The following is a 72089-nucleotide window of genomic DNA, read 5'->3' on the forward strand; positions in this document are numbered from 1 at the left end:
TAAACTTGAAAGTGTGCATTTAGAAATGGGAAAATATTGAACTAGGAGTAACGAAATAAATAAATTCTTGAAAATCAATTATAGTATAATGTGATTGACTCGCAGAACGATTGTCGAGAATAATTTTGAAAAATATGGTAGAACTGTATTTGACAGAATTTTGTTAAAGTACCATATTTGTTCATTATATCTCATATCGAAAATGTGAACATCTTTCATAGATCATTCAAATCTCAAAACTGTGAGCGGCTTTGTGGTGTTTCGACCTAATTATTTTTAATTAAGCTACCTAAATGTGGTCAAGTCGCGAATATTTGCAGCATATTTGAAGTCACATAATTAAATCGAGTAAAAATGAATGAAAATTAACGATTATGATCTACATACATTATCTACAGCTTTACTGGTTGATTAACGAATCCAAAACTATCACCAAGGGTTGTACCATAATCTTTCAGCAACAAAAAAAAAAAAGAAATTACCGCATTTATCGATTGGTTGAGAAATATTTAGAAATATTCAACATATGATGTTGCACAGTATGATGAATAAACGTATTATTGTAATTATAGTAAAATCAAAACAATAAGTTCCGAAAATTTAAGCAATTGTTGAGAGACGAAACTAAGCACGAAAAATCAATACATCACAAATTTTCAGAGAAGCACTTATGTTTTTTGAGATTCCTTGTAATTAAATATTTCTTTTAATCTGCAGAACCAAATAATTACAGATGATAATGTAGTGGAGTATTTTTCGGTTTCTTTCATATATTTAAAATGTTTTAAGTGAAAATTCGGGCAAATTTCAACTTGCAAACACTGAAGTGTCGAATGTAAGATGTTTAATTTGCTTAAGTCTTTTCAGATAAGTAAGATGTTTAATTTGCTTAAGTCTTTTCAGATATTAATTTATTAATTTACAGGGTTGCAATAACTGCACTGAGATGTTTCTTTGTAGTTGTGTAGGTGAACAGACCTAGTACAAACGATTCGATAATGATTCTAAGGCATATCCGCACCGTTTGATCGTCATGTAAATGTTTCTTTTTTTTTTTTTTAAATCAAAATTCTGAGCGAAATGACCAGTGAAATTTCCATCATTTTTTGAACAAATTTATTGACATATGAGATGACCAAAAGGACATGTTTATTGTCCATTGAGTAGTCAAACAAATCGTCAATTAACGTTGAAGTGAAAAATTGATATGGCATTTTAGATTGTCTGTATACTTTCTGAATTATGAAAAGGATGACTTCAATAATGGACAGGAAGCTTGAAAAGCAATAATACTGACATTCCCTTCGTCCTTAAAGAGGGAGACAACAGACTCTTCCCTTTGCAGGGATTATTAACGTCTTTCCTCCCTGTCTTGCTACCCCCTATTATCACGAAAACAAGTGTATACTGCTACCCGCCCACTCAACCAATCATTCCAGTGATTTATGTACATTTCTTTTTTTTTTATTTCATTCCACAGGGTGTTTCATTAGGATATTTCATTTCAGTATTTCTTTAGTATTTCAGCATTCCTCTCTTTTCTATCCTATCTACCTCCACTCTGTCTGTCGCGTGTAGTCCTCTTCATATCCATTATTAAAAACAGCAGTAGTCCCATTTTTCCTGCACTTTCCTATGTCTTGTCTGAGTGCTCATAATTTTCGATCCAACCATTCCATTCAACTCAATTTGATACCATCTTTCTCTCCTTTTCCTCATTTGCTTTATAGCTCCAGATCGCTTTCTTTAATTGTAATTTGGTTAGCATTAGGGATCTTCTTTCTCCTTCTAAACAACGTGCATTAATAACTTTCTCGAACACTTCCTTTATGACATTAATACCCGTGGAAATGGGTAGAATCTCTGAGGATGACAAAGAAGGGACGTCTAGTCTGCATAACGTCCCTCTCTCTCTATAGACGGTACGCTGCAGAAGTGCTGCTCCTCCTTGTCGTGCACAATTCTCCGCTCTCCTACCCTTTCCTTTCCTGCTTATCTAATTGTCTTCCTTCATTGAATAATTTTGTATCCCGATGGAAGTCGTCCTCTTTGCCACAAGGACATGCTATAAGGTACATGGCTCTTGCTCCTCGTTCTCCTCTCCCTCAGTCCTTCATTTTCCCGTAGAATCAACCTCACCTCCACTCTCTTCTTTCCATTGCTAAATGTACGAAGAGAATGTGACATGACCTGACGCGTTCCTCCTCCCTCGCTTCGCTTTACCAGCTCCTCCTCTCTCCTGTCTCGCTATCCTCACTGCTACAACCTATCCAACGCACTACAAGTGCTCAGTCTGTATCATTAAAAGGACATGAACAAATGACATCGAAGAAGCATTAGCAATATTTAGGCCTAGACTCCACTTTAGCCTTAAGTTGTTATTTGAAAACACAACCGACCATTTTTATATTCCATTGATCACTGATCAGTTAAGGAGTTGGATAAAGTATGGTTGTCGTGAAAGGTTGTCTGGTTGATACTCGAATAGTTGCAATACAGTAGGAAAATTAATAAACCTTTATTTTTCTAGAACGTAATGTTAACAAACCGAGCAATAAAAAAAGAGAAGAAATTTATAAAACAAGACCGGACGGATTGAAATTGGTTAACCAGTAGTAATCACCTTAAAGACAAATAATAATTGTAATTTTTTAGGATCGAATTTTATATGAGTGGTAATTGGGCGTGTCTAAGATAAAAATGTGAAGAATCGGAAATGTTCATGAGAATTGAGAAATTATGATATGAGATTACATGTGTAATAAACCAAAAAAATTAGATTTAAAGAGAGATAATTTAAGATACTGTAAGATTGTTTTATAATGTCTGAAGAGTCGGAAGTGTAAAAAAATTGAGAATTTACAATGTGAGAACTGAACGTATCTATGATGAAAATCACATGTGAAAAATCTTAAGAAATTAGATTTATGTAGAGATAATTTATGATATTATGGGATTATTTTTAAATAGGAGTTTTCGCGATGTTATAATTCGCGACAATGGTATAACTGCATGTAGAATACCACTGGTGGAATTTTAAACCATAAAGCACTCCATGCAATTGCCTTAAATATGATATATCGCATGCAAGTGCAATCATTTCTCTTCTAGCTCATCACAACTGGAAATCGTTAGACTAAACTTGACATCTAAGATGCTTCCTTATCGGCGATTTTAGGATTTTAGGTTGCGTCATTTTTCTTTAACTTACATGATATGATATGCCTTAATGCGGTGTGGAATTTTTCTGCCTATCCAGAGTCAAACTTTATCAACTCTATCTATATTAGTTTAAATGATGAAATTATTTTTATTTCAGTTAAATTCTTACTAAAAATTAAGAGCCTTTCGGACATTCTCTGCCTTTCTCACGTGACTTCGGGCCTATCTTTTATCATCCTAATTATTTCGTCGCAACATTGCTAAATTCATCAAAATTGTATTTTGCTGATTTTTGTGCTCACTCATCCAGGACGAAATGTTGCTCTTATTGCTATCCAATTTTGTATTTCCTTCAGCATAATGCTATGTAAATTTTGATTTTTCTCTTTTTATTTCCCATCGGCTTTTTCTAATTTCGATGGTCGGTTTGACATCTTTTCATATTGAGAAATATTCTTCCATAAACTAGATAAATGATACAAACTAACGCAAGTTTGTAATTTCCTATGTAGAAATTTGATAAAAATAGACTTTATAGTATATAGTAAAATATTTTTGTCATAAAAAATGTTCCATAACATTTATTTTCAAGCATTTTCTTTAAGTAGCTTCAAAAGAGTTTCACGAACGTCTAACATTGATATGAAACGTCATTTCATAAATTTTATCGAAATTTCTTGCAATTTTTCTTATATGGTCACCGTTTTATACTTTGCAAATTGTAAAGGTATGTGGAAGGATAAATTATTTTTAAGATATTCATTCATCTAGCAGATATTTTGATTAAGTTTAGGAAACAACATTTTGAATAAAAAAGCAGAGAGGCAGTAATTCTAAACTAATTTTAACTCTTTTCGTTATTATTTGCGAACTACTTATAAACTGATTTTAAAATAAGTTATCAGTAATGGTATGCTCTGAAAGGACACTGATTTTATTACAATTGAATGTTACTTTTATTACTTTCAATTAATTATGAATATAGTAGTTTATGTTGAATTGAAAATAAGTTTTTCAGACTTTTGCGCTGATATTAAGAAATTAAGAAAGAAATTCAGATATTAAGAAATAGCATGGATCAGACTTCTGCCTGCAACGAGTTATAGATATAGGGTCTATAATCTTCTTAAACAGTTTTTTTTTTTCTATATTTCATCAACTGCATTTCTGCAAGTGTCTATGGTCTTCATGAAAATTGAATGTATTTTTTGGATAGAAATAGCTGATGAACAAATTGCTGCAGATTAAGCATTCCCCTTTCATCGGTGACCTTCCACTAGATGATTTTTCTTTACCAAAAGCAGTGATTTTTATAAAAACAATCTGTCTCTTTAAAATTATTTCCTGTTTCTTCTCTTATTTTTTGGAATAGATAACAAGAGAATTTTCTTTTTCACCTTAACGTAAAAATATATACACTTAGGCTAAATATATATATACACATGATGTAGAATTGCGAAAAAACATACCTCAGTCTTACTAAGTGACTCGCTTTCTGAGGTTGGTAAATGGATAAGACAAAAATGGATGAAATGATAAATGATTATCTAAGTAATAATATTCATTATTTATCGAAGTCTTCTTTGTCTTTCTCCCTTCACCTCTCTTTTGGCCTCATTTAATTTCTGATTTTTAATATATGAAAAAAATGTAAAAAGACCGATATAAAATAAAAATTTAGACATGAGAAAAAAGAGCAATCATGACAGCTTCAGTTTATTCAGTTAATTAGTTCAATCCAATTGTAATGGTTACATCTAGCAGTTACATCCAATTTTCTATCTCTTTATGATGATCCACTAGTTGAAAATTTAAAATTATACTCGGCATTCAAGATTATAAGGCTTGATTTATCTTGTTCATTGCTAATGCCATCGAGAAAAAAGTAACAATGAATAACCAAAAGTGTATTACTTCCATGTTACTTCGTTTTCTCTCTATTAATACATTTTATTTGCTCCTACCACTTTTGTTGACAAAGAGAAGTTGTTCCTTAATTTAAGCTTTTCTAAAAATTTTTGGAAAGGACAAATATGATTACCAAAATATCAGAAAGTAAAAAATTTTAGACTTTTATACTCCAAAGGTTACAAAAAAATCTAATCCATTTATTTGCTATACCTTTTTCATTTAATTTCTTTTCTAAAGATTATGAAGAATTATATTAGTCGCTATTGCAATTATCATGAAAGCAAACATGCAATAGAATAAATGGAACAAAAATCAATCTAAACTACGTCGAATTTAAACTTAATGTTCAGTTGAGGCATTATGTATATAATTGGAATTTAATTGACAAACATTGAATTAATATAGTTCCATTACAGTTACTGCTAAAGTTATATTTATCAATTGGCATGGGCTAGTTATGCTAAACCTTTTGATCAGCCTAGCTTGAACTTTAGCATCAGAGACGATATCTAACGAGAATAGCATAAATAATCTATTTCATTTCATTGTTTAATTTTATTTAAAAGCTCCTATGTGATCGTAATATTTTTTCATCAAATTAATCTGCTCACAAATGAAATGGAGAATAAATCACGATAATAATACTGAATGCAAAGTGTCGTTATGTGTCTCCTTGATTTGGCATAAGGAAGATTCCATCATTTCAGTGAGAATAAGTGGACTCAGGATTGCATTTACCAATTGTATTTTGGTTTCTCTTTGCTTCACTGTTTTCTTTTCTGAGCAACTATACTGTCATTAAATGATAGTAAGACTTTTTTTCTTTGTTATCATTCCTATACAATGAATCAAAAATCATTAACCTGCAAAGGTTACATGGAATAAGTATACTGTAATATTTTGAAGTTTTCTCTATATCTTTTGTAATGCACAAAATTTTACAAAATTCATAGGTGTTATAAATATAATATGTGTAATAACTAAAAATGTTCATAAATTAACATGTGTAAATAAGGAACGCTATCAGTAATAGTTTGCTGTTGTGAAATTTAGCTATCAGGGGAACATTGGCTTCCATTTTCCAAGCATAAATGACGTTCCTTTAAGAAAATTAGCATAATCTATGTGATTTGACTCAACTAAAAACTTTTTTTAGACATTAAGTTTTATGTTTGCAAAAATCTTTTATTCAACAAACTTTTCATTATATGTGTCAAAAATTAGACATAAATTTTTTGGTTATTTATGGAAAGTAAATGGTTTTCCCTTTTATATATCAAAACAGTTCGAAATTTTCTGCGCTGGATGCACAATGCGTAGAGTTCGAATGGTGTTTTTGGTTTTCTTATACATCACTTTCTTCAGTGAATGTATTCAGTAGCATACTTGAACATACTGCGTATCCCAAATTTTTAGAAGTATGGAAAAAGTAAAGAAAGTAGTGAACTTTAGACGTAAGTAGAATGGACTATTGCCCTAACGGTCAAGTTTTTTTAAATACCGAAATTAAAATGTTGTCGAGAAAAACAAGATTATTGTACGAATGCAATTCTTATTTGAACTCTAATTCAATTAAATGTCAATTGGACATCAAATATGCTATAATCTTGTTAAGAACATTATTGAAAAATTAAAGTCCATTTTCTGGCAATTTTGTGTAAGTTTGAGCTTTAGTATCATAAACATAAAGGTATTGTTAAGCAAAAGAAGAAGAGATGGAACATTGTTGTGGGCAATTCAGCAAATAAATATTTATCAAAACGGTTATGTAGCAAAGAAAGAATGCAGTAAAATTGTTAGTCAATTAGTACGTGATTGCTTGCTCCTCCAATTTCTGCCAATTCAAACCTTTGAATGAAGATGTGAATAAATTATAATTACCATTATAATTAGGAGGTTATAATCACCGTAGTTATTTGAGGAGACTGCGCTTGAAAACTCCCAAAACCATGCCCTGAACGTATAGAGATAACCTCCTTTCCACTCATTAGTTCAATACTTCTACTACGTCGTATTATTGTCATTTTACTCATTGTACAACTTTTTTATCTTTCCAAAATAACAACAAGATTCTTTTTATGACAGGACAGATTAAAAAACTAAAATTACTTAATATCGCATTAACTCAACCTTCTTAATAATACTAATTACAGTTAGTGATGAATATCCTTTTTGATCCTTCTTGATCATGTTTCATCGAAATCCAAAAGTTGCCAGAATTAGCCTTATTAAATGAGTTAAATTAACTGTGACTTACACAACAAACTGTCTTATCATCATACAATCAAACATCATATTCTTAATGAATATTCATATATATATATATATATATATATATATATATATATATATATATATATATATATATATATATATATATATCTTCGTGGTACCGCAAGCAACCGCCACCATTTTACAGTACGAAAAAATATATGGAATGCATGTGACAGAGCGTTAGCCTCGGCAAAGTTTCCAGACTCTAGAAAAGACGGATGTTATTTAAAGCTGAAACATTATTGCATTGTCGCATAATTAAGGTATCAAGATAAAGGTAAATGAAATGAAATATATAAAATCAGCTTTTTGAGCCAACCTTATCATAAGTTACAGTCCAATTTTCAAATTGCAAGAGGCTGCTGAGGTAGTTTATAAAGCTGCGAGAGCAGATCATACTCACAGATTTTAAGCTATCTCCACTGCCTTTATTGTATGATTCTTTCACTCCTTTATGTTTTTGAGCTTACTCAGATTTCTTCAGCTCATCTCTTTCTTTGATATTTTTTTAAAAATTTTTGTTTAAACGATTCATCTTTTGAAATTGTGATGGTTTCAAATAATTTGCTTTTTTTAACTGAACAGAAAAATGAAAATTATACCCAAAATTAGAATCTGTTATACAACATGAAATCATTTAATAAATTAGATTAGAAACCTTGTAACTTTACAAGTAGAATCTTATTAGTACTTATTACTTATGAATAAAATTTTCAATTACAGCTCTTGGTAGGTCATCAATTTATTGTCCAGCATCATGCAAAATGAACTGTTGCACGCTCCAAAGTATCTTTAATCACACTTCACACTGATAAAAAACAGAATACCATTAATTTTAAATTTACTCTAATTTAATATTTTGTTCGAAGACACTAATGAATTTGGTTTCGAAAACTTCGTCATCTTATAAATGCTTTGTAAAACATGCATTAGTTAATTCATCAGCAGCGTTGAAAATACTGCAAAAAAATCAATCAACAGATAATTAAATTTAATAAATGTGTTACTTTTATTGGATCAAAGCTAAAACAATGTCTTACTTAATGTATTGCTTTTTTTTTTTTATATACTTGCATAATTTTAGAAGAAATTACTTGAATGTAATCGGAAAGTGTTGCAGTAAGGATTTGTGTGAAAAATTTACATAAAAATATGATTGCTATATATTTAGATATTCACCATTGGAAAATTCATTGCCTTGACTTATTAAGTTTTGAAAATGCTCTCAAGGCAAATATATGGGGATTGATAACAGTATTTCTTACTAGTTCAGTTAAAAATTACCTGAAAGGAACACTTCTGATTTTATTTGTTGTCGTGGTTTGTATTCAGCTTTTTAAATATAATGATTAAAAAGAAATGCTTTTAGTCGATATATAAATATTATTTTTGTCTCATTCACTTTAAGTTAGTTTTTCCTGTTTCCCCACCGATCATTTCATCATTTCAATTGCTTTGTTCTAAAATTAATTTGTCGTACAAATGAAATGAATGTTATCAGTGAAGAATTATTTTTTGTGTTTAAATATTGATAAAAATAGTTTTAATTTGTATTAGAGTCCAAGCATTTCAGCAGTTTGATATATTTTAACTATGGCAATGAATTTGCTCCATCAGTATCAGGAATATTTTGAAATCACATCTGACCAGAGCTTTTGAAAATTTCAAAAACCAAAAATGCTAATAAATAAATTGTCTACTGATGGACCAGATTTTCTCTCACGGTGTTGATCTTTTCTTGTTCGTCCTTCACCATACAACAGAAAGTATTGTTTTATCTCCCCTGATTTCCCAAATTCATCTTTCCAAGGCCAATGTTGCAGCGCAAAACATTGTTTGAACACTTTTTTTGTAAATTACCCTGAAATTTTTGATTAATAGCATGCTTGATAAAAAATTTTTTGATCTAATAACTTCATGTTTCTTACAAAATAATGCAAAATCGAGTGATTAACAAATTGATCTGATTTGTTAGTATAAGTTTTACTACCAAATTCTATTCTGTTATAAGAACATTAAATTAGAGGTTGATATTTACACAGTAATTGTTTGAAAAACGAAAAAGAAATGTTTTTTTTGAGGTATTGTTAATAGTAGCAGCAACTTGGAAATAATGGACAAAAACAAATGATAATAAACGAAAAAAATCTGTCTCAAAGAGTTCTTGTTCAGCTTGGTGATCAAAGATGAAATCTTTGTTAATAGAGGACAGTAAGTCTGATATATGTTGTTCTAAAAGAAACAAATAAATAAAAAAATAATAAAATAATACAAAAAAGTAATAAATAATACAAAATAACCTGGTAAATAGTACAAATTTGTTCTTAAAAGTAAATTCGTTACTTTCAGAAATTCTATGCTTCGCACTTTTGTACCGGAAAAATTTTCTTGATTTTGTTATTACTCAACTAACTTTGCAAACAGTTATAGGTTTTTTATTGTATATCAATATTAAGACTTTTTAGAATGAAAAGGATTTAGATTTGAGAGCACATATTCTAATTTGTATTTTGCAGTGCAAAGAAATGCATTAACACAATATATCAATTCATAAGTAAACTTAAATCTTGACTAATTTCATTCTTAATTCAAAAATCAGTACTATTATTTAGTTGTATGCAAATTTTTGGGGAGAAATTTTTTTAAAGAAAATAAATATCACATGTAAAAATTAATTGGAAAAAATATAAATTCAGGGTGGAATCATGGCTACCATGGTTTAATCAAGCTCATTGTCGTACAAAGGAGTTTTTACCAACTGATTATCAACAAATAATGCTAACAGCTCCATTCTTGACTCGATCATTACGTAAAGCAAATGGCGATGTTGAGTACAGTCGCCTACTGCTCATGAGACTTGGAGTGCTTTCAATTGCCAATTATATTCATTTCGCGAAAATTCTAAAACCAAAACAATAAGATTAATATAAAGAAAGTCAATAAAGCTAATTAATCATTTTTAAATTGTAAACAACCTTACGGTATCATAAATCATCTTTCCATAAATTTGGCTTCTTAAGACTTATTACTCATGTGATTTTATGTGAAATTAAAATTAGCTCTCATTATAATCTCTTCTTTTAAATTCCTTATATGATCTTAATGTAAACACTTTCAATTCCTCACATATGTGATTTTACCATATACATGCTTAACTCTTCACTTATATGACCTCCCATTCCGACATATATGATTTTATTTTAGGCACAACCAATCCTCACCCATATGATAAACAAGAGATTATTGTTGACTATAACTTTCATAACAAAACTCAATTTCCTCGATTTTATAAATTCTATTTCTACTGCTCAGATTACTGGTAATACATTTTCATAAAAATAAAAAATCATTAATCTCATTACTGTATCACAAATATTCAAATATCTAACGACAACCTTTCATGACAAAAATATTTGATGCCACGAGCCAGGAATCATATCCAGCAAATTATTACAAGCATCCAACCGTTACTCTTCTCAAAGGAATAAATTTAATGAAGATCTCCGGAATCAAGTATGACACTAGGAGAAAATGAAGATTTTTATATAATAAGAAAAAGAATACTCGAAGATAAACTCCAAAAAATTCAATTATGCGTAACTACGTTCGAATTTATAAATGATAAATGGTTCACATACACTCGACAATCGTCACAATGAAAAGGAGAGAAGAGGAAGAAGAAAAATATAAAGCAGTAACAGAAAGTGACCAAGGAATATTTCAATTTTTCATAAAGAAAAGGAAGCGATAATAACGTTAACAATGCATAAGGATGAATCTGACCAAAATTTAACACGACTCTCAAAGGAGTTGACGAATAAACATACGAAAGAAGATGTGAAAATCATCGAATATTAATGTAAATCTTCCTCATTTGTCGCTATCTACTTTCGATGGAGATCCTGGGCAATGGCGACAATTTTGGAGCAGTTTTAACGCACACACAAAAAATTCCAGAAATACAAAAACTGAATTATTTGTACTCATGCCTCAAAGGAAAAGCTTTACAAGTAATATCTGGATATGATGTAACACCAAGTTATAAGAAGACTGCTCAATGAAAAATATGGCGTTTACTCAATGGTAATGACATCATACTACGTAATGAACTGCAATTCATCAAAAGAAATGAAAGAGAATGGATTGAAAACATTGAAAATACAGAACGAGTGTTACGCCAGTTAGAGGCGTTAGGAGAAAGCCTCGAACATTCAAATATCGAAATTCTAATCGAGAGTAAATTACAATTCATGGATATTAAATAAAATATAAACGAAAGAAAGAGTTCCTTAGTTAATGTGAATGAGCAGATTAGAAACTGCCAACATTCACATACTCAGATCAATATTGAACCTACAACTATCAAACCTGAGCATAAACAACAATGCAATACCGGAGGAACTTCACACTGTCGATAATGAAAGATAATCAAAATCTCTCGAAACTTACAATAAAGAAAAGAAGACAATGTATATTCTGCACTTGAGATCATTGGGATAGTGATTGTGAGATCTACAATACTCTCAACGCTCGACTGAATCGTCTCAAGGTATTAAAGAAATGTACTATTTGTCTTCCTTCATTTCTAAAAAATTATCACATCAATTAAGATTAACCGAAACAGAAACTCAAATTATGAAAAAGCTCCATTTAGTATGAAAGAACCGTGTCCCATTGCTCGCCTACAATTAAACGTGCTAACTACATAAAAAGAGATCATACTATTACAAGCAAATATAATTGATTATTTAACAAACAAACAGTGGAGACGTCAAGTAAATTTCAAATTCAAAATTTAACAAATTATTGGAAAAAACCTAACTTATTTTTTCAAATTTATTAGTCTACGAGAAATCAAGGAATTAAAATCAGGACATATGTTAGTTCAATCAAAGGTTGGTCCTATGATTATTAGAAGTGGCGATATTGGAAAAAGAAAGTAGTATATTCTACAAATGCCAATATTAATTCAGAATTAGAAAACTTTTGGAAGTTAGAAACGATTGGTATTAAGAATTACTTCAAGCTGATAATGATGATCAAGCTTTAAAGCATTTCAAACGAACCATCATCAAGTAGGGTGGAAGATACAGGTTTGCTGGCCATGGAAAAACTCCAAACAAAAATTAAGCAATAATTATGGTTTATGCCTGGGACGGTTGAAGAATTTAATCAACAGTCTATAACATAATTCAAATCTTCATTTATATCATCAAATACTTATAGATCAACTACATTCGGTTATAATTGAAGAAGTACTTCCAAAGGAAAGGTAGGAATTATTTTTCTAACAATTTTTGTTAAGAAATCACAATTTATCTTAAATGAAAAATTGCTGAAGCACTGAAGTGTTGGAACTGTAAGCTTCAAATAACACTTCAAATTTTTTAGAAAAAGTCTGCATTCGAATGATAAAACTTTAAGAATATTTTCTTACAGTTTTAAAAGCTGAGATTGAGATCAGATATTTCCCACTTTACAGCTGCTGAATTGTTTTAAAAATATCGTTTATTATTGCTTCATGAGTTATGACTTCTTTTTCTCAACTTCTTTTTCTCTTATTCATCATTTTTCTTTGTGTTTCGTTTATTTAAAGGTATCATTCAAATTTTATCAAATTACCAAATGAAAATATGCATTGATATGTATAGCCGAAAATCCAAATAGATATTTAATTTACTCATACAGATACCACACTTTGCAAGTGCCTTTCTTACTTTTGACGATAATATGACAATGAATGAGCACTGAGCGTGTATAGTGTAAATTTAATCAAGTAGGAAATACTGTGATGCATTTTACTTTTAAATTACATCATAATTTACGAAGAGACTAAGAACGAAGAACTGAAATATTGAGATTAATGTGAAAATATGAAGAAGGAAATACTATTTTCATCGGCAAAGCGATCTTCGCTAAACTTTCAGTATTTTGAGGTATTAAGGTTTAATGATATATTTATCCATAAATAAATAGGAGATGTATAAAAAGGATGTGTAAAAGCAAAATTTAGAATTTCTTTCTCACTACCCTGTTCCTTGTGAAACAAAGTAGGTTTTCTTTCTTGATGTTCAGATCGTTGTCCTCGATACTGGTAGGATCTCGAATCTGTACTGGTCCGTTCTATGTACGTGTAGTGTAGGAATGCTCGTGAAATACTTTATTATTCAAACTTCAAACTTGGGTAATTAAACCACAGATTAACATTAAAAATTATACAACATTACAGTAATGAATTGATAGATAACACACAAATGTAACTTAATTATAAAACGTTTTAAGATATAAGCAAGCTAGACACTTCGCAACCAAGCCATACCAAACAAGGAACTATAATAATTTGTAAGGAAGGAAATTGGGAGAGATTTTATGGATATTAAGATTACAAAGTAGATTAAATGTTTATTAAATGTTAAAACAATAACCTAGGTTATAGCTTCGCCATTGTGGCGACAGGATGAGATAAAAAAATATGAAAGCTCAATAATATAAACAATACCCGCTGTATCGAAAATTTGAATAATTCGTGCAAACGAATTTTTATATTCCGCACAGCTCATCTTTTTTGAAATAGATTAGAATACACTCCACATGTAAACAAAATGAAGTGGAAATGAAGTCAACTTTGAAATCAACTTTAATTACCATACGGATCTTTAAGAAATTTCGACAAATCCTGAGAGTTTTTGTAAATTTAACATTGAAATTATTTTAATTCTGCTAAACTATGTCTTAATTTAGTGTAAAAATTTTTAGAAAAGATGTGAAAAATATAAATTTTAGCTTTGTTAGTTATTTTATTTACATTGCATTTGATCTGCTCACTTTCTGTTGTGGATATTTGACAATTTATGCAAAAAAAAAAAACTATAAAAAATCACTTTGAAGCGATCTTTCAATGAATGTAGGAATAAATGAAATTTGCCAGCAGCAATGATTTTAATTTAATTTTAGTTTAATTTACATTGAAATTAGTTTAATTACAGTTCTAGACACGGGTTTCTAAGAAATTTCGACAATTTCTAAAAGTTTTTGTAAATTTAAAACTGACAATTTTAATTTTGTTAAATTATGTTTTTATTAAGTGCCAGCAATGTTAGAAAAATGTAATTCATTCAAAAGCAAATACATTTTAAACGTTATTTTATTTTAATTACTCTTGATGTGCTCACATTCTGTTGTGGGATATCTGACAATTTATTCGAAAAGGAAAGTTAAAAAATTCATTTTGAAGCGATCTTTCAATGTAGAAATCAGTAAAATTTGCCATCAGCAATGATTTCAATTAATTCTCCACATTGAAATTAGTTTTAATTATAGTTATAGTTACGGATCTCCGGAAATTTCGACAATTTTTATGAGTTTTTATAAATTTAAAACAAATTATTATATTTGCATTGCTCTTGATCTGCTCACAATATATAACGGATATTTGACAAATTATACTATAAAGAAAATCTAGAAAACTACTTCGAAGCAATTTTTTAATACAGAAATTAATAAAAATTGCCATCAGCAATGATTTCAGCAAATTTTTCATATTGAAATTAGTTCTAATTGCAATTGCAGACTCTGGGAAATTTTTGACAATTTCTAAAGCTTTTGCAAATATTAGACTGAAAATTTTAATTCTGCTAAATTATGTTTTTATTAAACGCCAACAAAATTAGAAAAATGCAATTCATTAAAAAATAAATATATTTTAGACGTTATTTTATTTCCATTGTCCTTGATCTGCTTACATTCTGTCGTGGATATTTGAAATTTATGCAAACAAGAAAGTTTAAAAAACTCACATTGAAGCAACCTTTCGATGTAAGAATTAATAAAATTTGCCATCAATAGTGATTTCTGCAGTGGATTTTAATATCGCGAAGCATTAAATGTTAATAATGCTTAATATAGCAATCCACTGATGCCTTTTACAATTCATCGTAATGGTTTAACTGACTTTTGATCTTATATCAATTCATATACTATGAGCATCTATCATGTATTGTCTACTGCAACCGATTATAGTAACCACCCATCATAATGTCTAGCCATTGTACTTTCCTTTGTGATATCCATTCAAAACAATTTATTCTCTGTACAAAAATGTTTAATCATAAACCACTCTCACATTTTAACGTATATAATGTAAGATAATTGCTATATAAGGATCTTGTTAAAAGTATATATGTGATTTATCGCCAAGGACCGACGATTCCAATTTTAATTGATCTCTATCAAGTTTTATCCTATTACGTCAGCTAATAAAGAAATTGGTTTATTTCTCTGTTACTCCATGCATTTACACCTACATTTAATCAACCTCCCTGCGATCAAAAACCTCTCCCAAAATTAATAATTAAACACTACTACCATCGCATCATTATATAACGGTACGAGAAAGTGTTGATGCCATTCGACAGCTGCTGAATGAGTTAATGCATCTCCAAACACACATCAGTCGGTTATAAATGATGGCTGTGGAACATTATTATTCATCGATCGGTGGTAGTATTACGAAACAGTTCAATTTTTCTCCAAAAATTAATAATTTACTTCGTAATGTTATTCGCATAACTTCGATATTCAGATTCAAACTAGAGATAGCCAGGTAATTTATCATCGTAATTATAAATTTATGCTGAAATATGGCTTACAAGTTTGAAATATAGGTCGCAAAAAAAAGAAAAAGAAAACAAAAATTTTTAGTAGAAAATGTAGTAATTGCAAATATAGGTGTTTTCATCAAAAGAATTTTTTTGGAGAAGAAGAAGCATTTGAAAATTCTGAAGAAAGCAAACGCAAAACATTATTATTTATGGTTACAGATAGATAGCCATTTGGAATTATCATTTCTACAACTTAAGCCAAGCGAATATGAACAACAACGAAAGGAAAAGCTTGTACCAACGGCAGATGTTGAAGATGATTTAGAGGATGATAAAATTTAAATAAGTACAAGAGAATTAATTGAACAAATTAGTGATGAATTGAAACATAATGCTAATTGTATGACACTGTCGCAAATTTTAACATTAAATGTTAACAATGCTTAATATAGTAATCCATTGATGCCTTTTACAATTCATCGTAATGACTTTTGATCTAATATCATTTCATATATTATAAGCATCGATCATGTATGTCTATTGCAACTCATTATAGTAGCCACTTATCATAATGTCTAGAAAACCCATTGTACTTTCTTTTGTTATATCCTTTCAATTCATTGTAATATCCATTGTAGTTAACTTAATATCATGTCTAGACAATTTATCTTTTGTACAAAATTGTCTAATTATAAACCACTCCTACATCTTAATATATGTAATGTAAGATATAATTGCTATATAAGGGTCACCCTTGTTAAAAGATTTTAATATATGTGCAATTTGTTGCCAAGAACCAGACGATTTCAATTTCAATTGTTCTCTATCAACTTATTGTCTTATTACTTCTGCTAATAAAGAAATTGGTTTATTTCTCTGTTACTCCATGCATTTACACCTACATTTAATCAACCTCCCTGCGATCAAAAACCTCTCCCAAAATTAATAATTAAACAGTGAAATCTTCCACGACAAAATTTTTGGTGTCACGAACCAGAAATGTCTGCAACTGTAGTACTAAGCGCACGACTGGCAGAAGAAAAATTGGAAGCTTTTCTCAAAGAAGTCCAAGAAATGGATCTTACGCTTTTGGAGCAAATGTTAACCGAGCAAATGTTAACCTGTCAACAAGATTCATTGAAAAAAAAAATAATGCGTCTCAAGTTGCATATTGACACATTTGAGACTAACTGGATCCAATACATACAGGTTTCCAACAACGAATAGAAAACAAGAGGAAGACAAATACGTCAAAATGTTCGAAGATAAAAGAGGTATTTTGAACTTAATAAGTAAAGGCAAAGAAATCATCATAACCTTAAGTATGTATATGAATGACTCAGAGTTAGTAATCCAGTCAAATAGCCCCTTACCCAACTGTTAACTTACCTCAACTACCACTGCCTACCTTCAGTGGTAATCCTAAAATGAGTGGAGAGGATTGTGGAGCAGCTTTGAAGCTGCAGTCCATTTACAAAAAATACCAAACATCCAAAAATTAAATTATTTAATTGCATGTCTAAAGGGAGGTGCCTTATTGGCTGTTAGAGGTTATGATATAACCTCAGAAAATTACGATGTGATACGAAAAGTCCTTATTGAAAAATTTGGGCAATCACATATCATTAAAAAGTCGCTCTACAATGAGTCATATTCCGTCAAGAAGAATGATCGACAATGGAAGATAACAGTTGAAGCTACTGAAAGAATACTTCGACAACTTGAAGCAATGGATGAAAATCTCGAACAATCCAGTACTGGAATTACTACTGAAAATAAACTGCTTGCCTGGTTTCTGGACAGAGTGTAAAAAAATTTAGCTGAATAAAGTAAACTTTTCTTTTTAGATTTTTTTGTTACCAAGAAGAAAAAAAATTAATAAATCGTTAATTATATTTTATCATTCAACAAAAAGCAGAACAACAAATAGCATGTTCGAATGAAAGAATTGATAATTTGTAAGCTAAATAAGAAAAGCGGCAGTGGCATTAGTGACATTTACGCATTTCATCAACTAGATATGGAGAGGATAACTAATTCTTACTTTATTTTTTCCTAAATTTAAAATCAAAATTGTACTCAGAAATTTTAGATAATCAATCTTCGTTTAATTTTTTCTTCTATTTTTCAAATCCGTAAAACACAAGAAGAAAAAAAGAAAAATAAAAGCTGAGAAATTTAATTTAGAATTACTTCCAATAAATTATCACTAAAATATTATAATGTGATGAAAATTGAAATTTTCTTAAACATAAATTTTAGAAAATTTATAAAATGTAATTTCGTGAATAGAAGAAAATCGTCATTGTTATAATTTGTGAAATAATTTAACCCACAAGATTGCATTCCCAATAAAGAAAGAAAAAAATGGTGTTATCAAATCGGATACATCAAAATATACGGAAAGATTCGTGACAGCATTTTATCAGAATAAATTTTAAGCATTATGAAGTAGTACATAATAAATAAAATATTAATAAATAGTATTTGAATAAATTTGGGAAGTATTTTCGCTAAATTGTCATTAAACTTGTCTTTAAAATACAAATAAAGGAAGAAAGAAATAATGATAATAAATAGATTGAATCATAAGAAATAAATGATTTTTTATTATCAAATAAATGAAAGAAACAAAATAAAAGAAAAAAGAATTAATTGGTAAATACAAATAATAGAAAAGGCATACAAGCATATGAGCAAATAAATAAAGAAAAAAAGGAAGAAAAAAATAGATAAGTACACAAACAAACGAGAGGATGGTAAATGGAAAAATCGAAAAAAAAAACAATAATTAAATGGCAATAATTAAAATTCAAAGTTCACAAAACATTTCACTTTTCGCACATTGCTTATATATTTTTTCTTTTCCCAAAAATTGGAAATAAATAAATAAATATATATATATATATATTCAAAATTATAAAAAAGTATTCAAAAATCATAAATATATGTATTCAAAATTATAAAATTTTAAATTTAAAGAAATGAGCACGATTTATATAAGTAAATAAGTGATTTTATTTGCCTATTTTTTGAGGAAAAAAATGAAATTTTTGCTACTCAATTTCATTTACAAAATCATTTTTTTTTTTTTTTTTTTTGTATTTATTAATTTTTGATTACAACAATCCAAGTTCGCTTTTTTTTCTTGATCGAATTTGCTATGATATAAAAACTTTTCAAGAAATTCCTTAACAATATTTTATTGTTTATTTATTACCAAGATTTTATCAGTTATTTTATAGACAGGCATTTTTAATTAAAGTAATAATGGTACCCAGATAATAATAAATGCAATTAGCAGAGATAATATTGAACGATCGGTTGACCTAACTTCCGGCAATTTAACAATAACAGGTGGCTTGGATGGTAATTTAGTTTCCGAGGATGGTTCTGTAAAATTTATTTTCAAATAAATTCAGAGCATTTTACAATCGAAATTTTTTATGATATCACATCAATAATGTTGCATATAAATTGTGAAAAAAAAAATAAAAAATTAATGTATAAATTTTAATGTAAAAGTTCTTTATGAAGTCAAGTTTTTATATTTCAAATTAATTATTGGTGATTATTGGTGAAATGAAATTAATGCGTGATAAGTTAAAAATAAGACATTCATATAAAATAGCTTATCGTGATATGGTAAAAAAATTTCTTCCAAAACTTCCAAAATTCTTTTTTTTTTTGATCATAAGTTTTTTCAGTTTTTCTTTTTTCTCCATAATAAACAAAGATTTTTTTCTCATTTGATAGTATCAAAAGTAAATTGCTTTGTAAGAGAAAGAAAAGGAGCAAAAATAAAAAAAATTTGCTCTAATCTTTTAAATTTGTGTGAGTGCAAAAAAATATAACCATATATTTGGAATAATCAGAAATGCAATTTATATTATTCATCCTATAACTATCATTCATATCAGCAAGTACGATCAACGTTGTTAGAATGATAATTTTGTAGAAATCGAGGAAAAAATATACAATAGAAGAAAAAAGTGAATAAATTATAAATACATGAAATTTGTAATTTTCTGATCTGTACAAAATTTATATTAAAAATATACAAAATTTGATAATTATTACATAATTAATATTTTGTTGCGTAAATGTTATACTATTTAAAGTTATTTCATACTATGGTATATGTAAAGTAAGGTGTACTTAACAGTTCATATAATTGATATTTTTTGTTGCAGTGCAATTTAAACAGTGTTATAATTTAAAAAAATAAAAAAATGTAGAAAAATAAATCATGAACATTGCATGAACTTAAAACTTTTCAAATTTATCTAAGTTATTTCTTTTTCACTCTCTCGTTTAAAAGTTAGTGTGAAATTTCAATTATATATTTTATATCATCTTTTTCTGTTGAGAAATAATCACTTTATATTCGAAAATTTGTTTTAATTTTTGAATCGCAAATTTGATTTTATATTATTCATTCTATATTTGATTAGTTAGTTTAATCAGTTAATGTTGGTAGCATAAAGGAAATATCACTGAAATTTACTAAGTGTCGCGAATTATAATTTCGCGAAAAACTTCTAACTGTCACGAAATATTTAAATTATTATATCCAAAACTAACAAATTCCTCTTATCTAATTCCTAAATCTAATTTACATTTACAAAATTCATCTCACACCAAATGATTCAATTTCCGAATATTTTTTGCATTTGTAATTCAGCTATGACTCATACTAATCTATTTCCTCCTTTCATACAATAAAACTAATCTTGTTAAATAGCGATAAAATGTGATAAAAATAATTAACACCTGCAAAACTGTTTAGGGAAATCATTACATTGTTAACAATCTTGTTTTTTCATCCATAGAAATTCTTCCATCTAATTTCCATTCATTAAATCAGTCTTATATATAAACCAACCAATCCTTCTATAACCATCATTTGCTCTATGTTTTGGGTGATATTAGCATGCGTCTAATACTTTATAATTTCGTATTATTTGCCTCATGTTAAATAAAGGTTTAATTACCCAAGTTTGAGGTTTATTAATCTTCCTACTGTATTGCAACAATTCGAATATCAACCAACAGACAACCTTTCACGACACTAAGGCCTAATTTGAATTTTAAAACTGAATATTAGAATTATTGATGAAGTAATTGATAATGCAAAATATATAACCCTGATAAGTAGTAATAATAATTCGATCAATCAGTTCCGTATGCCGGCCATCTTCAGCAGACGTAATAATTGGTGCTATAACATCTTCCTGATCTTCTTCCATATCACCGGACCCCTCATTTTGACTACCTGAACCTTCACTGACTAAATCCTCAGACCATTCTATCATACTATTGGTAATTCCTGATCCTTCTATATTATCCATCACTTCCTGTAATTACAAAAAAAACCTCAATTATCATTTTCAATATAAGATGATAGTAAAAATATAACTTCTTATTACATAAATGAAACTAAATAATCTAAAATGTTATCATATGAAAATCTAAAGTAATTTGTTAGCAATATTTAAGCAACTAATTACATTTGATTAGTTGTTATTAAATTAAGATTTAACTCCTCAACATCTTCAAGTACTTCACTTTTTTTTTCCGGAAAAGACTTATACTTTTACTTTCGGAGCACACACACTTTCATCCTAGAAAACGAATCCAAAAATTACGTGATAACACTTTTTTCCTACTACTTTTTTCTGTCATATCTGTTATTTTATTTTTACATAATAGTGTATACTTCTTTTTTCTTTCTTTTTTAAAATAAACTGGGAAAAAAAGAGATACAAGCCAATATATTCAAATTAATCGTTGTTTGCTATTTCTTTTCTTTCCTTTTCACATGAAAAAAACATGAAATGGCTACAAATATGTATAACGCAAATTGAGGACAAATGTAGGAGAAAAAGAAGAAAAGATTATATATTAACAGAAAATATTATGAGGATCAAAATTAATGGTATGTATTACCGCGGATAATTGATAAAACGGGACAATAATGATTCATCATTCGATATGTATATATAAATGAAAGTTACCATAAAGTAATTTATAGTTGCCATAAAGTAATACGTACATATGCATTTTCAATATTTTATGAATTATTTCTTAATCATATAACTTTATTTCTAGTTCTTGATGATTGCAGCATAAATTGATTCGAAATAGGAAAAGATTTTAATTTAAGTTGAATTTTTGTACCGTCAAAATAATAAATAAATAATGCATATTGATAGATTATCATAAATTTTCTTATTTTTTTTTTCTTTTTTTTACAAATATTCATTCCGATGAAGATATACTAAAATTGGAACAACACAGAGACAAACAAAGTGTAAGTTATAACATAGAAATGAATGAATAAAGTGTAATGATAATTTAAAATTTAAATAAAACTGTTTCTAAATTACAAAAAAAGCATTTTTTTCTCATTTATTTATTTATGTTATCTGACATACTAATTATCAAATTGTAAAAAAAGAGGAAAAAGAAAGAAAGAAACGAACTGGAATGATAATGAACCGCACCACTTGTCAGTCAAATGCAACTTTCCAACCGCACCACTTGTCAGTCAAATGCAACTTTTAAAAATTTTAATGATAACCTTACTGCATAGCTAGTATTTTAAGGGGGAACTATCAAGGAAGGAAACCTACTTTGTTTCACAAGGAAACAGGGTAGTAAGAAAAGAAATTCTAAATTTTCTTTTACAGATATATGAGTGTATGTATGTGACATCATTTTGTTGTCTTTCCGTTTGTTAAAATAAATTACGAAAAGGGTTGTCTGTCAGACAGATGACACAAATGGAACATAGAAAAAAAAAATTCGTTCATTATCGTTGCTTTGATTCTTTCAAAAGTTTTAATAATGATCCAAGAAAAAGAAAGAACTAATTGCTCTTTCAATGACATTACAAAACAGTACTTTGTTCTTTTCTTTCTCCCCTTGTTTCTTCCTCTCTCTCTTCTAATTCATCTCCACTAAAATACTATTATTTTTTTAATACTATTATTATTTTTAATAGTTTTTCTAAGAACCTCATAAAAATTCTCAAATAGCTGTTCAATCAAATAAATAAGAAATAAAGAGATGCACAATTAATTGGTTAATAATTAATTCTTATAAAATTTGAATTGAGGTTTGATTAATGCAAGATAATAAAGGACGTTTAATATTCGGCTATTTTTTATTAAGAAATACTCAGTAGTTATGATTAATTAATCAAAAATAAAATTTCATAATTTATGTGCATAGAATTATCTTATTTTTGTTTATTTAAAGTTATTTGTTAAAAATATTTACCAAATTTGCCAAATGAAAAATTCAATTTTTTCCTCTTTTTTTGCTAAGATCATCGATAGCATTTATTTTGATCAATAAAGACGAAAGAGGAAAAAGAAGTGTAATCTAAAAAAGACGGGAACTAATCTATTCGCTTTTTTTTTTGATAATTCTAATAATGTTTTTCTTGATCCCAAACATATACTACTATCAGCAAATAAGCCGAAACTACTATTACGAGTAAAGACGGGGATTGTATGTATATAGGATCTTATAGTTAGAAAAGAACAAAGGGAGGTCGCTAACAAAGAGTAACAAGCAATGAAGCGAAGAGAAAAGCCCAATGAGATAATTGACGTACAAAGGACACGATCTGGATATTAAACCAGAACAAAGAAGAGTTGTCAGCGGTATAAGCAGAGCAATTTCTCATACGGATCATTACATGGAGTAGATGAATTGATACAGTGGTGTTAGGGCGGGTTTAGGTCGATTAGAGGAAAACGGTTAAGAGGACGAATAAGAAGGTTTAATTCTTAGGACAACAACGGGAGGTTTAATTACTCAATTTTGAGGTGTGAAAAACAATCGACGACAACAACGGAGTTTACTCATCCAAATTGAATATTAAACGACGTGAATTACGAAAACGACAAAGAAATTCAATGGGTGCAAAAATACAACAGTAAGCACAATATTCTGGCAATAAACGACGACATACAAGCAAAACGACAGTTATAATACTCAAGACAATTCAAGGATCAAGAAGAAAAGGGAAAGAAACAACAACAGTCAGCTCGACCAGTTCTACTGATAGTATAACGGAATCGAAGAGAAGAAACGTGATAAGAATATAAATTAAGTAGGAAACAATTATATAAAATTATATAAAAGGGATCGTCTCGTATTAAAAAAAGGTTGAAATGTCCTTTTTTCCTACAACTACAAGTTGATTTCATATTTTAAATAGTTGAATAAGTCCTTCAAAATCAGTAATTCCTTACTTTGCATTTTTTTCCTACCTTTTTCAACTTTCTTTTTTATCATCCCTTTTTTCTTTTTAGTCATATTTAACATTTCTGCTAAATAGAATATTTTTGTTTTCCGCGTGTATAATCACTTCAACACTTTTCTTCAAGCCTGTTCAACATTTTTTTGTGAATTTCTACTAAATTTATTTGACCTCTCAAAAATTGCCTTTACAAACAAACAACAACGCATAAAAAGTTGGTAATTTAATTTAACAGGCTTAAAGAGAAATGTTGGAGTGATTTATACAGGCGGAAAACAAAAATATTTTATTTAGCACAAAAAAGAAATGTTAAATATGACTAAAAAGAAAAAAGGATGATGGGAAAGAAAGTTAAAAAAGATAGGAAAAGAAAATACAAAATAAGGATTTACTGATTTATTCATTATTTTATTCGTTTCAAATCAGCAGAAAAAAAATATCATTCAAATTATTGATCGTAAATTACTTTGACATGAAAAAAAAAAAAAGATTTGTGGAAAAGTTTTTATTCATTTTATCGACATTAAATGATTCGGAGTTATTATCTGATTGATAATTTACTCAATTACCATTTTTGTTTTAATTTACTCAACAAATTTGTGCCCATAATTCGCAAAATACGGCGATAAAAAATGTATATGTTTAATTGAATCATCCTTTTTTTTCATTATACACGAGGAAGAGAGATAATAATCATATGACTAATAATAATAGATAATAATGATAGTAACAATAAAGAATAAGGATAGTGTAATAAACATTCAAAAGAAAATTGGAAAAAAAAAATTCTACAAAAATAGGAGCGAAATTATTCTTAATGGTAAATTTTAGCGATCAAAAGTCATAAAATATACTACTGAAGAATTTCCTTAGATAAAAGCTTTTAGCTAGAAAAAATTTTTAATATTTCACAAACTGATCGCTTCATTTATCATCAAATAAGGGGAAGACACTAAAGAAGGGAAAAGAAATTAAAGAAAAAAAATATATATGACTTATGTGAAATTGCATCCATGATGTAAGGGTTTTGATTAATTATTATCGTAGTCATTCTAGTATTACGCCATTTACAAATTGCTTTTTAAACTTTAGAAAAAAGAAAAAAGCGATATTTTAAAAGGAAAAGAAAGAAAAGGAAAAAAGAAAGAAAGATATGGCGCTTAAAAAATAATTATGAATAAACAGAAAAAGACTTAAACATATAGTAGGAAATTATTAAAATAAAGAATTTGTTGAGAAAAAACCTAGTCTAGTCATTTTATTATATATATATATATATATAATTTTGTATAAATGATAACAACGAATTTTTTTGTTATTTGATTATTTATCCAATCAGTTTCATGAAATTGAAGATTGAAAAATCATTCCTCATTTATTCAAATGTTAGTTGGTATTAATTGTAGTTGTGAAGAAGAAAATAACAATCTGTTTTATCAATATTATTATTCTTCTCTTCCCTTCCTCTACCTAGAAAATTTTTTTCATCCAGTGTATTTCTAATAAAAGAAAAAAAATGCAAAAAAAGGATAAAATTATATTTATAATCTATGTCGTGAAACCTCAAACTTGGGTAATTAAACCACAAATAAATATTATAACAATGCGTAACGAAAGATATAATTATAAAACATTAAAATGATATCAAAACCACCCCAAAATGCAGAAAGAACAACCGTATGGAGGACAATTGTTTATATGCAGAACTGAACTCCAGATATCTGGCAGAGGATATTTAACTGATGTGAAACAAAGACTGCTAATTGCTAACAAAGGGTTTGCTAACGAAGGATTTTTACTAACGAATGTAAAAATAAGTAAATTATTATTGTTTGACCTGCCAAAATGAATTTCAAGGAATGAAACATAAACGGAAAATTTAGCTAAGGGCATTTTTAACATTGGAGGAACAGCTAAAGCGATTGAAAAATAATATACCATTCCTTACCTATAGTTATTACATGCCACCGAATGTTATTGCGAAAGTTTGGATTGACAAATGGAGGGCATTTGTTGAAGAAAATGAATTTGGTAAGTTTAAGTTTTCCAGCATTACATTTCAAATTCCATCTCGACATAAAATTTTTACGAATGTAAAAATAAGTAAAAATAACCGCATAATACTGGCACTGGCTAAATCTGATTGAAATCCATTTTATGAATTGGTTTCGTACTGAAATCTCTCTAAATCGTTTATTATATTTTTAGAAACTACATTTTAGAATTACTATTATTTCTGAATGCACTACTGTTATTTTTTGTTTCCAATCAAAGTTTCTGTAGTTTCAGAAATGTTCTTTCAGAGCCACCGGGATCTATTGATAACAACATCAGGTTTGTAGTAGTAATACGTGTGATGCAAAACTGCATTTACGGCCTTCACAATATGTGCAGTATCTCGTGAAGCTTGGTTATTTCTCCAATCAATATACGGGGTGGACCTGAAGTAAATTTACTTTTCCAGTGGTTGAAGTCATCACTGAAACGAACCGATTATGCTCCGTGTACGACACTGCCACTGATTTTATGAATCTTGCCGAATTTTGTTAATTTCCAAATGTTATATATGAAATTGGTTAAAATTTACTATTTTTAAAGGTTTAGAGAGACTTCAGGGTACGAAACCAATAAATTTTAACTAATTAATTTTAACTAATTTCATATATAATCCATATATAAATTTTGCTTGAGGCGCTGTCTTTTTGTTTCATATTTAAGTTTTCCTTTGCGTTTTAGCTGCTATGCATTCCGGAGGATCATCCATCTTTGGAAAGTCTGCAAAAATTGATTGCAAAAGTTAACGAAAAGATTGTGGAAACTTTGTAAAGTTTGAAAAGAAGAAATGCAGGGGGTATGCCGTTGTCGTCACATTCATGAGTTATTGAAATAACTGAAACAAGTAACATTAATCCTACATCACTTTGCGAATGGCATTATTTGTTCGTAAAAAAAGATTAATTTTCTGAAAATATTTGTAATTTGTGCATTTTGCTTTCTTGAAATTCACTTCTAAAATATTCAATGTCATATTATAGTAGTGATTAGGCCTATTGAGGTCATTGAGAATTTGTTAAAGAAAAATTTTCGTTTTAATTTCTGCTTTATGGAAGATACTAGTTCCTTCTCATCCCTTTTCCGTACTTCTTAAGTGCTCATATTTTACTTCATCGTAGTCGGTAAGGGTCAGTTGATTTCTCTGTATATTTATACGTTTTTTAATTTTATGTTTGATAAAAAAAAAAAAACTTTTCAATATTCAGATGTCTACTGAGGCAATCAAAAATGATACTGAGATAATTGCTAACATTACAGTAACTTTCTGAATATAAATTAGTACAGATTTACTGAGTAATTTAATCTATTATGGTATTTTTAATTTCCATCTTTTCGGGCAGAAAAAAGTACGGCTTCATGTTAGCAGTTCAGAAAGTTGACATTTTACTTATTAGCAAATACAAAGTGCAAGATTATGTGATAGCAATTATTTATGAATTTTTATTTCTCTTCCTTATTTGTAATTTCATTTATTCATTCAAAACGATAAAAAATTGGCAGGCGTTTTTCTTACAAAATCAATAAAATTAGCTGTAAGTCATCCTTTCGTGTGACAATAGAACAAATGAACAACTGAATAAGAAACTTAGTATTACTTGTTAAATCAAGTGTATATATCTTTAAAAAAAAAAAAAAAAATTTTCAAAAATTTTCACTGTTCTAAGAGCTTTTTGTAGGAATATGCTCAGAATACGGATAAATCGCCCACAGTATCTTCCAGCTCACACTAATACATTAAGCTGAAGAAAAAATATGCAAAAAGAACCAACAGATTATTTGATCCAGTCAGCATACCATATAGCATAATCATACGGCAATAAATTCGATACAAGAATTTATTACAACAACTATACAAATAAATCTGTTGGTTAATCATGGATATCAAAACACATATTCGAATTCATTTTTGATTTATGCTAAATCTCGAATTGCTCTAATTAAAGGTATGTCAATTCCTAGACTTGAATTATTATCTGTACTAACTGGAGTAAGAGCAGCTCAGTTCGTATTGAAACAATTAAATCTTGAAAATAATCAAGTTACTTTGTGGACGGATTCAAAATGTGTTCTTTACTGGATACAGAATTATACAAAGCTACTTCCCAGATTTATACAAAATCGCATCGAAGAAATAAGGAAATCTAACTTCGAATTAAATTACATACCAAGTGATCAAAATCCAGCAGATATAGCCACCAAAGGAGTATCACCACTTAAACTCCAAAATTGTAAACAATGGTGGAAAGGACCTCGATGGTTGGAACTCAAGAAATCTGAATGGCCAAAGTGCAAACTTCGCTATTCAGGAAACGATGAATTTGCAGAAGCAATTGCTTTGAATTTAACAAAGATGACTCAAACTTTTAAAAGGAATATAATTGAATTTATTGACGTATGTCGCTTCAGCAGTTGGACAAAACTAGTTCGAGTAACTGTTTGGACTTTTAGATTTATTAGACAAACCTACAAAAAGAAACTAGTGTGGCTAGAACCATTATCCGTAAAAAAGAAATATATGACTAAAGTTGATTACGATATAGCAGAGACTATGCTGATCAGACAGGCCCAATCACGATTGCTAACGGAAGACGAAAAGGAAAAATGGAATCTATATCTAGATGAAGTGATAACTTATGGAAATTAAGGAGCCGACTGGAAAATTCAGAATTAATGGACGAAAGCAAATATCCTATATATTTACCGGATCATAATTATACTACTGATCTTATTATTTTACACAAGCATAATGAATTATATCACGCAGGTATTGCACATACGTTATCTGAATTAAGACGAAAATATTGGATACCGAAAGGAAGAGCTGCTGTAAAACGAATCATAAACCTATGCTGTTATTGCATTCGCTGGAAAGCTAAACCATTTAAACTGCCAGCGATGCCAAGTTTACCACAAACACGAGTAAAACGATCCAGGACCTTCGAACAAGTCGGCCTTGATTATATGGGTCCTCTTTCAGTCAAATCTAATACTGGTCTAGTCAAAAGATGGATAGCACTTTTTACGTGCTTCACTACCAGAGCGGTGCATCTTGAAATGCGGAGAATTTATCTGCCGAGAATTTTTCACATGTTTTAAGAAGATTTATCACTCGACGTGGATATCCAAAATTAATATTAAGCGATAATGCAAGCCAATTTCAACTGGTATTCAAAATCATTATGGAAGAAAACGCTAACTTTTTGGCTACAAAGGGTATGATATGGAAAAATACTATACCAAGAGCACCATGGGGGGGAGGGGGTGGGTGTATATGAAAGACTTATAGGACTCACAAAAAGGGCATTAAGAAGAGCAATAGGAAGAAAACTTCTAAAGGAAGGAGAATTAATAACATTAATAGTTGAAATAGAAGGAATCCTTAATACCCGTCCATTAACTTATGTAGGGTTTGACGACTACAGAATCATTCGTCCAATTGATTTTATATCACCTATGGCTTCATTAGATCTACCAATAAATTATGATAGTCATCAAGATGAATATACCCCTTATACAATAAAGGCTAAAGATACACTAGTCAAATATTGGACTTCCACTCTTACCACATTAGATGTCTTTTGGAAGTTGTGGAAAGAAGAATATCTTACAAGTCTTAGAGAACGCACACAGAGAGAATTAAAATCACCTAGAATAGTAGAAAAAAGAGTACCACATGAAAATGAGATAGTATTACTAAATGAACCAGAAATACCTCGTAGTGTATGGAAATTGGCAAGGATAATAAAAATTAATCGAGGATGGGATGGAAAAATAAGGAGTGCAACAATACAATTACTGAGTGGAAAACAAATCGATCGATCAATAAATATGCTTTATCCTATGGAAATAGATGCTACTGAAGATAAAGAAGAAAAAGTGGAAGATGAACCAGAAGAACCCATTGCTCGACGAACCAGAAGTGCTAAAAAATCACAAACTACAGTCTATGCAAAGGACAAGTCTAATCTTTTGATAAAAACTTTATCATTAATAACGATGATGTCATTAATACCAAGACAGGTATTAGCCAACAATAGCTGTAATTGGATTACTGGAGTACCCTTTAATATTCCTGAAAAATGGAATTGTGAAGAAATTATTCACAAAAATGCTACATATCACAAAGTGGATGTGTACACACGCACCCATGTAAGAATACCAGCTATAAAATGTAACAACATTACACGGACTGTATGCACGAAAGCTTTTCTCAGAATATCGCTATCGGTAGTATCAGACCATACGTCTACTATCGCAACTTCCTCACAATTCTGCAGATATTTAAATGTTCGAAAACAAATGAACGGAATTGGACTAATTCAATCTTCTCCTAATCAATGGATAACGAATAAGGAAATACAATACTCCTATGGATGGTTAGGAGTTAACTGTCAATCAACGTCAAACTTCATATTAACTCAAGGAGAAATTCTCCTCTATGATGGAAGAGGGTTAGTCTCTAACCTTGAAGATATAAAAGACTGTTCGACACAAAAGGATGAATGCATAACGAATACTAGCATTATCATATGGAATAGCAATGATACGACCAATCATTGTTTATATCGAAAGATCGGAAGATTCAAGGCTACAAAGTATAACAACCACTTCATCATCGATGAGATACAAGTATCGCTTATAATTGATAAAAACCCCCTGTATTAAACACCAAAATTTGTAGATTCACCTCTCCAATTTTAATGCAAGGCGATATAGTTATTGAACTAGACGTTGAAGATGACTCGAACTCTATTACAAAATTCAAACGAAGAATAACAAATAAACTATTAATGATGGAAAAGGCTCCGGATAGAAAGTACAATCCTGAAAATGTAAAACTTCAATACCTTTCTGATTCACTAAGGCAAGAATTCCTTCAACAACTCAAAGAAACACAGCAGAGAAGTTGCCAAAATAGAAATAACCTATTACTTTTGATCAAATGGCTATCAATCAGCAATCCTACCCTTGCCACGAAACTAATACTTCAAAGAAACGATGTGATAGCTAAAAGAATTAACGGAAATTTGATGGTGGCTCCTTGCAAATCAGAACAATCAGCAATCGAAAATATCGAATTCAAAGGAGATTTAATAAGTAAGTTTGAAATTGAGAGAATTAATGCAGAATTGGAAATCCTAACTCAAACCCAAAAAACAATTAATTCAATACCACATCAAATGAAGGATGAACTCTTTTGGCAAGAAATCTCTGAAGAAGGAGAAGAAATTATCAAACAAATGGAAAAGGAATTCGATGAAATTGTTCTACCGATACAAGAAGAATTTGAAAACTTGATAACAAACTGGAAATTGATTTTTATCTGTATAATAATCGTGACATTATTAACTATTTTAATTATTATTAAGTGGAAATTTAAATTAGTTCAATCTCTCCTTTGTAATACTTCAAAACGAAATTCAAATCAAACTACCATCATTACTCTCCCTATAGAAGCACAACACACTCAATTTCTAACTAAAGAGAAATCCCACCTATTAAACTTCATACATTTAACTATATACCTCAAAATCACTCTCTCAAAATTACTTCTTAAAACAATTTCTCTCCCCCTTTGGGAGTGTCGCGAATTATAATTTCGCGAAAAACTTCTAACTGTCACGAAATATTTAAATTATTATATCCAAAACTAACAAATTCCTCTTATCTAATTCCTAAATCTAATTTACATTTACAAAATTCATCTCACACCAAATGATTCAATTTCCGAATATTTTTTGCATTTGTAATTCAGCTATGACTCATACTAATCTATTTCCTCCTTTCATACAATAAAACTAATCTTGTTAAATAGCGATAAAATGTGATAAAAATAATTAACACCTGCAAAACTGTTTAGGGAAATCATTACATTGTTAACAATCTTGTTTTTTCATCCATAGAAATTCTTCCATCTAATTTCCATTCATTAAATCAGTCTTATATATAAACCAACCAATCCTTCTATAACCATCATTTGCTCTATGTTTTGGGTGATATTAGCATGCGTCTAATACTTTATAATTTCGTATTATTTGCCTCATGTTAAATAAAGGTTTAATTACCCAAGTTTGAGGTTTATTAATCTTCCTACTGTATTGCAACAATTCGAATATCAACCAACAGACAACCTTTCACGACATAGAAGGCATTTTGATTATTTCATTAACTCATACCATTTCTCTGCAAATATAACAATATCACTAGAAGATATTTTGATTCTCTACAGATTAAACAATATCACTAGAAGACATTTCGATCAATTCATGCCACTTCTCTACTGATAAAACAATATCACTAGAAGACATTTTGATTAATTCACGCCATTTCTCTGCAAATATAACAATATCACTAGAAGGCATTTTTTATTCATTAACTCATACCATTTCTCTACAGATATAACAATATCACTAGAAGACATTTTGATTAATTCATTAACTCATACCATTTCTCTACAGATCACTAGAAGGCATTTTTTATTCATTAACTCATACCATTTCTCTACAGATATAACAATATCACTAGAAGACATTTTGATTAATTCATGTCACTTCTCCACTGATATAACAATATCACTAAAAGATATTTTGATTATTTCATGCCACTTCTCTGTAAATATAACAAGATCACGAGACGATTTTTTTTTTTTGATTTTTTTGATTAATAAGCATATGACTAATTGATTTCTTTTTCTTATGTTGGATTATCGCGATATTGAATTCACGACATTCCCAATGGGGTAGGAGAAACCTTGAATGAGAGGTTTACACTGTCGCGAATTATAATTTCGCGAAAACTCCTATCTAAAAATATATATCATAAATTATCTCTACATAAATCTAATTTCTTATGATTTTGTCATGTGATTTTCATCATAGATACGTTCAGTTCTCACATTGTAAATTCTCAATTTTTTTACACTTCCGACTCTTCAGACATTATAAAACAATCTTACAGTATCTTAAATTATCTCTCTTTAAATCTAATTTTTTTGGTTTATTACACATGTAATCTCATATCATAATTTCTCAATTCTCATGAACATTTCCGATTCTTCACATTTTTATCTTAGACACGCTCAATTACCACTCATATAAAATTCAATCCTAAAAAATTACATTGGTTATTGTTTTTAAGGTCGATTACTACTCGATTTCAAATCCTCCAGTTTTCTTTTATAAATTTCTTCTCTTTTTATTGCACGGTTTGTTAACATTACGTTCTAGAAAAAAAAATAAAACTTTATTAATCTTCCTACTGTATTGCAACTATTCAATATCAACCAAATAACTTTCACGACACTATCCAGTTTAATTCATTCAAATATTGATTCTTATATTTTCTCTAATATTACATTTCAAAACTCGTTATGCACTTTCTTAAGCAAATAACGGCAGTGAAAGTGCATTCAACAGAATTTCACAGTTGTAATATTCTATGATGTATTATTGATTGATTTACGAATCTCTGAAAATTTTACTTTGATAGTTTGAATTTAATACATTATCATTTGATGTGAAAATGTGACAAGAAGTACATACCTGAATAGTTTGAGGGTACATACCTGATATGGAATGAGGGTACATACCTGAAGGATAATTTGGTTTAAGAAAAGCTAATTCAATACTGGACAAATACATTAAAAGCCCTTGATTCCTTCTGGGGAAAAGAGAATATTTGAATAGTCTTAAAGAAAGGATACAAGGAGGACATTCTTCTCCGAGAGATGTAGTAAGAAGAGCTCCCCATGAAGGAGAGATTGTGTTAGTAAATGAACCAGAAATTCCCGTGGCATGTGGAAATTAGCCAGGATAAAGGATAAAGGAAATTAAAAGAAGATAGGATAGAAAAGTAAGAAGTGTCTCAATAAAATTACCACAAGGAAAAATTCTCAACAGACTGGTGAATATGCTGTACCCATTGGAAATCAAAGACGAGGAAACTTCAGATTCTCAATCAACAGTGTTCGCTATAAGATATCGAATTGCTCATCGATAACGCTTCATCCACTAAGGCTTCTGTAATGCTCTTTAAAATTATAATAGTTTATAATAGAATGATAAGTATTGAAGAATTGAACACTCTCAAGAAATGTAATATTAATTGCAATTTAATTTAAAATTTGATTTGCATTGGTGTCAGATCAGTACTTTTTCAACTAAAAATTAATTCATTTACTAATTTTTCTTTTAATAACATTAGGTTTTATGAAGTCATAATTTCACTATTATCCTAATAAAAAAAAGAAAATCATGATAGCTGAAATTATAATTTTTTTCGTTTTAATTTTTTAAAAAATGCTCGAAAATGTATATTAATAATTGGTCTATTAATACATATAAGAATGAAATTGACCCTTTCGAATATCCTTTCCAGCAATATTGATTTCTTTTGCTCATAAGTGAAAGTATGATAAGGTGAAATAAATCGAATACAGTGCGACAGCTGAGTAAAGGCTCAGCAATAATAATAGAAGCATCAAGAAAGAATTAAGCTGTACACCTATGTAAATATTTAAATACATATTCTTATTATATAAATTTAAGTTTAATGTATTTTAAAAAAAGTGATAATTGTTGTGAGAGAATTTGATTGTTTAATTAATAATATTTGGAAAAATATTTGATCGCAGGGAGATTGTCTTGGATGTGAATGTAAATGCGTGAGGTAACAGAAATATAATCCAAGTTCTTTATTAGCAAAATAATAGGATAAACGTTGATAGAGAACAATTGATATTCCAATCGTCGGTCCTTGGCGATAAATTACACATATACTACATCTTTTAACAAGTGTGATCCATATATAGCAACTATCTTACATTATATGTGTTAAAATGTGGGAGTGGTTTATAATTAGACATTTTTGAACAAAGGATGATATTAAGTAACTTTAATAATAGGTTTAAAAATGGATATTACGATGAACTGAATGGATATTACGAAAGAAAGTACAATGGTTATACATTATGATGAATAGCTACTATGAGTTGCAATAGACATTACATGATAGATGCTCACAGTATGTGAATTGATATGAGATCAAAAGTCAATTAAACCATTAGATGAATTGAAAAAGACATCAATGGTTTGCTATATTAAGCATTGTTGACATTTATTTAGTGCTTCGCCATGTTAAAATCTGCGACAATAATAAAGTAAAAAAAACAACACAATTGTAATAATATTTTTAACTAAATGTGATTAAAATTGTGAGAAATATTGACTGAATTAACCAGTAATTATATGATAAGCTATTAATATGATAAGTAATACCGCTACAAATAGTAGAAATATGAAAAGATGAGGAAGCATCAGATATGGTATCATCTTCTGTACTGAATATACTATAGCAATAACGCTAATGAACCACGAAAGCCGCAAATAATTTTACATTTATGATATTGAAAATATATTTGATAAATTTTAATGAATTATTATTCGTATTAAAAGAGTTATTTTTACTTATTACGGGAGTTTTCTTTTTTCTTAATTGATATAATGAAAGATTACCTGTATAATGATAAGAGGTATGATATAATGAAAGATTACCTGTATAATGATAAGAGGTAACAGTCAAAATGTAAAGCATATTTCAAATTATCAATATTGTAGAATATATTTCTACATCTAAAAAGTTATTAATTCTGAGAAGTTAAAATGTGAATTAAGGATAAATTCTTATTTCAATTAAATTTTACCTAATTTTTATCACTTATTTATCCATATATATACTATCCAATGATTTGCATTTTTCAGAAAAAAAGTTAAACCTTAATAAGTGCTACTTTAATAACTTTTTTTTTCACACCTTGTAAATAACTAAAAAGAAGAAAAGCGGCAGCTTGTATAGCTAATACTGTAAAATGAACGGTAGACAAACTTCCAAAACAACAACAATCCTTGCCGATCCAATAATTTCCCATCTGCAAAAATTTTAGCTTCATTTATCCAATCATCCATCCCTTCATTATTCACTCATTTCATTTCCATGCAATGATTTTACCGCGTCTACCTTTTCTATTCATTCTTTTTCCGCTTTTTTAATACAATCTATTGACAAAAAAAAGAAAAATTTTAAATAAATTTGATTCAAAAATAAGAAGTAATATATTAGAAATTGATTAAAATTGAGATTTATTTATGTGTAACAATAATAATTTTATAATATAAAAAATGATACCGAGAAATGCATAATAGCACTTTATGGATTGGCTTGAAAGCATGCTTTGTCATCCTATAATATTAGCTACCTGTCCCCAAAACAAATCTGATGCCATTTTCTGGTCAAAAATTTTGTCGTAAAATACTTAAATAAAAGTGGAAATTTTGCAAAATGCTGTTTGCCATCTATGAAGTAAATAAAATGAGGGATGGTGAGAGTGAGATGGAATACCTTTTGATTGTAATAAAAGTAAACATCGGATGTCTCTAAGGATTTGCAGAATTGTCCGCTATATGGCATCTCACATATACAATTTTGTCCACTTTCATCCGATACATCATGAATGCACTGATTTGATCACAATTAATACCTTTCCAACCATCCGAGCAATCCACGCAACTGAAATTTTTCACATACACTTGTTGTGACTTTGTTTTCGCTGATTCTATTATTTAGTTTTAATTTATGAATCTCATATATGCAATAACAACTCCACATAATTCAATTAGTAATGATTTTACGATCAAATCGAGAAAAATTTATTCTCTTCTATTTATTCCTAAAATCTAATTATTGTTTATTTATTCTATTAAATTTGCAGTGCTTACTATCCTTTTAATCATTGATTAAATGGAAAACTGAATAAAACGGATTTCAATGATATTTAACTAGTAGTCATCCATACTATAAGTATTGGTTTTATTTAGGAACGTCTTTATATTTTGTTAAGAAAAATCTTTTTCTTGTTAAATTATTTGTTATAATAAAAATAAATTCTTCTCAAATTGCAAATGAGAAACTGTAACCTTCCATTCGATTGAAATTTATTAAACTTGCAGTGCATGACACGATTGCAATAAGTACCACTACAGCCGCTTATACATATACATCGACCACCATTGAACTACCATTGTTACAACTGAATTTAATTCCTTTTTCTTTCTTTAATTTTACTTGTAGAAACTTTTCGCATTTAATATGTTTCATTCATAAAATGTATCTTTCATAATTTATACAAAAATGATAATAAAAAATGTAAAATTTTGTCTAAAATTTTGAATAATATAAAAAAGACGATTAAATGTTGTGAATATCTAAATTAATGAATGCGCATACATGGAATGCATTCTTATTCGCTAAAAAACATCTAAAAACTTTGTCGTTAGCCTATTACGATTAATTTTAATCAAAAATTTAAAAAGTTAAACAAATGAATTAACTAATATTGATTTGACTTGAATATATTGACGGACATACTATTCATGATATTCATGAAAATGTCACATAATATTACGATGATGCTTTCATTGATTGCCACCAACGAGATCGATAACGCTTAATATAGCAATTGACAATAGTATCATCCTTGTATCCATCAACTTCTGAAAATGCACATTTGAGAAATAATACAGGTAAGTGTATTTTCAATAGATACTCAGGTAGAAGAATGATGAATTTGAACGCCATATGAAAGCACAAAGTATTGATCATCTACAATTTTTAAAAAGTTGAAATTTTTCAGCAAAAAAATTAATTACGAGAAAATTTTTAAAATGATATAATTAAGAGGAGAATCCGAAAAAAAGAAACGAAAGAGATGATAGTATAATCTAATTAAACTTTAGATTATAAAGTAATTACGCATAAGTAAGCATGTGATTGTTTGTAAAGTTATAATGTCAAACAGAATACAATATTTTGAAAATAATTTCAAACATCATTTACTTCAATAATTGTCATAAAATTAACAGATAGAGTTTGTTTTTTTTGAAGCATTGAAATTTCAAAAATTTTCCAATTTCATTTCAATAACTAAAACATTTTAATTTGAATGCACTTAATTACGAGTTAAATGATGTAATACTAATTTTTTAAATATTGAAATTTGAATAATTATTAATCAGTACCATACTAATTAATGTATATGATAAAATAAAAATGTTAATAGTACCATCAAGAAAACAGTTATCACTGTGTACTTTATTTTGCTGAAATGATTTAAGGAAATTGTTGAAATATTGAGAGGAATGGCATATATGTTACGGAAAGGAAAAAAAAATTAAATTAAATGTGAAGTGTTTGAGAAGTGGTGATCATTTGATGGGAACAGGTTCTGACCATCAAATAGCTGTTAGAATTGAAATAGAAAGAACATAATTAATTAAAAAGGACATAATTAATTATGACATATGCAATATACTTTAAGATATGATTCTTAGCACTGATCGTTCCTTCAAAATATTGCAATTTCTTATTTTTAGAATTTAGAATCTACTCGTTGATAAATATTATCCAATTGAGGGAATTACTAAGGAATGTATGGAAAGTAAACAAATGTAAAATAAGTAAATAAAAAAGAAATACCTGAAATTATATAATAACAGAATGAGTGAATAACATGCATACCAAGCACTAATTTCATTAAGTTTTACCATTTCTTGGATACAGTTTTTGCATTGCGAACCAAATGGATCGGTTAAAGTCGTTGGGAAGTGTGCTTTTTGGGATACCATGGAAATCTCGGGAGATGGAAGATGATACCGATGAAGGAGATTTGGTATGTTTTTGAACTTTTCACTATCTACCAGGTGTTATATATTTTTTTTTATTTCGATAACTAATTAATTTTTATTTCGTAGAAAGTTAATTTATCTTAGAGAATCTTTAGGAAATAGTTGTTACAAGATTTGATATTGCAAGACGGCTGTGATTCAGTTTGTAAGTTTAAGAAGGTAAAAATAGTTCATCGAGAAGCTTCAGAATTCTGAGGAACTTTCCATAATTTATGAGCTACTTTAAACTGATAGAATTTTTGATTTTCTCCTCTGCTACACTTTAAGTCACTTTTTCATTTGAGATTTCGTAGTTGCATATCAAAGTTCGGTCAGGAATGCATCTATCACTTTATTTACTTATTAATCGTAAACTATGAAAATTCAGTTTAGATATATAGCAAAATCCTTATGCTGAATATCACAAGTTAAATTTGCAATTAACGTTTGCTAGTCCCGCTTTTAACTTGCATATTATCAATTAATAATTCAAGTACATTTTATCAAAATGATTAGGTTCATAGAATAACACGAGAAGAATACGAGGAACCAATTCGGGATGCCTACGTGGAGTCATTGGCACGTATGCCATATGCAGAACTTGATGACAAATACAACCCAGGTATTCAGGTTGGAGTTTAAACCTTTAGTCTCCGCAACTGAGAAAGTTCTGCAGGCTTTTTCCAAGTCCCTGATGGTTTTTTCAAAAATTATAAGAGAGTATTAGTGGATTCAGGTAGTTTTTCTCAGGTCCAACATTGCCAGATGGAAGTGTGAACTTTGAGTGTCACTGTGTTGGTCACTTAGTCGCCAGTCCATGCGGTCATGAATTTCGTGAAGCAATAAAGTGCCAGAAAAGTGCTGGGGAAGCAGCCTTAGAGGAAGGAGCTTGTGCCACAGAGTTCATGAATTTTATGGATTGTGTTATCCGAACGGGATGCTTTAAAAGTGAGTTCGTCAGTTTTTTTTTTGAATTTATTTGCTCTCGCATATCTTGATGAACATACATATATTATTAGGCTGTTCAGAATATATTTCATGTATGTTGAATATTATTGTGAAATAGCCGTTTGATTGCATTGAATGTCACTAGGAGGAAGGATGAAATTTGGATTGCAGGTACGCGTGATCTTAATGAAGATGAGGATAATGAAGAGCAGAAAAACGCTAAATTAGAGGATTCGGTGCACTCTGATCAAGCGTAATGGTGCTAGTTCCATGTTTTTTTTTTATTGTTTTTATTGCGTGTATTTCTGAAATACTGTTTCTTCTTTAAAGTTCTGTTTTGGACTTAAAGTGGGTTTATAATTATAAGTACATTATTGCTCTCCTTTTGTAATTCTTATTGTTTGTCTTTTATTTGAATTATTCAGATATTTACGCCAACAGTCTTAGTGCATTATTTATTCATTCGTACGTTTTTGTCATCATTTACTTTGATAAAATTTTACTAATTTGAACAATTACGAATTTCCTAAAAAATTTGATGAATTATGTAATTCCGATTTCGTACAGCAGGTGGTATTTAAGTAGTCATGAAACTGGATCTACGGAAAAGTTTGTCCTAGTGATACGCAATTTCTTTATTTTGACTAAAGGTTTTAAGGCTAATCTCCAAAAGCATGTATTAATTTTTCAAGGCTACGTTTCCTATATGAAATATTGCAATTGGAGTAAGACATTTAGAAGAGAAAGGATTTTTCTTCCCCTTTTTGTATTTTCTAGAAGTCTTATCCCTTTTATGAGACCTCTAATGACATCTATCAATGAACGAGGGAATCGCAAGCGTACCATTATATTTATTCCAAATCCTATATTTCTTTTGCAAAAGAAAATGAAAAAGTCTTACAGTGCTTTTCGGAATTGCAATGATATTTGCGGCAAATAAAATGCAAATATTTGCAATGAAATGTGCATTTTTACGTTTTATGGAAAACGTAGTCGGGAGAAGTCCCTTTGACTATCATCTAGTAAAGGTTATTTAAAGCTATGCGAAAGATTGCGTAACGTGCATTTGCATCTGAACGAAGAAGCTTTCTTGAACAAATATTGACGATAAATGGGTAAGGAAGAGTGAAAATGTTCGCTAAAAGTGATAGTATTAAGGTTGACAAATAAATAGTCACTTTTCACCTCTTATATTTTACTGGATCCATTTGTATTATGTAACATATATTGCTCTAAGTCATCTTGAATTATTTTGAACTAAATTGACTTTGACTACATTGATTGGATTTGAGCAGTTAAATTTGCCCCAAATTGTCGTCTGGAAGTAAAGGCTTGCAGGAACAAGAATATCAGTAAATTGAAAGTGCAGTATAAGAATGTAAGCCATGAAGATTACTTTATATTACCTATAAATTAAAAGAAATGATTTTTATGTCAGTAATGTTATGGTTTTTCTTTTTTTTTGCAGACTTTTTTTTTTTTTTGCAGATGTTATGGTTTTTCTTTTTTTTGCTGACAGTAACTGATTATACCAATCCTACTGATCAGTTTGATATTACAAACAATTCTCTTAATAATTTAAATTATTCAATTAGTTATTTGCATTTTCTGAACTGCTTATTCATTTACTTACTATTTTATTCCTGTCTCATCCAGGTGTTAATATTTTAGATGAAACAATTTCCTTAAATAAATGATTTCACATTTTTTTTTTTCGGAAACAGATAGATTCTCGGGATTTATGAAATTAAGCAGATATCAGTTTTTTCCCTAATAAAGGGGCGGAAAGAAACGAATTAAAGGTATGATCTTTCATTCTAAGAAGACTTAACAGATTTTTTGGTTTTCTTCCCTTGAAATAGTCATATTGCTACAGTTCTTCAATATATCCATGCGTATTCATATTCTGAACACGGATTAGCATAGCATTTTGTTATCATATATAAATGAGAAATAATTCAGCGCTAGATGAAATAAAAATGATTAATTTTATCTTTTCTAATCATTACACTACTACTACTATCATTTTTATCATTTCTCGCTTTCTTTTTCTATTTCTTTTTTATCATATTGGAATAACTGATGTAAAATCAATGTTGTAAATATTGATTAAACTAACAAAATTTTTAATCTGATATTTCCACACTTTTTTCATCCTTATAACTTATCAATTATTTTATTAAATTTATAAAATAGGTTGCCATAGATTTTTATACCATCTCGAGTTCTATCATTCTTTATCATAAATTATCTCTTAATAAGCTAATATTATGATGTAATTATAGTAAATACTTTAACTCTTATGTCATGCGCATTTGAACAATTAAACAACAAACAAACATTAATCTAAAATTCAAAAAAAAATGAACAAAATTGACATGCGTAGTTGTCATATTAACTGATAGTTTTTGCATGAATATTTCATATTAATATTTTTATATTCAAATTTAAATTTACATTCTTTCTTCCTTATCTTATTCTTTTCGAGAATAAAATAAGCAATAAATCATTTTAGGAATATTTTATCAAATTTGATTGCTGCTCGATTAACATACAATAGTGCTAAGCACTTCATTTTATCGTACCAAGAAATCCAAATCCGCAATGTACACTAAAGCGGCTGCACCTTTTTATATGCAATCATTCCTGATTGATACCTCTAAACAGTCCTGTTCTGTCACTCTATCTCTGTACTAATAGAACAGACAAATTATTACTATCATTTCTAAGTCTTTGTCGCCTTTCTCGATTTGATGACATTAAGACAAGAAATCAATCAAGATATCGCGAAATTTTCATGAAATTTCATTTTGTATAAATTATGTTATCAAAACGTACGGTATAGAATCATTCTCAATTTACTTCCCATATTTTATTTCAAGTTTAAAATATCTAAAACAAAAAAGAAAAAAGTAAACATAAGGGAAATGAATCATACATTTCGTACAAAACATTCTCGTTGAAGTTAATGCTTCAAATATTTGAATTTTTCTTTTTCTTCACTTTTTTTTTTAATTCTTAAGATTTATTAAATATAATAGTAAGAAATATGCTGATAGATACTAATATTAGATTTAATAAAATGTCAAATGCAATTATTCTGTAATTAACAACAATGAATAGATTTATCGAAATTAAAGTTTGGGAGATATTAAGAGTAATAGGAAGGAGAAGAAAGTGAGTTTGAGATAAATTCCGGTTCAGTAGTAATTAATTGGAAGGTGCGGGTATCCCTTACAAGAAGTTTAGTGAATGAAACACCTCCCATTGTGTCCAATTGTCACTGCGGTACTAATTCTGAAGAGTACCACTTGTCGGTTTCCTTTTTTCATTCTAACTACCAAAAAACCTTCTAAATCATACCGTATTAATGCAGAAAATGAGATTTAAGATGTAGATTGGTCCCTTCTCGTCTCTCAGATCTGCTGACATGAAATCATAATTAAAAGTTTTATTTAAAATTATCTTAAAAACTTAATTAAAAATTATTTTAAACTAATATGTTAACATTGAAAATGAAGACAAACACGCAGTTAAAGCAATGTTATGACCAAGTTCAGTAATTTGAAATAAACTCATTCGTAAATTTTTAATTTTATTTTTTACTTTACAACTTTCAACACTTGCATCATCTATGTCATTAAATTGATAAGTAATTCACGAAGCAATTTTTTCTTTCAATCTTTTTTTTCATGATTCTGGAAATTTTTGAAAAAAAAAAAAAAAAAAAAAACGACTTTTATCCATTTAATTTAATTGATATGACCAGAAAATTATATAAATGAATCAATTAAAAGGATGAAACACATCAAAAGTTCTACTAATTATTGGCTCATCTTGTTCATTTGTTTAATTAATAGATTTCACTTTCATTTATCAATAATATCAATCATTCCTGAATTTTCCTTTTTACCTTACCGTAAAATATAAATGATCAATTTTTGAAATCATAAATGATAATAAAAGAAGTGTGAAAATGAGGACACAAAAGAGTGTTATGAAGTAGGATGAAGTACCTTTGTATTATCACCTGTCCTTCTTACATTTTTCCACGTGCTTTCACATCAAATACTCTCTAATTTTAGGAGAACTATTCCAACAGGTTTATACCCTACCCTAGATTGGTACCATATTTTCTATTTGTTTTACCTTATGTCGGCAACTTTCCCTTTTCTTTTTTTTTTTTCTCGCCAACTTCTTTTGCTTGTTGAAGTGTTTTCCATTGCACCATCATAGCTTCTTACTCTTTGCAAATTTCAAGTACCTTTCAAATGAATCAAACAAATATTCTTTTTAACCGCTTCTTTCTTCTTTGCTTCAATATGCAACCAAAAAAAAAAAATCTGTTAAGATAAGTAACGATCACGTCAAATTTCTTTTCTTCTTTTAAGCTTATCCTTTGAATATGCTATTGCTATGAGAATCGGTTATCTTTTGATATTAACATTGAGGTATTATTAATTCATGAAAGGTATATTTCAATAGTTAAAAGTTTCACAAAAAAAGATAAAAAAATTATTACAGAAGCAAATTGAAAAATAGGATAATTTCTGGTTTTTACTTCAAATAAAAATTTAAAAAAAAAAAAAAAAACGTTTCGGCAAAAATGAAACGAAAGTGTAAATGTTGACCTTTTCAGTTACATATGTCAATAAATTTTTTTCTTGTTTACTTAAACGACAAAAAAACTATTGTCACCAAATATTTTGTTCATTAAACAAAATGATAATGATGAAAGCGATAATTTTTCATAGTGAGAATTCGAGGTCAATGTGTTATTACTCTTGGTTGACCTCTTGGAATGAACTAATTCACTTAAAGGAAATTATGTTATCCAGAACGGAATCTATTCATAAATCAATCATTACTATGATGTAACAATTATTACAACAACTTTAATATTGTTACTCTATGTTTTTTTCAAAAATCTTGACAAACAATTTAAAATTCGAAATGATATTAGTTAAATGAGTTGTCACAGTTGTATGACATATTTTAGCATCTTTTGAAGTTTTGAATTCATTTAAAATATTGCTACTATGCTACTAAAACTGGTTGTCATTTCTTTTTCATCTGTTAATTTGTGCAGCTGAAATGGATAGAAGTAATTGCACATCATATCGTCGCCAACCTGCTTAAATAGCATAATTATCAAATGGATTATTGATAGCACCAAAATAAGTAGTCAAATAAAGCAATCAATTCAAAAACAATAACAACAACAAAAAATTCATACAAAATACAAAATGAATTTTCTTGTAGTAATGCAAAAAAAGCAACGAAAAACAAAATATTTATCAAATTGCATCATTGATATCAAATGTAAACAATTATTAATATTAATAAAATCGGAAATTATTTAAATTAATTTGAATTTGAAAATTTTCACATTGAATGGCTTTTAATTCTAATATAATTTAATAAATTATATTAGAATACAAAACATAAGTGTAAAATCAAACAAATACACATACACATACACACACATACATGCACACACATACACACACATACGTACATACACATATATATACATTCATTTAAACGTGATCAAATTAATTAAACAAAAAGTGACAAAAATGCAAGAAAAGGAAATAAATAAATCCAAATTAGTAATAAAGAAATGAATTTAATAAATTCATAAATATTTTGTTTTAATGAAATATTTATAAAATTGAAAAAAAAAAAAAAAAAAAACAATTAGTAGTTGAACAGAACTTGGTTGCTAGATGAACTAAATTAAACTGAGAAGTGATTTGAATTGCATTAAAATAAATTAATTCATTTAATGATTTCTTACAAAATCAGTAATGAAATTCAAGATCAAATTCAAGAATAATTTATTTAATTTATTGATTAATAAAAGAGAAACAAATTAATAGTTAAAATAAGACAATAACGGTAGTTCATATTTGGAAAGTCTTTTTCAAAAATAGTTTACATATGATAAAAAAATATTAACAAATATTTTTATCTTTAAAAGATTTTTGTAAATAATTTTTTGGTTAATAGTTTTTTCCTACAAATATTCTTTCTTTCTTTTTTTTCAGAGAATACAGTAAAACTATTAACTGATTTTTACGCAAACATAAAGCATTTCGAATTAATTTGAAAAACAATTATAATTTAAGTACTATTAATTACATATAAACAATTAGTAATATATGCCATACTGAATTCAACTAGCTAGGCCTTTGTAAATCATTACTGAGCGGATTGAACATTGGCGGATACGAATAGGTTGCCGCAGCGGCGCTACTTTGAGCATAAGGATTATAAATATCACTCTGGTATGGATAGTATGGAGGTGCGCTGGTACCACATAAACTAAATCCGCATGCAGTATGCGGATGACTTGCACCAGGTATATGTGCAGCCGCAGGTTGTGCACCTAATGAATACACCGACGACCAGCCTGAAATAAAAATGGTTTACAATCTCGTTTTATGCAAATTGATCACAATTTTTTAAATTTATTTTTCACTTGATTTATCTATCATTTCTTGCTACTTTAGATGGCCAACCAGTGAGAAAAAATATTTGTAAGTGATATTTGATTCAATCAATAAAATCAGTAAATTAATTGATCCAATTATAAAGCAAAAGGAAATCTTCTTGGTTTATCACCTGATAAACCAGTTTCTATTTAAACAATTATCAAATAAAAGTCTAATTCTTTCTCATTGTTATTGAAAATTCCTTAGCTATATTGAATTTTTGTTAACTAAATTATTTCTCTCTTAAATATCTGGTATCAATCGATCAACAGTTCTGAATGAATAAGATCAAAAGGTTCAAAATCAAAAGACTATAATGAATCGAAAAAAATAAATTTTTGAGTGTTAAAAATGCCTCTTTCTAACTAATTAAAATGCCAGAAATATGAAATATTCAATTTTTAAACAAAAATATACCAGCTAAATTTGCAGTATGTGTTTGACATACCGCTCTCAATGGAAACTCTTCCTTCACTGTATTTCCTGAACTGCAAAATTAACTTTTAATAATTTCCAATTTTAAAAATTTTTGAATCACACTCACAATGCCATCAGTTCAAAAAAACTTCACAAATGATACCTATGAGTAGAAAATTGCTGATTTGTATAACTTGTAGGAATTTTAAATGAAAATTAATTTTACCTATTTGCAGTTTTCAGATTAAATTCTGCAGTACCCGGGATTAAAGCGGTGAAATACTCTTCTGTGCACTCGATTCACCTTTGTTAGGTTCTGGTGGAGGTGTATGACTGCTACATCGATCATGATTATGTCGCGCTTGCATCATCCGTTTCTGCTGTCGATCTTTTGCTCGGCGATTTTTAAACCATACCTTTTGTATGAAATAATATTACAAAGCTATAAAATAAATCGAAATTACATTACTTGTTTCCGGCAGGATGAAAAATTCCTGAAGTGAATTAAACTAAAATTGTAAAAAGAATTAAAATTTAACTTATATCCATGTTAACAACGAAAATTAAGCAAACAACCAAGAATCACTATACTTGAATTCGAGATTCTTGAAGTCCAATTTTTTCCGCAATTTGCTCACGATGATAAACATCCGGATAATGAGTTTGCTTAAACACTGATTCTAGATAAGAAAGTTGCATAGGATTAAATGTTGTCCGTTCCCGTCGTCCAGTTGCTTTACGATTTTGATCACTAAATTTAAATTTTATATTTTAATAAGCAAAATGATCCAATTCTTCTTAGTTCTTACTTTTTCATCATTTTTTTTTTTTTTTTTTAGATATTACAAATGTGGAAAAATTACTTAGTTGTAGTATTGGCTGGTGGATTTAGATATCCCGGGAACACAGGTGTCGAAGAATATGCAAACGATGGTTGTGGTCCAAAAATATTGTATGGGTATGGACCATTAACCATCGATTTACATTAATATTACTGTATCTAAAATTTTCCTGAAACAAACATTTTGAAATATTTCAAAAATTTGGACGAATGAAAGTTTTATAATTTAAAAGTGAAATAATTCTTTTCTCTATTTTAAAATTCATTCTAGAATTCATTAATTGACAGTAACATAATCAGTAAATATTTCACTATTTACTAATGAAGAGAAAAAAAAGCAAAAAATTTATTTGCAAAAAAAAAGCAAAAAAAATTTATTATAAAAAAGCAAAAAAAGCTTTTTAAGAATATTTTTGTTTTAAAAATAAAAATCAAAAAAATAAAAAAAAAAATTGTGATAGATCTTATGAGATAACCTCTGATCTATGCTTTTTTTTTCTATGAATAATTCACAAGCTAAAATAATTTTTTTGATTCATCAAATCCTACAATCAAAGCAGACATGCCCAGGATAAAATGATTGAGTGGGGCGCGTTTGTCGGCCACGCCCAAAGGTATATCGTACGACACCGTATGACAATGTACGACATCTAAGTTTTCGAGTAATTTAATATTCATATAAAGTCATCAAACTTCTAAATGATAGGTAATAGATGTTGAACGGTTAAATTTCCAAGGTTCCAGAGTCAGCAAATGAATTCTGACAAAATGATAAATTAGAAAATATATTTTTAAGTGAAATATCACATATTATCAATTATTTAAAAAAAAATATGCATTCTTATAAATAATTATAAATTTTACCACTTTCTTACGATATATGAAAGAAATATAAAGTAAATTAAATGAAGAAAAACCTGATATCATCCAATTCTTTTTTTTTTTTTTTTTTTGTAATTTGGAATACTAATTAAAAGTTAATGCAACAAGAAATTATGCTATTGAAAGTTTTTCGTTTTTTTTTTCTTTTTTTTTTTTAATTCAAATAGAAGCTAACTGCAATATTATTAAAACGGAGAAAATATTAACAATTTTACAGTTCGAAAAGAAATTGCTAACTCTTTTTTCCCAATTAATCAATTTTTTAATGTCGAAATTGCAATATTTTGTAAAAATTTTAATACAGTAATTAAAGAAAAAACATTTTGTGATTGTATAGAATTATGTCGGTTTCATTACATTTACCTTACAATCAATTATAAATTTATTTACGAATCATCATTACTTACGTAATACAGTAAATAAGGCTTATCTGATACGATGGTGATTGATGGTATACGAAAAGGAGATTAATACCTTAGTAGAATGACAGTAGGTACTAAGGTACTACTTATTAAATTTCTCTAACGAAATAGCTGTTAGTAGTAGATGATTACTGGTTTTTTTTCAACTATAACGAAACAATGGTTGTAGTAAGATACCCCTGCGATGCATATCAGCGGCATTCATATCCGTTTACACGTCACTGAACGCCGAATTGACCTTTGTTTATGACAAGATTTTGAGTGGATAATACTACCCAGAAAATATAACTTCTATAAATTTACCTTGGTATTGTAGTTTGAGATGATGACCAGAAGAACATTCTTAATAGTTGTAAATATTTTCCAAATTTGATGTTCTGTTAAATCCATTTTCCATGTTTTAGATATACTGAAGATAAATGAATACATTTCAAACTAATTTTAAACTTGAAACAACATTTAAAATTAGGCTAAGGAATTGTGAATTTATTTCAAATGTTCACATTTAAAAAAAAATTGCTAGAAGAGAGAAAAGTAAATTTACGGCAGCAAAGAAAAACCTAGAATTTAAATGTGCAATGGGAAAAAGAAAGAGAAGAGAAAGAAGAGATACGAGAATATAATAGTGAAAAAAAGTGAAATGTTTTAAATCAAAAAAAAAAAATACAAGTATACATGGCCGATTAAATTGGTCATCCGGAATTAGAGCTATGTAAAAAAAAGTCTTAAACTGTTTTTGAAATTGTAAATCTGATTGAATCTCATAAAAAATATTGTCCACCCGCTTAAATAATCATTAAGCAATTGTCTTTTCATGAATTTCACTTATCAAAGTTAGTACCAATGTGTCAGACACGTTATCATTATTTCTGATCGTATCAAAGCAACATTCCTGAGTGACATGAAGAGGTTTTTCTCAAATTTCATGAACTCAAAAAATGGCTACAGGTGGTATTCGTTATGAATTCGTTATGCAAGTCCGATACCGCTATAGACGGCATCGTACTTTTCGATGCAAATTATTAGGTTGGTGGAAAGTAAAATGACATAAAATAAAAATCGAAGGATTGAGAGCACTATGATGATAGAAATCGACAAATAAATCTTTGGCATAGAAATAATACTCAAATATCATTAATTCAACTATTTCAGATAATTATCAAAAATTTTAAGTCTGGAGAACACATTAGAATATAAAAATATAGCAATCAATTTAAATACAAATGCTAATTTGCTATTTTCATACTAATTTTAATTTTTTAAAATTAAATTTTAACTGAGTTTTATCAGCAATTATATATCATATCGCTCTTCACACTGATGGAATTCTATTTAGAGAAGAAAAAAAAAGTTTTACAGTTGAATTAAAAAATTGCATAATTGAAAAATTGGAATATAATTTGCCATTCTATGACTAAAACTTAAATTTTGAAATACTATTTATTAATTATAGAAATCACGCAGTAGTAATGTAAATTGAGTATGAAATATAAAGAAAAAATGAGTGGAATATTTACAATGATGAAAGCATTAAATCAAATGAAAAAGTGTTTTGAAGTGATTGTGACTGGCTTCACTCTGATGAAAAGCAATATGGAAAATGTCTTTTACCTTTAGACATCTTTAAACAAAGAAGCGAAAATGACCGCATATTAGGTAATCCTGAGTGACGAGTGAATCAATTAGAAAAGTAATTCTCAGACTTGAAAAAAGAAATAATAATTTAATGTAAGATAGCCGTCGCCTTAATTAGATTATCCATAATTAATCGCTGTGTGAAGTTGCCGATTACTGTAATGCACTCTGTGAAGTAATTTTCATTTTTGGAAATTTTTGGAATGATCAGGTGGAGGGAATAATCAGTGGCGTCAACATATGACCTTATTAACATTAATTAAACTAAAATAACTGTCATTCTAAATTGCGGGCATTCATTCTAACTTTGTTTGCAAATGTTTATAATCTTTTTGTCAAAGCAATATCTCACGATAATATTTTTATACTTTTATTTTTTATTTTACTTAACGCTTTCTACGCTGTGACTTAAAACACTTCTAAAATTATTTCATATGAATAACTTTTGAAATAAAATAGACTGTAACAATAGAGTAATGTTGATTAATAATTTCGTTAAAATATAAACAATCACAATTTAAAATGTGTGAATAATAAAGGTATACAAATTGATATAAGGATTACTTCCGCAATTTGATGCAACGGCTACGATAGCAGAACCGATTCTGAGGATAATGTACAGGAAATATGGCGTAATATTTTTATTTTATATCAGATCTCATGTAACTTCCCTCTTTCTACTTTCACTAAAATAACTAACCACTGTTTCATGTAGTAGTAAAGTAAACACTATATTTGCATTAGATCCTGAAAGTAAACAAATCTTCTTCCTTCCGATTTTCTTGAACTGTTTTTTGCTTTCTAAAAATCAGTCACGAAGAATTAGAATTCTTGAGCAGCATATTTTATGATGCCAGGAAATTTTAGATGATTGAATGAAATAATGGATATCATAAAAAGAATCGATGTGGAGCGAAGAGAGAGAGAGGGAGGGAAAAGAAAAGACGTTTCCGGAGAAAGGAACAATTGGTAAATAATGAATAAAATTTGTGAAGTGAATTTCCTGAAAATGAGTTTTCAGGAAATTGATTTGTTACTTTCACTGATTTGATTCGTCATGAAATTTAATTTACATCCAGTTAATGGTCTAACGACTTTTTTAATTTAAAAAAATCTGTTCTGAAGTAGAAATGACAGTCATACAGATCTTTACAACTTTAATTTCTGTATTCTTGGAACATATAACGAGATTAGTCAAGTTCTGCATATCAGTGTGCTTCAAAAAAAAAACAAAATAATTTTAAGATTTTCTTGTTTGCTACCACAGTTATCGCTGACTTAACAACTATTAATTATTTAAACGTGAACCTAAAATGAGTGAGACCTCCGTGTTCTCTGTGTTACTGGAACCTGAAATGCGTGAAATTGCATGTCTTCCATGCTGAAATGATTTTTCTAAAATAAATTCACTAATAGTTCGACTGGGATTTTTCATAGTATCTTTGTTGTGCCACTCATCTAGGAAATTAAACCTGAATCTCCGGAAGTAAGCAAGTTGGTGTATCTGATATTTCGAGTTGGGTAAGTTGCAGGGAAACTATGGAGAAGTGGTAGGTAAAGTGAAAGTAAGTGAATTGCGGAGATACTAGGCTGCTTTACTGGTTATTTAAGTAGTATGTAATGTGGAGTAGTTGAAATGAATTAAGAGTTGCTCGGTTGGAAGTATTTAGCTATCATATGTTTAAACATAATGCTTGCATTTAGTTGGAATTTTTCAACGATGTAGGTAATTAATGTCAGTTAAATTTCAGTTTACATGTATCTTAATGGGAGTGATTAATGAGAACAAACAACAGACGGACATAAGCTGGGTGACAAGCCTGATGACCTGTGCTTATGCTGAAGGATTGTCATCAACTGAATTCGATGCTGTCTTGAAAAAGCGCATAATAACGTCTGGTTGCAATGAATAGCAATGCAGAGCCATCGCTGTAAATTTTTAATACTTAAGTTTTAATGTAGAATTAGTTATGTCAAAAAAAAAAAAAAAAATTGATCTGCTGAAATAGCCAGAAAAACTGAAAACATAAATGTAAGCAAACAAGCATTCATGAATATGACCGTTTGTGCTATAGTTGAACCGACACGAAATGCAAAACAAAACGCAAAATTTCTTAAAAATATTTAATATTAATATATCCGACAACACTGGTATTGTTTTAAATAAAATAGCGTAAGATGGCAAAGAGTAAGGAATTTTTGTAATTTATTGTAACATGATTTATTGTATTTGTTGTTCATGACAAATTTAGCAATGCTTTTTCGTTTTGCTATGGCATCAATGACCTAATCAATGAATGCTTTCCTGTCTCGAAACATTGGTGAAAGCAGAGGTATACTGTTTTGTTTTTGATCTTTAAATCTTTTTCAGTTTTTCTGGCTATTTCAGTAAATCACTAAATTTGCTTCAGTGCGTTTTTGACTTCTTTCAGACCACTGAGATATAGTTAAACAAAATTTTTTTTTCAGATTAAATTTACTTCATTTGGCTTTTTCTCAAAATTTTCTAATTTCTAGGTGCTGCGATCAGCTGTTTTCATTGAAGTAATCGATGAGTTTCGGCAGTTTTCACGTGAATACTGCATTGAAGCTCTGGCAACGATTTTACGGAATTAAGTTCCATTACTGAAGTAATGTTTCAGATATTGCAATGTTGTTATAAGCTTTCAATTTCTGATGTCCCAATGAAAATGTAGCAGTGCATTTCTAATTCTATGAATTAGGAATTATTTCCTAGGTGAAATTAATATCGGAGAAAGAATGTTTGGAATTGTCGGGTTCATTGATGAGTGTTCTAAATTGATGCTTATTGGCTCTGGAATACTCCTTAAAAAATGAAAATAAAAATGAAAGAAGCACTCAAGCCATTGTGCATGTGCATTTGCAAATGGCAAGTTTGTTCGTGCTTTGTTGTACATTCATGAACACATTGGCGCAAGTAAGTGCTGTGAATGATTTGATGAACTGAACTGTTTTTGGTTAATGAACTAAAGCCATTTAAAATAAATTTCTAGTCAAAAATTTTTCATTTATCTGTTCAGAAGTTTAGAATATAAATATCATGTACTTTTTATCGGGATCTCGTTTTAGTTGGGTCATTTTAATTTAGTTTATCTCATCTAACACTGAATCTAAATATCTGTTTTCAGAAAGTGTAAATTATGTAGTCGAAGCTGCTGTTTCATTTGCGCAAGGTTATCCTGATTGCGAAGAGTTGAAAACGATGATTGAAGCTTTGCAGCAATTCGGTGCATCACCAGCAGAACGAATTGAAGACAATCTTGGTGGCTTAGTCAAGCAGGTAGCGCGCTTCTGAGTTATTGAGGGTATCATTTATTCATGGTGTGTCGCGAATTATAATTTCGCTAAAACTTCTAACTAATTTCATACTATCATAAATCATCTCTTCTTTTCGTTGTAAACAATTCCAATTCTTTACACATATACTTTTTCTGTAAAATTGAAATTAGCTTTCATTTTAATCTTTTTGTTGTAAACCCTTTCAATTCTTTACACATATGATTTTTATCCTAGACATGCCCAATCCTCACTCATATAAATTCAATTCTAACAAAAAAAAGAAAAATCATTATCATCATTGTCGACTACTACTCTGTTAACCAATATCAATTTCTCCGATCTTCTTCTTTAATATAAATTTCGTCTCTCTTAATTTTATTGCTCTGTTTATTAATACTACGTTTGCAAAAAATAAAGGTTTATTAATCTTCCTACTATGTTGCAACTATTCGAATATCAACCGGACAAACCTTTCACGACATGGTGTGCTTACCATTGAGTCACTTTTAAATCATGTGCTTACCATTGAGTCACTTTTAAATCACAATTACTAAGCGAGATATTATTTGGCCAATAAGTTTAGAAGTTCTTAATATGCTAGATAAGCTAGATAGTTAATCTATTGTTCATATCAAGCTTTCCAGAGAATTAATTTGTAGTTACACCCTGCAATCCTGACGTTGGTTTCGGTTTTCGAATGATTCAGAATGAAGAAAAAAGTAGATCCAATGGCGGATTTTTTTTCGAACTTGCTGAAATTCTTGAATTTTCATTTCGTTTGAGAATATGATACGGGCATTCTTGCTGATAATGATGCGGTTTGCATTTTTATTATTATTATGGTTGATTTATGCAGTTGCGCTAGAATGATATAATGCTTGTAATATATTAATATTAATATACATACAAATAAGTAAACAATATAGAAATTTCAATTATTTTTCAGCTTTATGCTTAAGAATCATTAGGTGAAGAGCATCACAAGCATCTTATTATGTGAAACCTCCACAGAATGTCGAACACTTGCTACTTCTTAGCGCTCCACTTGATGACTTGATCACTGCACTATTTGTGATAATAAACACTTTTGAATCAGGTAAATTCCAGTTTATATTAAAGGTAGTAAATTACATTAGTTTTGTTGCAGAAAATTAGTTGATATGCAGAAAATTGGCGAGTAAATTATTGCTATTTGCTGCTCGTAATAATGCTGTAGTGCCGGATATTTTTGAAATCTCTCAAGAAAAAAATTTGTGTATCTAGTAAAAAAATCGATAGTTACAGTAATACTTTTCAGGTAGATATGAAAATGAAAACAAATACATTCCAACATCTACTAGAACAAATGACAGCAGCAGGTGATAAGATGAGAGCGTTTTGAAAAATTTACTCGAAAAAAGGTAATTAAAATAAAAATGAAATACAACACATGAATATTATAAATTTTATTAATTTAACCTGTATACTTTCATTTTCTGCTTAACTTTAACTACTTTCGAGCATTTTTTTTAAAAAGCTATGGCTACATAGTGGGAAATTAAGAACTTTCATGATCGTGCCGAATGCTATATGTTTGTAAAGCATACTTTATTAGTATATTAGTACTTTAATGTAAACAGTAATCTCTGTTATTGTTATCGTCAATCAAAAATTAGCTATGGGCAATTATATATGCTTGAGATTTGAATTCTTTGCAGAGAAAGATTTCAATCTGGAGTTGAGTCATGTCTGTTCGTCTTGGATTTTAGAGATATTGGCCGGAGCTTTTCCAGATGCTTGCACAAACTTCCATCACACCTGTACATCAGCGAGCAAATTCAGCTAAAATGGCTGTAGATAAGATTTATTTTATGTCCTTATTTTTGTCTTTTTTGTAGTGTAGTATAAAAAAATTGTTAAAGGAATTCAATTTCAGGTAATGCTGTAATAAATGCTCTTGAATGAGGTAACCTGATAATGCTGTAATAAATGTTGCTCTTGAAACTTGCCAGTGATTTTTAGCCGAGGACTTTTTACATTTGATTCTGTATGTGCATCATCATTGTGCTGAATTTGATTTATTTCAGTTCAAAACTTGCAACGTAAATTCTATTCTGTTTTTTTTTTTTTTTTTTTCGGCATTACTTTTACTCTTTATTTAGTTTTGATCATTAACGGCCATGTCTAGGACAGTGCTTTATTTAGCAATAAATTTTTTTATACAATCTCATTTGATTTTTTATAGGATAAAAAGACAAAGTGAACGACCATGACGAACGTCAACGCGCTCTTGCTTTTAACCTTTCATTTATCTTACTAACCAGGATTCGATTCATATATGATGACTTGGTCAATAATTTTCATTTTAAATTATTTGCAGTGTGTGTTTTGTTTATTTGATTGATATGTCTGTTGTTCAAAGTTATTGTAATAATTTAAATTTTTTTTATTTTTCTTTATAGCGAGCTGGTCGAGCTGGTAAATGGGGCTGTTCGTGGAATGAACAATATCCAGTCATGCTTCTATAAATTTGCATCACAATTCGTTGGACAGCAGCTGATAGTTGCAGTTTATCAAATGCTTACACTAATGAACAAAAGGCAACATTTATTGATCGTGTTAATATGTTGAAACGTGCAAAATCGTTCTAGAATTCAAGGACATGAATTGCACTTTAAATAAAGAACTATGCAAATTGCTTCAAAACAAAAATTTAATATCAATTTACACTTCTTTATTTTGCAGAGTGAATTATGCTGAATCGGTTGATTTTTTACCAGTTATTGGCCAGATTCTTTTGGACGACTTCAGGATGATGAAATTTGAAAACTATGAGCATCCTCACGAAAATATTAAGGTAACTACATTTATTATAATTAGAGGACTTTGGATGCTTTAAATAAGTGAAAGAGATGAACTATGACCCATATCACTTTCATGCTGTAATTCTTGATTTCAAAAAATTTTGATGGTTTTAACACACCAAATTAACATTAAATTTTAAAGCAAATATTCTAAATGTGTATTCATTCGGTAATTTACATAATCAATATTAATTTAGGATCATGTATGATCTTTTGTCATTTTTGCTATGTAACTGAAAGAAATTGCAGAATGTATTGCACGCTTTTCGAGATGATGCTAATTTTATGATCGTTTGCTTGGTCCAGTAGATGTGTTCACAATCTGTAACTAATCCGTGTCAGAGTCTGGTGAAATCTTTCATTCGAGCTCTCGAGTATCCTCACCAGCTAAGTCATACGTAGCAACAATGGTATTTTTATATTATTAAATTCTATGTTAGTTCTATTTAATTCAGGTAAGTAGCATAGCATATTTTGACAATTTTAAATTCGATGAAAGTGCAAAATTTTTGTTTTAAAGCATGCTAATATCTAAGCATGGTGTTGACATCGGCTACTTGTTACACCTTAGTGATCTTTCCATTTGTGATTTACATGGATCAAATTGTGCGAAGAGAAAACTGCCAGCTGTACCCACTTCATAGAAATTGCTTACAATTTTCCTTTCACCTAAGCACTCATTTACAGTCATCGGATGCAGAAATGTTGAAACAAGCATTTACTTACACACAAGCATGTGGATTTCCCAGTGTTTTGCAACTCGTCGACAGATGTAACAAGGCTGGTGTTGTTGAGAATTGGTGCATGGTTGGTATTTTCATTTCAGTTGACCAAAAATTTAGAAAATAAACACAAAAATATATTCTTCGTTATTTCAAGCAGATAAAATTCATCCATTTTCAGCTGTTGTATTGTCGTCTTGTGTTCATATGTTAATGGCTGTAGTCATTTTTGTTACTTATGCAGTCATAGCAAATATTACTGCAGTCCCGAAATCTAGTAATTGAACATGTAGCAGTTGTTATGATTTCTTTAATACAGTGATACAAAGGTTAACTTATTCAGGTTTGGTTAAATGCGATGCTAAAGTTGTCGACAAGTGATGAAATGTTGTATGCTAGTGAATTGTCTTGCTGCTGGTATTATGTCACCGGTGCCTTGCATGCTGAGTTTTGCTCGAAGCATCAATGAATATATATTTGAACAAAACGTCGATTTTGGTGAAGGATTTTGCTAAAATTCTTATTTCTTCCCAAAATTTGCATTTATTTTTGTAATTTTTAGATTGTGTAGAGCCAAAAGCATTAGTGTCTGCGCGATTCCTTGTTTACTGTTTGCAACTTGCTGTGCATGCACTGGAGGCAGCAGAAAGAACGACAAACACGAATTGTAAGAGGCGATTGCGCAGAAAGGAAAAGAAGTGGTGCTTTTGTCATAAGACTTACATTCGGTTTTGTTCGACCATTATCTCTCGTAGATCTTCAGATTTTATCTCCAAACTTGCTTTAGGAGGTTAGGTATCATTTTTTTTAAGTGATGATCATGACGATGCCGAAACCGACCAGGCAAATCCTGTTAAGCGTTCTGTTTTAGTGATTTTTGAAAAATTTGTTCGGGAGACTAGAGTTGTACGTTTGAAGGTAAATTTAATATTTTTAAGCGGATCTAAAAAAGTCAAGAAGAGATTGCTGCACACTGATGGCCGAGAAATTGTAAAGGTTTTTGATGAATGTTTTGTTTTGGAAAAGATAAGAATTTACTGTTTAATCTTAAACTTTTCTGCAAATTTAACAAAATTCTTTACTCGCAACCGGAAACATAATATATATATCTTCTTTGAGGTTATGCTATGCATAATTTGACAAGGCGGAATTATTCGTTATTTGTTATAGAGTCATATATATCACTTTGTAGTATCGCTTGCTACTGCACTACAGAATGCAGCCACTCGAAGAATAATTGAACTTCTACCGCATGATCTGGTTGGTAAATTTAGATTTAAAGTAAAAGACTAGTTAGCAAATTCAAGCATGCTATCTTGAATTATTTCATTCCAGAGAGTTCTTTCATAAATCTTACTATATCAGAAATTTGCTCGTCTTGATCCGCAGACTTTCAATTTGGATCGTTGTGTGATGTTACCAGTACAAAGAGAGCACTCGAATTTACATGTCTTTTAAGAAAACTTGGTGGTTTTTAAAATATGATTATTTTATTGTTAATTTGATTTTGAATTATTTTGTTTTTTGATTTTGGAAGCATTACTTGTTCGTTTTTGAGCCGCAATAAAATAGCAAACTCCACTTTGCTCCATCTGTTAAACTATTTCGTTTGAAGCCACTCCACAATCAGATTTGGTTCAAATTTTTTTTTTCGTGGGAGCCGCTATAAATTGCATATTATTCATACATTTAAAATTTATGTGTGCTACCCGTATATATTAAATTTATGAGCAGCGTTATTTATGCATTTCGGGATTAGTACGATTCCCAACCGACATTTTCCACATTCCACACTTGTTTTCAAATCCTAATTCCAGAATTCTGATTTCTCGATGTCCAAAATGTTAAAGGACATTGTTTTGGTTTACTAGAATTTCATGAAAGATAGAAAAACTTAGTAACATGAAGTTGGTTACATAAACCGCCTGCAAGGAAACGCTTCTCACGATGATTACGTAAACTCGACCTCAACAAGACCAACGAGGCTGCAATGGTTTAAGAAGTGAATGATTCTCTCAGCGCCTCACTGGGTCACACCAAAACCAACACTCGCAACCTGCGGCGGGGAACGGCACAACTGTCTGTCCCCAAACGCAAAAATTATGCTGTTGGCGAGTCCCAACTCGAGACTGCCACACGGGTCAGTCACTGCCCACAAGTGCAATGGGCCGACCTCACCGTGGAGTACTCGCCTTCTTGATCGCGAGTCACCTCCCAGCCAAGTAAGTTTAATCGACAACCGCAAACTTGTCATCATTTTTCCCTGCTCACCATTCCCGACGGGATACTCTCTTCGCAAATTGCTATTCCTCTTTGTTTCTCTGCTGGCATCAACGCCTGTTTACTCTTTTCTTCACTCTCTTTCTCTTTCTCCTCTCCCTTACATTACTCATCTCCAAATGACATTTTGCTGACTCGCAAAGTTGTTGTAAATATGCGCTTTCTCGATTATCAGAAAAAAGTGGCCTATCTAGAAAGTAATCTATTTTGTGAAAAGAAAAAGATGCGACAATGGTGACAAACATGATTTGAGGACATTTATTAGTGTTTGTCAAGCTAACTTCCCTTTGTGACTGTCAACTTATTCCCTTAGTACATCTCATAAGTGTAAGTGTCAATAAAGGCTAATTTCTATCTTTGCTCTTATCGAATGTGTCAAATTCTTAAGTTGTATAGCAGTTGGTTATTTCTTTTGATGAAAAGGTCAAAAATTATTGTCAATTGCTACTGTCTTCAATTGACATTCTGCTAACCATCAATTTTCGAACGATTTATTATTGTGTCACAAGTGGTACTTATTCAACAGTAATAGTAAATAAAAGCCCATAACCTTAACGAAAGTCTTTCTCATTTAAAATATAGCAAACAAAGAATTTTCGGATATGATTGTAAAATATGTGAAATACGTGTTATTCTATTGTAAGTGCAAGGAAATGATGCATGCAGTGATAAAGGATGCAATTTTTTCATATGTAGATTTTGCTCTTTTACTGCTCAATTAATTAAAAAATATTAATTATAAAATTAGTTTTAGCCATTTTGCTCATTCTCCTTTGATGGTGGTTAACCACGAGTAATTTAAAAGTGGAATAATTACAGTTAATTCACTCATTCATTCATTCATTCAATGGCTTGAGTTTACAGGAATAAATTTAAAATGTATGATCTTCATTTGCTTCTTTAACATTCTTCTTTGATCCTTTATTACCCTATTACCTTGTTCCTCTACTACCCTGTTATTGAACGCTCAATTTAGTCTTAAAGAAACACTGTCGGGAAATGATCATTCGGAAAATCCTCAGAATTTTGTTTTTTTTCATGCATAGATTTTGCTCTTTTACTGCTTAATATATTTGTTAAATTTCACTCTCTAATCAATTAGCAAATCAATCATAATATCAAATATTAATAAAATTGTTATGATTGAGCATAATTAGTGATCTTGATTATTTCTTTACTTTTGATTTAAATTAAATGCAATTTGACTAAAAAATATCACGAATGGAATGATTGATATTATTTGTGAAATAGATGTACAATAAGATTAGTGTTGAATTAATGACAATAAAAACAATGGCTGATAAGAGTTACATACCTAACTTAACTCAAAAAAAAAAAAGAAAAAAACACAACATTGGATCCTGTTTAGTACCTAAACAAACTGTGTAATAATTAGCGAGCAAAATGATTTACAGACAAAATATTTCACAATTGAAATAAAAGTGTATTAGATGTATTCTTGAAAGCAATCAAACTTCCACAAAGTATATCAAGTCTGCGCCTCTCCAACAGATGTTCATTTTACAGATGCCATTTAAATTTTGTTCAAAATGTCCTTGTCATATAATAATGACAGATTTTAGTAGTTACTGAAGATTACTGAAGATAAATCGATCGCAAGTGAAAGATGGCAGAACGCATGGAGATAAAAGTTTTACTTTCATTAAAAAGCTTAAAAAGCTTTAAATTAGTTAAAAGATGATGCAATTGAATTGAAATGAGTCATTTTGAAAAGCATTCCAGAAAATAGCAAAGTGCATCGTTTTTTTTTTCTTTTTTTCTTTGCTTTTTCAGATTTCAATATAATTCATGACAGTTTGTAATAGAATAAATAGATTTGTAGTGAAATCAATGCAGAAAGATAAAAAAATCGATAGGAATTGAAGAGAATTGTGAGTCATTAAAAAAAGAAAAGAAAAAAAATGAGACAGAAGATTTTCTAATATTTTTACATGTTGGAAAAGAAGAAAAAAAAAATGCCAGGCTTTCCGGATTTTCTTTCGGAATCATTTTTATTCACCGACAATATTGGATGACATTGAGCTATCTTGGTCCAAAAAAATACTGCTGTGCAGAGTAAGTGGAAACTGGACAATTTTGATTGTAAGCAGTTGCTGCAGCAGTAGCCTGATAGCTATTATATGTATTGTTATATGCTACTGCAGCATTGCTATCCAACATCTGTTGGTAATATTGATGACTGCTGTAGAAATATGAATTTAAATCCTGAGGATGTGGATAAGGCGGTGGTGGAAGTGTCATTTGATGTAACGACAGTGATGTAGTTGAGGTGGTTGACAATGACGAAGCTGTCACTGATGCAGTCGGGAATGTCTGTAAATAGCAAAGATTAATTAATAAGTAGAAATTAAGAAGCTACTTTATGATTTCAATTAATTATTCAATATTAAATCTATAACTATTATTATTCAATCATTATAATACATTAATTGAGGTTGTTGTATTGATGAGCTATCTGTGACATAATAATTTAACTTATACAATTTGCGCCACTATTTTGACATAATTTCTCAAACAAGAAATTAAATTTTTCATCTAAGCCGGGCATTGTGACAGCAAAGCAATTGTAAATAAATGACCATGAAAATCTTATTATTTACCGAATTTTCTGACCATAAGTTTTCGGTCACCTCAGAACTCCTTGATAATGAACCATTAGTGGAGCATGAAGCTTGTACTCTATCGTCTACGTTTTCCGTCTTTATTGAATTTCTTAAATTGACAAGCAAACTTTTTGAATTTTTCGAGCTGAAATTACAAATGTTTTATTAATGAAAATGCGTGTCGAATTCTTAAGAAATAGGTAATACTCTGAAGAATTTAAAATCAACCAATAACAATCTCCTTAAAAAATTATACTCCAACTACAAGTTGCTTACTTGGTCTCAAGTTCACTAGCAAATTGTCCTGTGGATTTTGACACTGCGTATTCTTTTGTTCCATCTGAAACTTCCTTCATTGGACTATCCATGGAATCTGCATAAACATTATTCAGATTAGCAGCATTTGTAGTACCACTTGAAGATGAGCTAGCATCCGTAATTACCTGTAGTCCTTTCGGCTTCTGTCTCTCCTGTTGTCGTTGCTTAGCACGTCGATTCTTAAACCACACCTGGTTTGCAATACAAAAGATAGCATATTGTTAGTCTATGACATTAGCTTTGATTATTTTCCCATAAACATTATTTAATCAAGGCTTTTAATCAAAATTGAAATATCAAATTATTTTTCTCTTAACTTAACAGCCGAACAAGAAATCATGAAGGACTGAAATAGAATCTCCTATATGCGAATTTATTATGATCAAAATTTCAATACAGTATCTGCTACAGATGACAAACTGTAATATAATATTTATTTGTGTGTCATACCCGCATCAGAAACTATTTTTGGTATGTCAAATTATTAGCTGTTGCCATATTTGACAAGGCTCACAAAAAGAATGATTGGCAAGTATGGCAAATGCTCGCCAGTAGTTATTTATTTCTTTTTTTTCGGTGTTTATTCCCGGTGACTTTTGAATAAGAGATATTATTTTGCTTTATTATTTTCATAAAGATTTCGCTTTTTTATAAAGAAAAATATGCATCATTTTTTAGGGATTATTTTTGAGTAGTAATATAAGTAGAAATATTAGGTAAATCAAAACCTGAATTCGACTTTCTTGCAATTGTATTTGCTCAGCAATTTTTTCTCTAGTAAATACATCCGGATAATGCGTTGTAGCAAACAAATTTTCTAAAATTTCCAATTGTTGCTTGTTAAACATTGTTCTTTCTCGTCGATTTTTTCTTGGAATCATTCCTGAAATGCAAAAAAAAAAAAAATAATTTATTATAAGCAACAAAATTTTTGAAAATGAATAAAATAATTTTTAAAAAAAATAATGAATGAACCATTTGAATAGCTATTAGTAAACATTCCCATTGGTGCTATTGTATGTATCGGTGAATAGCCAAAGGCTGGTGTAGTGTTTGTGGTACCGGAAGGACATGATAAATGAGCATATGGATTAAATGGTACTGCACCATATATCATTTGATCTTTAGCAATTTAATCTTAAATAAAACAAAACTTTTTATGTCTCAAAAACTTTTTGTGACATATTGAAAGCGTTCAAAAAGTCATAATTCAAAAAGTTCAAAAAGTCATACATTTTATTAGACACTTTTATTCACACTATATTTTTTTATTTTAAGTTTTAATTTTTTAAAATTTTTAAAGCTATATCGATGCTATTTGTTCAATATTTGCTCACATCATTCACTCCTGTTTCAAAAACGTTCAGGTACGACTGTTACAATGTTCTACCATCTGATATGCTAAGCTTGCATTCTTACCTTATCGTGTCATTTTTTTTTCTCCCTCCTTCTCTCTCTCTCTCTCTCTTTTTATCAATGCTTCTAAAGGGAAATTAATTTATTTACTTTATACGAACAGTTCCTCCTAATACTCAATTATCATTGGTATTATCCAAAACAAACAATAGATAATTTCAGGAAAAACTGTGCAAAAGTGTGAAATGTATTCTTTCATTTGTGTGTCACAGATTTAGCCATGCAAATTTGCTAAGAAGACAGTACGGAACATAAATAATGCTTTCTGTGACTTTTCAAAAACTATTTTTATTATCAGATATAAAAATATTTGTGAATTATCAGTACTGAAAAAATCCGGAGAAATTTCCGTTAAATTAAAGAAAATTCTGTCAAATTTTATATTAATTTAAGATAGAAATGACCAATTGGACAATTTCATTTTATTCAAAAATTTAAAAAAACCTCTTGCTGAAATAATATTAAACTCAATGTCTATAAAAATTGAAATTGTAAATGGATAGGATGAAAAGTGAGAAGAAACTCGTTAACAATTACTATTCTATCTTTTGAAATTCACTTGAATTTTTAATTGCGATGACATTAATTATTTTTATCTCACATAAAGCTGATATTTATCATTCATTCAATTTAAAAAAGTTACTTGATTTCAAACAAAAATCAATTGTTAAACCAAAATAGTAGCACATGATTGCATTTACTTTAAACCATAAAAAATTGATTATCTGATCTCGTTTGTTTAAAATTAGATCAAAAAAGACAAACCACAAAATTGACAAATGAAAATAAAAGTGCAATAGCATCTCTCACAATGAAAAAAAAAAGAAAAGGATGTGATTAAGTTATTTCGTCTTTTTGAGACTATTTCAAATGTTGATGTGAGCTAAAATAGTGGCAGGTAAAATGGCAGGTAAAATTATTGCATGCTAAATAGTGGCAGGGCAAATGGCAGGTAAAATTATTGCATGCTAAATAATATTGCAATATGCTCTATAACAAAATATGATATTGCAATATGCCATGAAATATTAGAATGAATCAATATTCACATTAATTTGGATCAAACAGAAAAATATTTTGACTGAAAGAAAAATTTAAACTGAAAATAATTTTAAAGAAATTTGGAGAAAATTTTTATAATAGATTTTACTTTTTTAGAAAACATGCTCAAATTTTTTTCCTACAAATGAAATGTAATGTTATTCATTTTAAAATGATAATTGAATAAAAATTGACGCAATCACTAAATATGATATATATATATATATACATTTCTGCCTAATAGTATCACAGATTTCTTTTATTCTTAGTACTACTATACAGTATATATTATAAAACCATGAAGAAGAAATGAAATATTAGTTTTCATTAATGCTTTAACTAACCAATCTTCAAGGACAACAATTTAAAAAAAAAAAAAAAGGAAGAGAAAAAAGAAATGAAGAAATAAAGTGACAACTTATCTTAGGCAGTACAGTCATTAGGAAGTGATTTTGAAGGCGGAGCAATGCAATGATCACTTACCTACAGCAACCAATAAACATTGAGATAGCAATACCGTATCACAGCTGTAAATTGTTGTCTTATTAGAATGAAAAAGCTTAAAGGAAGTTAATTTTATTAATTTAGTTATAAATTGATAAAATATCACTAGAATGCATTTCAAAGAAGATTATTAGCTAAAAGAATTGTTAATATATAAGAAGCTTATCTTCTTTTTTTCCTCTCTCTCTCTTCCTTTTTCACATTGACTTTTTACTTCTTTCCCTGTTTTCTCTCTCTCTTCTCTCTTTTATTTGTTACCTGTAACTATGAGTAAATTATCCTAATAATAATTACTATTTAAAAGTAACGATAGATGTGCTATTTATACCTCTTCCTCTGGCTTGCATGCAAAAAAAATTTTAGAGACAATTTTACATTTTAAGTTTATTAAATTGTAATTTTCATTAATTAGAGTAATTTTCACTAATTGCAATTAGACTAATAATTATGATTTGAAAATTACTGAGAATAATAGATAATAACATTTATTATTCTATCATCAAATGATGCAACGAGGAAATGAATAAGCGGTAACGTCACGAAGTTTCATCACCACGGAAATAGATCCAGTAACTCTATTGTGTTTTATTATTTGTTTTAGATTTTTAAGAAATAAAAGGAAAACGGAAGTATTGCTGAAATGATTCTTCGATTAGCTTAAATTAATGTTTATGAATGAATGCCAACGACAAGTAATTTTGATTTTATATTTACAGACATTGACTAATAATAATAACCTCTTAGCATTTTCATCCTTTTTAATGTCATTAAATCCATTATACCTTATTTTATAAGATAAATAATTTTTAAGTGTATTTATTCATTTAATAATAAATCAAAATGATGAGAATGGTATTACGATTAGTATTAGATGATTGTACGAGTGATCCATCCTATATACTTACTATTTGTAATTCAAGATTATATTGTACAATGTAGATTTGTTTCAAATAAATAAATTTCATTTTTTTTGAAGATGTTTTTGAAATTAAATATTTTTGAAAATATCAAATGGTAGTACTTTAGGGACTTATAAGTAGATATTACTAGATAGAAGAAGTTATCGTTGAATATTACCAGTTAATATAATTAGGTAATAATCGAAGAGAAAATGAAGGTGAAGGTAATACTTCGTAGAAAATGACCAATGTGCAAGAAATGATGTGCTTTGGTTTAAATTTTTAATTATAAATTTTGTAGGATTATAGACAAAATTGTATTTTAATTATTGGTGAAAACTGTTTTTGTTGAATTAGTGAAAATTAACATAACTTTAAATTGAAATAAATTGCAGTATATGATTAACTATTATTATTGCTACCATGAAGTCATTATTGAAGAATAATTTGAAAAAGTAGGCAATAAATTGGCCATTCAAATGATAGTCATTTGGTTGATTTACAATTCAACAACCAATGCAAACATTACTTTATAGCTGACATCAATTGCCTAATAATTTGACTATTTTATAAAAGTCTGCAATTTTTATTTTGCAGAATATTTTTCTAGTGAGTTATACTAAAATCAAATGCTATGCAAAAATAATAATTCATAAATTGTGCAATTAAATTTATTTAATAAGTTGAGTGAAATAATCTAACCTAACATTGTAATATTTAAAAAATTTTGTTTCACCAAATGTATTTAATTCAAATAAGTTTCTTGAATAATATTACTTTTACTATTAGTATTAACTGTTCTAAATTACTCAGAGTTTTCCAAAAGTTATTTAATGATGGATGGTATGAAAAGTGAAGTATTAACTATCAAGTACTAAACAAACAGCAAGTAATTAGAATATCATAAACAGAGCTTAATTGAAGAGCATATGAGTGATCATCATTCAACCCTATTTTATGGACTATTAGAGAGAAGAGAGGGTGAAGGTTCAAGGAATTGTGCAATTTTGGCAAATATAAGAGAGCAAAACGAATAATCATTGACGGATAATTGCTACTTTATTGGGTTAAAGTTGATTGTAGAAATGAAACAGTTTCAAATTAATTTCATAGTATCGAAAATGAAAATGATTTTGCGTTAAAAATGAATGCTACTATCAAAATATTTATTTCTAGGAATTATTACTGTAGATAATTCGAAATTCTTATCCAAGATTTTCTTGAATAAAACTGATAAGCTAAGGAAAAAGACGAGAAGTAAGTATGATAATGGAAGTAACTTTATGGTACAGCAAATATTTCAATATAAAATTTTGAAAGATTACAAAATGTGTTTGAAATCAGTGAATTGATTATTTTCTTTATTGCTAATTGCTTATTTACATATTTATCTATAGTTATTGCAAGGTGAGAAAAAAAAGTGAAAGAAAATAAGTGGGAAAAATTGCAATCAAATCATCTGCTGAAATTTTAGCTGCAATGAATACGTCACTCTGGATTTGGATTAAGAAAGTAACATTTATTTCTGCATGAGTAACTGCTATCTAAAGCCAATCTTAGACTACTTTTAATATTAGAATGTATTTAAATTATTAAATATTTTAACATCAGAACAATTGGTTACTTTTAGGTCTTTTTCAATTTTTTCTAGCAAGCTAATTTAAGTGATGACAGTTCTTGATGTCATGAAATTCTGAAAGACAATACATTCTTTTTCAGTTCAATTCAAGAATTTAAGAATGATTAAAGCATAAAATATCATTTATATCAGATTAATAAGTAATCAAGAATTTTACAGTTGTTAACTTGATTTGTAAAGTTTACCAAAAGGTAATACTTATGCAGTGTATTTGATAAGATAAACGAGTTTTCTCTCCTCAGTACCATTTTTAATGTAATTTCTAATTATGCCACTATATCGTAATAAAGTAAAGATTTTTTTTCAGGTAAATGTACCCTTACACATCTTTCTCTTTTCACTTTCCTCTCTGAGAAGGTTTATCAGTTTTTGATGGCTTATCTGTTTTTTTTAGCATTCTGGCGACAAGAAGACGGATTATCCGAATGAAAAAAAAAAAAACGAATAAAAAAATAATAAAACCTAAAAAAGCAGAACATATCCTTTTTATCACAAACGTTTTGCATGTCATTTTAATGCCTGTGACTAATCAAAAATAGCTCTCCTTTTTGGCCAATTATGAATCATTAAAAAAAATTTGCATGTTAATATCAATCATAATGAGCCATCAATTAACTTCAATAAATTATTAAGTAACTAGCAATTGCTATGATATCATATGATGTGATGTTTTAATGACTTTTGCTGATATATCCTTTAATAAAATATGCGTAGTAGCAATTTAAAACAAAAAAAAAATTTTATGCTAGTGGTGGGATACTGTGGTGATCAGTAATTAATCAGTTCTTTGGCACCTAGCAAAGAGTTGGTTAATTGTCATAAATAGTGATATCTTGACATTGGATTTCTAAAAATAAGTATGTTTGAGAGATTAACAATTATCATTTTAGGCGTAGATTAAAATTAGCTTTTAATATAAAATTGCTAATTTTATTTAATAAGTATAACCAATTTTTGGAGGCTAGTTTATAATACTTTGACATAAGCAATCTTATTAAAAGTCTTATTAAAAAACTTTAAACTTTGTATGAAACTTTTATAAGCCTTTAATAATTCTCAGAACTTTCCGAAATATGCATCAATTTTTATAAACAGGATAAAATTTATGTTTTCAGGAAGATTGAAAAGTGTGCAGAAGATGAATACTTTTTAAAGCTAAGAAATTTTAATAAATTTGATATTGGGAATTAGAAAATTTGGTCAAGTTAGAAAAGAGTATAGTGAATTGCGTCCTACTTCAAATTTAAAATTCTTTTGCATTCATTATAATAAAGAGCTTATCTCTGTAGATATTTGTAATGTGATACTTAAGATAAGGCTAAAAAGATAGAAGCAGAGATGCTTTCCTAGAAATATTTGCAGTAAATATGATCTGATCCTCTATTGAAAATTAAAATAACTTAGATTAAACCTATCTTCCAAAATTGAACAATTTTAATGATTAGATACTATCAAACTTCTGAGAATATTTTATTATTATTATTATTAGTTTCAAAATAAAATAGTAACTTAGTAAAACAACAGGAACAATTAAATATTATTTTATATAGGTGATTGATTCACAATCATTACAATAATATCTGCTTTTTTAAAATCATTGCATTACTGTAATATTTAATGATTAGGATAAAATAGACAGACAAAATTTGATTTTAAATATAGAAATAATTTAATAATTTTCTTTCTTAAATCATTTTGAAAAGAAATAAAAAGTGTTGCATTTGATGATATGTTTGAAACTTTCCTTCTCACAACTTTCTCAAATTTCTCCTTCAATATCGAAATGATAGGTATTACTAACAAACAGTGAGCAAAAAAAAAAGTGAAATGCTCTAATTGGCGGTATCGTTTCAAATTGAAGTGATGTGGAGCCCTCTGGCGTTCAGTTCATCAGATACGATATCACTTACATTTTGCAGTTATTCAGTAAACACCGTATACTTTCTTGTTGCCTTTTGTCATCTCTCCCAGAATAATGATTAATTATCATTAATCAAATTTAGTAATACATGTGTACTTAAAAATATAAATGAAAAATTATTTTTGAATTAATAAATGAAATAATCAATGACAATCAATTTTCTTTTTTACTACTATATTTAACAAATTAACTTTTTAATCGCTTATTTAATGTAATAATTTTATGTTAGTGCTTTTTAACAGATCATTTCAAATTTTAAAATACTGCAAATTTTTATTCGTAGATTTGATTTTATAATTTTATAAAATTTTCCAATCTTAATTTTATTTTTTAAAATAGTTTGTACAGGAAATATTATAGAATTTATACAGCACAATTTGCTTCTTCTCCTTCTTCTTTTTTGTTTTTTCTTCTTATTTCCTAACCTATCCAATCATAGCTGTGCTAAGTTATCCTTCAGCATTTAATGCTTTTTATCCTATCGTTTCTGAATTAAGTAATATGAGAGTTGGCGCAAATTCTGAGTCTGTTACATTTTTGTCCAATGCTAAACTGTTGTCCTCAAATGATCACTTCAATCGAGCACCACTTCATATTACCCTCAACAAAATTCTTTATCACCTCATAACAAAAATATCAAAAGGCACTTAACGATGCTAATTCATTGCCAATGTTATTTGTCCGATGATCAAAATTTCAAAATTTCTTGAGTTAGGATCAAAATTTCTTGAGTTGTCGGATTAGCTGAAGGAATTCATGATGTTTTGCCCGACACAAATGCCCGTGAAACTTCACAATAGCATATAAAAGATTTTTTGCAAAGAACGCTTTTGTTATACTCATGCTATTTAAGATGTTAATTGAACATGAAAAGAACTGAAATAATGAATATTATCCCTAAGATTAACAAAGAAATTGATTCTATATTCGAAAAGATTAAACGAATTATTCTTATAGAAAAAAAAAGAAAAAAATGGAAAAAAAAAAATATTTCCATATTAATTAAATTGGCAAAAGAATTTTTTCAGCTCAATGTGTTTTGTTCATTCTTACTTACAATTTATAAAAATTTTTTTCTTTTCCATTGTTAATATTTTATAATATCTTATTTATTCAAAAAAACTCGTTTACTAAAGAAAAATTTACTTTAAAAAGTCAAAAAGCTCAACTTAGTAACATTAATATCTTTTGAAAATATTCATTCATAGATTAGACGAAATTTGAATTTCATATTTCCTTCATTTAAGATAATAGTGGGCAAAATATTATTTATTGTGAAAGCTATTTTCATGTTTGGTTACTTAAGATTTAATCTTATGTTAAGTAAGCAAAAATGTAAATTGTTTAGAGGATATTCTCCATTCTAGCATATTTCATATTTACTTACATAAAATATATATATGTTTAATTAAGATATATTTCTTCTCACTTTCTGTCATATTTGTTACCTTCCACATTAAATAATATTTTGCTAGCTATTATCTACATAAGAAGGAAATATGAAATTCAATTTTTTGCCCAACCCAATTTATAAATGAATATTTTGAGATTCCAAATGCTATTGTGATGAACCTTTGATTTTTAAAGTAAACTTTTCTTTGGCATATTGAAGATGGACCATTTAAATGCAGAAATATAGGTAGAGTTTAAAATATCAAATAATATCTATTATCAACTCTGAAATTTCACCAGTAATATTACTAAAATATTAAAATATTAACTTGTTAAATACCTGTTATTATTATTGTTTTGGAATAGTTAATCTTAATTTAAATAGAACTCGCATAATCATTACACTTATAGTACACACACGACTAAGCGAAATAGTAATATAAAGTTAGACATCAATTTACAAATTATAGAAATATCCAGAACGATATATTACAGATATACTAGCTATGATATTAATAAATGACTTTTCATTTCGAAAATAAATTTGTCTAAGAC

The 72089-nt window shown here is 28.8% G+C and overlaps 11 protein-coding genes and 2 non-coding genes across 15 annotated transcripts; 8 read left to right on the plus strand and 5 right to left on the minus strand.

The window, feature by feature from the left end:
- The first annotated feature begins 7689 nt into the window (after window positions 1-7689).
- On the plus strand, window positions 7690-7792 carry Bma-mir-84. The gene has a single exon (XR_006227904.1). It is a non-coding gene; the product is annotated as a pre-microRNA Bma-mir-84 (primary transcript).
- A 707-nt stretch (window positions 7793-8499) lies between these two features.
- Window positions 8500-9461, plus strand: Bm275 (Uncharacterized protein; the record flags this gene model as incomplete). Its single annotated transcript, XM_043082788.1, has 2 exons — window positions 8500-8667; window positions 9429-9461. The coding sequence occupies 2 exons, from the start codon at window positions 8500-8502 to the stop codon at window positions 9459-9461; spliced, it is 201 nt and encodes a 66-aa protein (XP_042938722.1).
- Window positions 9462-9533: 72 nt separating this feature from the next.
- Bm276 (Uncharacterized protein) lies at window positions 9534-10123 on the plus strand (the record flags this gene model as incomplete). Its single annotated transcript, XM_043082789.1, has 2 exons — window positions 9534-9558; window positions 10044-10123. 2 exons carry the CDS (start codon window positions 9534-9536, stop codon window positions 10121-10123), a joined length of 105 nt encoding a protein of 34 aa, XP_042938723.1.
- A 5686-nt stretch (window positions 10124-15809) lies between these two features.
- Bm277 (Serine/threonine protein phosphatase PP1 isozyme 1, putative) lies at window positions 15810-16170 on the plus strand (the record flags this gene model as incomplete). Its single annotated transcript, XM_043082790.1, has 2 exons — window positions 15810-15949; window positions 16167-16170. 2 exons carry the CDS (start codon window positions 15810-15812, stop codon window positions 16168-16170), a joined length of 144 nt encoding a protein of 47 aa, XP_042938724.1.
- Window positions 16171-16946: 776 nt separating this feature from the next.
- Window positions 16947-17757, plus strand: Bm17104 (Uncharacterized protein; the record flags this gene model as incomplete). The annotated part of the gene is made up of 2 exons (XM_043082791.1): window positions 16947-17156; window positions 17473-17757. The coding sequence occupies 2 exons, from the start codon at window positions 16947-16949 to the stop codon at window positions 17755-17757; spliced, it is 495 nt and encodes a 164-aa protein (XP_042938725.1).
- A 3280-nt stretch (window positions 17758-21037) lies between these two features.
- Bm8992 (Uncharacterized protein) lies at window positions 21038-21298 on the minus strand (the record flags this gene model as incomplete). The annotated part of the gene is made up of 1 exon (XM_001895067.1): window positions 21038-21298. The coding sequence occupies one exon, from the start codon at window positions 21296-21298 to the stop codon at window positions 21038-21040; it is 261 nt and encodes an 86-aa protein (XP_001895102.1).
- A 14745-nt stretch (window positions 21299-36043) lies between these two features.
- Window positions 36044-36556, minus strand: Bm17105 (Uncharacterized protein; the record flags this gene model as incomplete). The annotated part of the gene is made up of 2 exons (XM_043082792.1): window positions 36044-36202; window positions 36530-36556. The coding sequence occupies 2 exons, from the start codon at window positions 36554-36556 to the stop codon at window positions 36044-36046; spliced, it is 186 nt and encodes a 61-aa protein (XP_042938726.1).
- A 2352-nt stretch (window positions 36557-38908) lies between these two features.
- On the plus strand, window positions 38909-40198 carry Bm8993 (CHCH domain containing protein; the record flags this gene model as incomplete). Its single annotated transcript, XM_001895069.1, has 4 exons — window positions 38909-38998; window positions 39510-39615; window positions 39744-39941; window positions 40113-40198. 4 exons carry the CDS (start codon window positions 38909-38911, stop codon window positions 40196-40198), a joined length of 480 nt encoding a protein of 159 aa, XP_001895104.1.
- A 5925-nt stretch (window positions 40199-46123) lies between these two features.
- Bma-ceh-36.2 (Homeobox domain containing protein) lies at window positions 46124-47831 on the minus strand (the record flags this gene model as incomplete). Of its 2 annotated transcripts, XM_043082793.1 has the most annotated exons (5): window positions 46124-46356; window positions 46856-46921; window positions 47160-47271; window positions 47447-47606; window positions 47719-47831. In XM_043082793.1, the coding sequence occupies 5 exons, from the start codon at window positions 47829-47831 to the stop codon at window positions 46124-46126; spliced, it is 684 nt and encodes a 227-aa protein (XP_042938727.1). The 2 variants fall into 2 exon arrangements, with proteins under 2 accessions (XP_042938727.1, XP_042938728.1); XM_043082794.1 differs by lacking the exon at window positions 46856-46921.
- Window positions 47832-53522: 5691 nt separating this feature from the next.
- On the plus strand, window positions 53523-53951 carry Bm8995 (Uncharacterized protein; the record flags this gene model as incomplete). Its single annotated transcript, XM_001895072.1, has 2 exons — window positions 53523-53529; window positions 53785-53951. 2 exons carry the CDS (start codon window positions 53523-53525, stop codon window positions 53949-53951), a joined length of 174 nt encoding a protein of 57 aa, XP_001895107.1.
- A 1924-nt stretch (window positions 53952-55875) lies between these two features.
- On the plus strand, window positions 55876-58958 carry Bma-lin-25.2 (Uncharacterized protein; the record flags this gene model as incomplete). Its single annotated transcript, XM_001895073.1, has 9 exons — window positions 55876-55880; window positions 56377-56532; window positions 56660-56771; window positions 57466-57585; window positions 57844-57931; window positions 58063-58201; window positions 58313-58418; window positions 58671-58760; window positions 58866-58958. The coding sequence occupies 9 exons, from the start codon at window positions 55876-55878 to the stop codon at window positions 58956-58958; spliced, it is 909 nt and encodes a 302-aa protein (XP_001895108.1).
- A 604-nt stretch (window positions 58959-59562) lies between these two features.
- Bm8997 lies at window positions 59563-59730 on the minus strand. The gene has a single exon (XR_006228225.1). It is a non-coding gene; the product is annotated as a small nuclear RNA Bm8997 (small nuclear RNA).
- Window positions 59731-61823: 2093 nt separating this feature from the next.
- Bma-ceh-37.1 (Uncharacterized protein) lies at window positions 61824-63570 on the minus strand (the record flags this gene model as incomplete). Of its 2 annotated transcripts, XM_043082795.1 has the most annotated exons (4): window positions 61824-62114; window positions 62402-62549; window positions 62681-62901; window positions 63451-63570. In XM_043082795.1, 4 exons carry the CDS (start codon window positions 63568-63570, stop codon window positions 61824-61826), a joined length of 780 nt encoding a protein of 259 aa, XP_042938729.1. The 2 variants fall into 2 exon arrangements, with proteins under 2 accessions (XP_042938729.1, XP_001895109.1); XM_001895074.1 differs by lacking the exon at window positions 63451-63570 and having other exon boundaries at window positions 62681-62772.
- Between the last annotated feature and the right edge of the window lie 8519 nt (window positions 63571-72089).

The sequence above is a fragment of the Brugia malayi genome, assembly GCF_000002995.4.
Source record: "Brugia malayi strain FR3 genome assembly, contig: Bm_009, whole genome shotgun sequence".
NCBI classification, from domain to species: Eukaryota; Metazoa; Nematoda; class Chromadorea; order Rhabditida; family Onchocercidae; genus Brugia; species Brugia malayi.